Here is a 70,652-nt window from a genome sequence, read left to right on the forward strand (position 1 = left end):
GAGAGAAAAAGAGAAGAAGACAAAAAGTCGACTTGACTTTACATTGTAACTTTCTATGTTCCTTTTCATTTTTGTCGATTGAGCTGCAAGTTAAAGGAAAAAAAAAAAACAAAGAATTGTCCTTTTCTACTCCAATATTGGCACTGTGAATAGAAGATTGGTTAACTAGCTGGGTTATGGTCCTATCAGGTATTCCAGTCCAGAGGAAGAAGATGAGAAGAGGGAATGGAATCTGAAATGCACTACTCAGTTTTTCGTTTCTTTTTTAATTAATAGCAGTTGACATGTCATCAATCCACTTCATTTGACTGTGCGGCAACTGTAACTGGCGATTATACATAGCGGAACTGTTAAGAAGTTAGCTGAACCGACTCCAGACCAGATCCACAAAAGGCTAACCCAAATAAGACCGTTCGTTCTCCCCTGATCCCTGAACTATGGGCCAGTCTCATTTGTTTTCCATTAACAAATCTAAGATTCTAAGTTGGGTCGCAAGCATCATCAGCATGTTTGCATAAATGCAAACCATTTAATTAGTTGAACTTTGGGCCATATGGGGAGCCCAAATCTATTTTAAATTTATTTTCCAAACAAGTTGTTGGCCCCAATAAGAATTAGTTAGCTATATAAAATCTTTTTTTTTTTTAAAGGAAACACAATTGATCATTCCTTTATAACAAAGATGAACTGCATGGAGGATGCTCCTTCATGTTAACCATTACATCAGAGATAGTTAAAGAATCTTTTGCCAAAACATGGGGCAACAAGATTCATACCCCTTCTAACATGGTTAACATCTCACTAAGGTTAGGTTTGGATAATGAGTTGAGTTGAGATGAGATGAGATGAGTTAAAATGAAAGTTAAAAGTTAAATAAAATATTATTAGAATATTATTTTTTAATATTATTATTATTTTAAGATTTGAAAAGTTGAGTTGTTTATTGTATTTTATATGAGAATTTGTGAAAATTGTAATAAAGAGATAGGAAGAGATGAGATGGAATGGGTTGAGCTTAGCAAAATTCCTTGGTTTCTTCTTGGCTTCACTCACATACATACCTGCACTGGTCCAAGAATTCTCTCCATTCTCAATGGCCTTAATGATCTGAAGAGAATCGCTCTCTAGGCCAAAAATTGTTGCTTGAAGTGCCCCATATGATTTAGCCAGTAAAGGATCTGATAATAGACTTTCATTCATTCAGAGTAGCTATAACCTTCCATTCACATTCTCGAGCAATAACTCCCATGCCAATCTTGCACCGAGTCTTGTCTACAGAAGCATCCTAGTTTAGTTTATAGGTGTTCAAAGGCGGTGGTTCCTAACTAACTGCTGTACGACTCCATGGGCCTGTGGTATTGGCTTTCTGGTCTTGCACTTATTGCACGTCCAGGTTTGTTGTGAAGACCTCACCACGTTGTTGGTATGTTTAAATTCTGCATTGAAAATGAAATCAATTCATTCTCAGCCAAATTCTCCTAGCAACCACTGCCACTTCCTGCATCACTTCAAGATCCAATGTAATCTACAATATTGCCTCTTATCAGCTCAAAAAAATTATTGTGAGAGAAATGACTCTTTTGGATCCTCTTAGAACACTGTCCCCACACATCTTTTGCTGATTCACAGTCCCAAATTGCATGTACTAATGTTTCTTTTGCCTTGGAGCATATAGGACACTTGGGATGCTCCACTATAAAATCTTTAATTTGAGTTACTGGAGTGCGAGTAATCAATATATACCATGTCTTGGGATTTATGCAAAAGCTTGATCAACAAAGGGAAGATTAACTACTCAGAATAGGGTGACTAAAACCAACAACCTAAAATTCATTAGCTGATTAGAAACATTAGCTGATTAGAAATCACCTAAAATTCAATCACTTAAATAAAAATCACCTAAAATATGACACATTAGCTGATTAGAAACGACAACATTCAAAATGAAGAACAACATTTATCTAAAAAAAAGTACAAATAATCCAACATACATATTTTCTCACAGAATTGTATGTTTTTTCTTTTTTGTGAGAAACACAGAATTGTATGTTGCCAAGCAACATTGGTGTATTCGTAAATGCCAAGCCAGGATTTCTGCACCCAGCAAAGCAGCACAGCAGAGAGCCAAATTTTTAAATAGCATTTGTGGCGTGACCTAGGGCTGCCTCCGCACAAAGCGGCGCCAATACCAGTGCCGCTCCCACACTTCATACATCGAATCTAAATGTATTCCTTTTGTCTCCGGCAAGAAAAGTGCAACAAAAATAGTCATAGCCGCGATCCAGCCGGCATAAAACAGGAAAGTGCCATATTTGAAGTGGCATAGCATGGATAAAAATGTTTGAGATAGCACAAACGTAGTTCCGAAGTTCACAGCAACGCTAATGCTTTGGCCTGTGAGCCGGATTTTCATTGGAAATATTTCGCTCGGAATGAGCCAGCTCAGAGGGCCCCATGACCAACCAAAACCGGCAGCGTAGATGCACATTAGAACCAGTACCAATATAGCGTAGCCCTTTGAGATATGCTTCGTGCCCGAAACACCTGTTGTAGCTGCTAGCACAGCAGCCACGGCGACCTTTCACAAAATATGGACCACTTCAATGATACTATCTAGAAAGAAAAGGATAATCAGGTGAACAAGTAAGGCGAATTTGACTCATACCTGGCACAAAAACATTTGAATCCCACCCACCATGAACAGAAATCTTCGGCCATACCTATCAACGACGAACGTGGACACAAGGATTGAGCACAAGTTGACCACCCCGAGTATAATGGCTGCTATTAAGGCTGAGTCGTTGCCAAAACCCACCGATTGGAAAAGAACTGGTGCATAGAACGCAATGATATTTATCCCAGTCACCTGCTGAAAAAATGGTATCGCAATCGACATTACAAGGTGTGGTCGGTATTGCCTGTCGAATATAGTCACAAATGGCTCCCTTTTAGCCGCTTTAGAAACTTCACTCGACTTGATGAGATCAGCCAGTTCAGCTTCCACGTCTGCATCATCAGAACCTCGAACTTTGACAAGGGATTGCTTAGCTTGCGTGAGCTTGCCTCGTTCCACGAGGCTGCTGGGCGTGTCTGTGATAATAAGTGCCCCTACTGTCATAATAGCAGCAGGTACCATGGCAAGACCGAGGGAGAGACGCCACCCCCAGCTGTGCTTGGCAGTGCCGTAGTTTATACAATTGGCTGCAACTACCCCAACACCGATAAAGAATTGGAAACCTGTGTTGAATGCACCTCGCCATTTGGGTGGTGCCACCTCCGAGAGGTACACCGGAGTTGCCTTTGTGGTGGCATCAGAAGAAATGACAAATTTGTGAAGACCATAGAAAAATGTTACAGAGAAGAAATGGCACCCCTCGCTAGCCCTCACCTCGCTTACAATTGGGTTACAATTCTACAAGGTGCAAAACAACACAGAAAATTAGAAATAACTACATGCATTACTTACCTGGTTTGTGAAACCAACCCCGAAACCGAGCAAGATACGGCCCAAGATAAGCATGGCAATATTGGCCGCCCCGCCATTGATGGCAGCACCTGTAAGAAAGGTGCAGCCACCAAGCACCATGGTATTTTTGCGGCCAATTGCTGCTGTGAGTCGGCTGGCTACAAGGGAGGATGCCAGCCCTGCTATGTAGAGTGAAGATGTGAATGATGTTAAAACCTGGCTATCAAACACGCAATATATGTTTGTCTTGGCTTCTGCTGCCTTTCTCAGTACTGACGGGAAGAATTTTCTCAAAAATGGTACCATTGTAGTTACGCCTCCTGAAAGTCAATTAATGCAAGTGGCAGGAAAATCGTTAGTTGTAGTTAAAACAAGAATCTAAGAGTGGGATCTATTATAAGCCTAATTTCATGCAAGCACATTTTCACAATTTAGGCCAATCAAGTAACTAACAAAAGGATCCTTTTTTTTATTTTTTTGAAGTCTAACAAAAGTATCCTTATATGCTTGCGGGTGTTCATAGATTTATATTGTCTGAGTTTTGAGATATCCATGGGATATGTTGTGTTTTAGGTATGTGTTCAAATTCATCCTGGATGTTTACGCGGCTGGCAAGATGGGTTATCGTTTTGTAGCGAAATTTCTCAAAAATAGAAAAAGAGAGAAAAGAAAGAGGACAAAAATAAAGAATAATTAAAGATTTATGTCTCGTTTAATTATACAGTACATATGAGATGAGATATTTTGTATAATGTTATAATAAAATATTGTTAAAATATTATTTTTATTTTAAAATTTAAAAAAATTGAATTGTTTATTATATTATATATGAGTTTAAAAAAATTATAATGATGAGATGAGATGATTTTGTACGTCCAAATCCGTTCGTCATCAACCGGACAAAAAATTGTATCAAGGTAATAAAATGTCTTGTTTCTAGAAACGTATTTAGAGCCATTTTATAATGTATAATATCGTATACAATTAGCTGGATGTATGATATTATGTTATCCCTGTTTCAAAAAAGGGAAAGGAATGGAAGAGATGAATCGATACGAGAAAACAAACTAGTTTTGTCCGTACCAAGGTTGATCATTCCCTTAAATACTCTTGCTATGTCGGATTTTATTGGGAATTTCGTCTGGATAAGACAAGTAAATTCCCCTGTTTTGGAAGCTGTCTAATATGCTTTCATAAATTCAGCTTAGAATAGTAGCACCTCCCACTTCTTCTTCCTCTCTGTGTTGTGGTGATTTTAGGAGAAAACAGAGAGCTAAAAACTCACATCTAAGCATATCCATTTCGGAACAGCCCTCGCATGCAACAGAAACAAAGCACCCACCACCATACATAAGAGATTTAAACTATACAGAAATCGTGAGTCAAACGTACCTGAAATTCCGATGTCATATCCGAATATGAGGCCACTGGAAGCAGCAACGATGCATGTGATTACCACTGAAGCTGTTATCTTGCCTTGGAAGCCGGTACCCGTGCCGGGTCCGTCCACGGCGAAACCTCCCACGGCCATTTTGTCTCTTCTTTTCCTTCCTCCTCCTCTTGAAACCCAAATATATAGAAATTGAATCAAAAGAGAGAAGTGGAGCGTTGAGTCCAAGACTCAAGTTCCCTTGTTGAAAGCACCAATTTATAGCCAAGAAACTATTGGGGTTGCGTCCCCTTGCAATAGGTAATCCGTAATCATACAAAAAGCCTGTTTTCTTTCAGTTCCACTTCCACCCAAACGGGTATTTCGCCAAAACTTGGTTAAAAAATGCTAATATTTGTGGGGCTACTTGGGCCAGCCGCCTTATTCGAATTCAAAATCTATTTCATTTCTATTTCATTTCATCTGGTCTTATTACTATAATTTTTTTTAATTTATATATAAAATATAATAAATAATTTAATTTTAATAAATTTTAAAATAATTTTTTTAAATTTTTATATAAAATATAATAAATATTCAAGAACTATTTGAATCCATCTCAATTCCTATTCAAACCACTTTCGAAGGAAACAGAGGCACAATCATATTTATTTTATTTTGAGTGTTAAAAGTCTTTTGTATTATTTGTAAAAAAAAGTCGTACTATCTCTTCCCTGTCTGCAATTATTGATGAATAAATTATTCTCAAAAGATAAAAGTATTCTACCTCCATGACTAAACTAAGTAGAATCTCCAAGACATTGACCCAAGAACGCCGGATATGATGCACATTTGATGGAAGATAGGCAGCTAGCAGACTGATAGTTGGTCATGAGGACAAAAGGTGTACACCTTCCTCACCCTACCAGTTTTCAGGTGGTGAGATAAGGCTATTATCTACCAAATGCATGTTAGGAAGGAAGTTAAATGTCTCGGCATGATAGATGATAGTTGACAATCCTCTTTGATCGAATAGAAATATTATTATTATTATTATTTATTTAAATAAATTAAAAATTTGAAAATCGGTCCAAAGGATTGTCTAATAGACTATGGAATTGGTTGTCCTGTATTGGGCAGGTGTAATACTGGAGGTTAAGGATGTAAATCATTCCGGTCTAGTCCGGGAGTGATGGATAAAAATTTTTAGTCTCCGGATCGGACCAAACATTCCTAGAGACCGGATCGGTTCAGGAGCTATCAGTTCAGTCCTGTTCATTCGATCTAATTTTTTATTTTTTTATTTTTTTTAAATAAATTGATAAAAAAACAATTTATTTAAAATATTAAATTAAAATTAAGTAAATTATTAATGTGAATTATGTAATTAACTCAATAAAAAATTATCTTATATGATCAATGATAATAAATTAGATAAAAATTACATTCTTAACTTATATAATTACTATATAATTAGTTCTTGATATTATACATTAGTTAATTGATATAATATTAATTTGTTAATAACATATTTAAAATTTTATATTTTTAATGATGATAGGTTATATAAAAATTACATAATTAATTATACAATTATTATATAAATAATATATATAAAATATATATTTTTAAAACTCGATCAGTTCGGTCCGGTCCAGCCTGGGGTGGGAAACCCCTAGATCGGGACAGGACCGAAAATTCTTGATCCTCTATTTCAAGAATTGAGACCGACTGGTCTTGGTCCTAAATCGGTCCGGTCCAGTCGATTTGTTTGGTTTAGACCAACCAACTTTCACCCATGCTGGAGGCCTTGATTTGAAATCTAAGTTAGCAGTTTGGATACTGAGTTGAAATCATATGAGTTGAGATGAAAATTGAAAGTTAAATAAATAATTATTAGAATATTATTTTTAATATTATTATTATTTTGAGATTTGAAAACGTTTAATTATTTATTATATTTTGTGTGTAAATTTAAGAAGTTGTAATTATAAAATGAGATTAAATGAAACAGCTCTTGTATCCAAATAGGGCCTAAATTTATGCTAATTTTCTTCTCTCTATCTTAGGAAAGGTTTGGATAATGAGTTGAGATGAAATGAAAGTTAAAAGTTAAATCAAATATTATTAAAATATTATTTTTTAATATTAATTTTGTTTTAAGATATGAAAATGTTAAATTGTTTATTGTATTTTGTATATAAATTTTAACAAATTATAATAATTAGATAAAATAAAATAAGTTGAGAAGCTCTCTCAATCTAAACAACTCCTAAGGTGCAATCATGTCATCGTTATGTTTTGAGCATGCGAATCTCTGAATCTCATTCAACTAGAAGAATAAGGTAAGAACAATCATATTCACATCGCTCAAGCCACGAGCTAAGCAAAATATGAACAGTGTCTGTAAACAGTAAAATATATGGAAACCGCTCCTCAGGGGCGGAACTAGGATTTGTTGCATGGGGGGGCGATTAGCAAGTGTGTCGTATGTAAGGGTGAATAGTAACCGACATTTAAGACAGCAAAGTGTGTCACCGACATTTAACATTAACCATATAAGGTTGTTATTTAGGGACAAACTAAATTATTAAAGCCACCCATCTAAATCTCTCACTTGAGTTCTATTGGACTCAAATGAAAAATAAAAATTAAGATAGAAATAGACATGTAAGATTTTTTGAAGCAAATGATAAAAATTAAGTAAACAAAAATAAATTTTTTGTTGAATCTAAGAATGAATATTGTAAAGTCTCTACAATATAGATAGAAATAACTATGCGAGATTTGTTGAATTCACTTATAATTGTTAACTTGATGGTAGTATATATGTACTTACTAACAAAACCAATCCAAACAAGTTTGCTAGTAGAAGACTTAAAAGGAAAAGTGCAAATAAATAGGAAAAATGAAGTTGTAAATTTACCAAATAGCTTATAGAAAAAAGATCAAGATATTTTATTGCCTCTTATGAGATGTAAAAAAAAAATATAAGATTTTATTAATGACAAAAAGTATGTATAATTATGAAACAATTATTAAAAAAACTAAGAGAAATCTAGACAACTAAGTACTAGAAGAGATTTTTGAAAATATTTTGGAGGGCAAATTATCTTTATATTCAAATATTTTTGAAAAAACTATATATCAAAACATATTTTTGAAAAATTTTGAGGGGGGGGGCGATAGCCCCCCAACCTCCAACGTAGGTCCGCCCCTGCGGCTCCTGATTGGCTGATTATATTGGGATGAACAAGTGTCACTATTCATGCCCCCGTTTTTCTGACCAACACCAGTGACCTGATGAATAATTGTATAGCGTTGGGGATAAAAATTGCCGAAGAAGAAGGCTAGCCAACTTTTTGGAAAGGGTGATGCTACACCACGGGTCCACGAGGATTCTCACCATCCTGACCGATCATTCTCATCATGTCTACATATATTTTTTTAATGTTTTTTTCAAATATTTTTTAAGCGAAAGCTAATTTCCACATTATATATTATTTATCAGTTGATAATTTTGACAGTGAAGTATTTTGCCAGTGGAGTATTTTCCCTGTCAGTGTAGTATTTTCCCCGTGGAGTATTTTGCCTGTGGAGATTTGTTCCCGTTGATAATTATCCAAAATCAGAAGAAGGAAGCACGCCAAAACTGTACTATTTACTTATGAGGATAATTCTTATTATTTTATTATGAGGAGAATTCTCCGAAAAATAAGAAGGGAGTACGCAATTACTGAAGAATAATAAACTTATATGGTTAATAATAATCTTCCTTACAATTTATGGTCAGTAAAATCCATAGTTTAACTTCAAAACTAAATTTTTTTTTAAAAAAATTTCCAAAATTATTAAAAAATAATTCTTTAACTATTAAATAAAAAATAATAATCGGTACCCACTCTTGAAGGGTATTCTCGGCCAGACTTAGGAGTATAGATTTAAATTGGAAAATCGATTCGGTTCCAGTTCTACGATTTCCAGGATCAGACCAGACCGATTGGGGGAAAAAAATATAAAATATAAAATTTTATATATAATATATAATTATATGTTAAATTTTTATATATAATTATATATCATATATGAAATAATTTCATATTATAATTTATAAATTATAATATAAAATGTTAGTCTTAAATATAAACATTTGTAATTTATTTGATCATATGTTATTAATATAATTATATATAAGATAATGTTATTATAATTTATAAAATAAAAGTTTAATCTTGAAGATGAAAATTTAATTGATCATATACTTTGAACATAAAATATATATATTAAATTATATATTATATATATATATTCTAATATATTATATAGCTATACTAATATATAAGTTTATAACTAATACTAATATATAACTATACTAATAGTATAATATTAATATTATTAGTATAATATTAATACTATTATATAGTCTAATATATTATATAGCTTTATTAATATATAAGTTTATAACTCATACTAATTTTTTTACTAAAACGGATTCTTTTACTAAAACATATTTTTTTAGTAGTGCATATTTTGTAATAGGAACAGATTTTTTGAAGTAGTTTTTTTTTATTAACAGATTTTTATTTTTTAATGATAAACTTACATTTTAAAAGACCGAAAAACCAGACCGGACCGGAAACAAGTAAAACCAGAGATATTGGTTTATGAGAGTAACCGGTGCATAATCAGTTTTGGAAAATACAAAACCGGTACATACCGATTCAGTTCTAAATTTTGTCCAAAACAGGACTGGACTGTTTACACCCCTAGCTGAACTATGATTTTCCTAAGGCCCCATTTGAATTGAGAAGTGATTTCAACTCATCTAATCTCATCTCATTTCATCATTATAACTTTTCCAAATTCCCACACAAAATATAATAAACAATTTAATTTTTTCAAATTTCAAAACAATAATAATATTAAAAAATAATATTTTATTCAAATCATTTAAAACCATTTCAACTCATCTCATTTCAGCTCTCAATCCAAACAAGGCCAAATTGATGTCTCCAAAGTCCAAACCATCACTGTGTAAGTATATCTATGAGTCATATTCTTGAGTAGGGCTGAGCACCGACCCTTTTGGAGTCGGAGGGCCCAACCTCCGACTCCGACTCCGAGACGTATAGAATCCAATCTGACTCCGACTCCGACTTGTCGGAGCGGAGTCGGATTTTTTTATTTTTGTCTTTTTTAACTTCATATTTGACCCACTTTTAAAAAAAAAATATTTGGAAGGCTTTCAAATTTCAATTTTCTTAACATTATAATCTAAACTAATTAAACTTTTGATTATAACAAAAAATACAACTAAATAAAACAAGTAACATACTAACATGCATTCAAAAATAAAACAAGTAACACACTAATGTCTAATACTAGTATATCACTATAATTAATAGTACCCTATAGTAATATAACTATATTAGTATTAGTTATAGTGATTTAAATTTTAGTATAACTATATTAGTATAAGTTATAGTGATTTAGTATAGTTATAATAGTATAAGTTATAACTATAGTCTATATTAATATTACTATTAGTTATAGTGATTAACATAATTATATATTAGTATTTGCTATAGTGATTTTAATTTAGTATAACTATATAATAGTATTAGTATAAATATTATACTAACTATATCACTAATTGTATTAGACTATTAGTACACTAATTTCTAATACTAGTATATCATTATAGTTAATAGTACCCTATAGTAATATAACTATATTAGTATTAGTTATAGTGATTTAAATTTTAGTATAACTATATTAGTATAAGTTATAGTGATTTAGTATAGTTATAGTACTATAAGTTATAACTATAGTTTATATTAGTATTAATATTAGTATTAGTTATAGTGATTAGTATAATTATATATTAGTATTTGCTATAGTAATTTTAATTTAGTATAACTATATAATAGTATTAGTATAAATATTATACTAACTATATCATTGATTGTATTAGTACACTAATGTCTAACACTATTACATCACTATAGTTAATAATATCATATAGTAATATAGTATTAGTAATTAATACTATAGTGATTTATATAATAATTTATATATAGGCTTAAAGTGGTTTACTAATTTATATATAGTAATTTATATGAATAATACTTTAGTTATTATACATTAGTATTATATGTTATTATAAATTTATAGATTAATGTTTATTCATTAGTATTACAATATTACATGTTGATGTTATTATGCATTTTAGTGTTTATAGTAGTATATTATAGTCATATAATAAACTATTATTAGTCAATTTAGTTTATATATTATAGTATAAATATATTATTTAACTAGTATATTATTGAGTTTAACTAACTATATAAGATATAGTTGTATAAAATTTAAATAATTAATATATAGAAAAACACATCTTTTTATAAAATATGTATAAAATCGAAGGCGGATGTGGAGTCGGAGTCGGAGGCGGAGGGTCGGAGTTGGATCGGAGCGGAGTCGAAGTCGGTTCATCGATGACTCCAAATCCGACTTCCAAGGGAAAAAAACTTCCGGCTCCGACTCCGATAAGTCGGAGCCGGAGCGGAGCCGGTGCTGAGTCGGATTCGGAGTCGGATTGTCAGATTTTTGCTCAGCCCTATTCTTAAGAGTTTCATTAATGGAAATAGGGCTCTCCAAAAGTAAGGTAATTGAGATCTTTCTCTAGGGGTTCTTCTCCGAACATGCCTAAATAAGGGGAGGTTTGACAATGAGATGAGTTGAAAGTTGAACAACATATTGTTAGAATATTATTTTTTAAAGTTATTATCATTTTGAGATTTGAAAAAATTGAATTATTTATTATATTTTATTTAAAAAATTAATAAAATTGTAATAATTAGATATGAGTTGGAATGACTTTTGTATCCAAACCAGACATAAATATCATTTCAATTTGTAAAACCTATTTTGCATAATTGTATTTTATGGGAAAATTGGGACTATTTTGCATTTAAAAACTTTAGCACCAATTTATATCATTATATAAAAGGGTGGGCACCGATGATGTGTCTGAAGTGTATTTCAATTTTTTTTTTCATATTTTTTTAATATTCTTAAATATATATTTTAAATATTTATAATATTATTTAAAAGAAAAATGCTACATATTCCGCTGGGGCTCCTGCTGGATTGTAATATTTTTTTATGTGTTTTTTTTTTATTTTTTTTATATAGATATTTTTTTATTTTTTTAATATTTTAAAAAATAAAATAAAAATTACAATATTATTAAAAAATACTTTTTTAATTACGAAGTAGAATAAAAAATAATATTTATAATATTTAATGATTTTTTTTTACTTTATGATTAAAGAAATGTTTTTTAATGATATTTTAAATTTATTTTATTTTTTAAAAATATTTAAAAGTTTAAAACAAATCTATATAAAAAATAAATTAAAAAAATACACATAGAAAAATACATGCTAAGCTCAACGGGAGTCCCAATGGAGGTTGTAGTATAACCATTTTAAATATTTAAAAAAAAATCATAATATTATTAGAAAATATTTTTTTAATCATGAAGTAAAATAAAAAATTATAAAAAATATTTAAAAAATTATAAAAGAATATTTTTTATAATTTTTTATTTTACTTTATGATTAAGAAAGTATTTTTTAAGATATATTTTTTTACTTTTTTATTAAGAAAGTATTTTTTTAATGATGTTTTAAATTTATTTTAAAATTTTAAAATATTTTAAAATATTAAAAAATTTATATAAAAAATTATTTAAATAAAACACATATAAAATAATACTGTAGCATCACCCTATTTAAAATATTTACTTAATTTAAAAAAAAAATTAAAAAGAAAAAAGAAAAAACAGTTTGACACATTGTGTGGGGAACGATAGCATTTTCCTATATAAAATTTTCTGGGTATCAAAATCGAAGCCCTAACGTAATCTTCGACTCTCGCATTTGGATTTGCAGTTGGCAGTTGCAGAGCTGCGAGATGTCGCACTTTGGGAGAGCAGGCCCTCCTGACATCAGAGACACCTTCTCCCTACTCGTCCTCAACATCACTTTCCGTATTTTACCCGTCGTCCTCCCCGATTTTGCCATCTTTCCCCTTCTCCTACCTCTCTCTCAATCCCTAATTCTCCTATTTTTCTCTTTTGCTAGGAACCACCGCTGATGATCTTTTTCCTCTCTTCGATAAGTACGGCAAGGTCGTCGACGTATTTATCCCCCGAGACCGAAGGTTCCTCTCTCTCTCTCTCTCTCTCTCTCTCTCTCTCTCTCTCTCTCTCAGAGTTTCTGCTTTCAATTTGGTAGTTCCTGCTTCCAATTTGGTGTTTCTGATTGGTTATAGGACCGGAGAATCGCGAGGCTTCGCATTTGTTCGGTACAAGTATGCGGACGAGGCACAGAAAGCGGTGGAGAAGCTCGATGGTTAGTTATTACTTCCGCAAACTCGACATCTAAAACTAAAAGCTTACCGTCAGCTAGTCTTATTCATTTTTTCTTTTTTTTTTTTTTGCAGGAAAAATTGTCGATGGCAGAGAGATTATGGTCCAGTTTGCCAAGTACGGCCCAAATGCCGAGCGAATGTAAGTCGCTAACTGTGGGATTCTGGCTTTTGCTTTTTAAAATCATTGTTCTGATGTTAATTGCTGCACTTTCAAGCTCAAACTATGGCGTACGCGTTCCTCTGGCACCTCCAAAACTTGTTTGATAGAAAAGGGTGTTTTGACTTGTGAGGTGGCAACGTTGATGGTTTTGGTCTTTTTGTATGATGAATCTTGAATTTTTGGTTATGGAACCAAACGTTTACTGATTGGATGGTCTTTACAGTTACAGCTACCAGACAAGTAACATTCTGATTCAAAACAATATGTTTATTGTTTGTTTTAGTAATCGTATCATGTTTGTTTGTTTTTTTTTTGCCGTCTAATCAATTTATTTACGTTGGATTTTTTTTTTCAGCCACAAGGGAAGGATAATAGAGACAACTTCAAAGACAAAAGGGAGGTCAAGAAGTCGTAGCCCTCGTCCTAGGTGCGGATCTTTCTCTGCAGAAGTGCTACTAAATTGGGTGCAAAACTGGATGTATTGTCCAGCATTTTAATTTCTGTGGAATTCATAGGATAATTTGTTTGCAAACGAATACTCAGAGAGACGATGTTATCCTGATTGATGTAGCTAGTCCGAGTTAGTGCACGTTACTAGTTTTGAAAATATGATGTGACTACTAACGCAAGACATGTTATATAAACTACTGATGCAAGGATCGTCTCTGTGTGTATGTGCTGTTGTTCTGCTATTTTCTATACTGTTTGTTCTGCCATTTTCATTAATGAACGTACACTTCTTTCAATCTTCATCAAATGTAATATCAGGAGTTTGTGCTGGTTTGACATTTGTGCAGCTAATGATGCTCTTGGTAACTCGTGCATGTGAAAATTGCAGAAGATTTTGTTGGGGGAGCGTGCCACCTCCATTCCACCTCTAGTTTTCATCGTTTCTCTTGTTTCAATGAGATGAACAAAGTGATATGCTCAGATTTACAAACTGAGCAACGCACTAAAAATGAAAAAACTCCTTCTAACAATCACTCTGATACCACTATATTCGTCTCATCGAGGCAAGAAAATTGGTAAAAACCAGAAGTGGCACGCTCCCCCAACAAGTGGTATCAGAGCTTCATGTTCCCTCTGCAGTTTTGGGAATGGATTCTCCAGGCTCCATTCTTGCAATTCAGTGCTTCGTGTTCCCTCTGCAGTGACTGATTGAAAACCTTTTCAGGTATCGGGATGAAAACAGGGACAGGGATTGTAGAAGGAGAAGTCGCAGCAGAAGTAGGGAGCGATATGATCGTGACAGGAACCGTGGGAGGGAAAGGGATCATCGTCGCCATAGCAGGAGCCGTAGTGCAAGTCCTGATCATCACAAAGGTCGTGGGAGAGGCAGATATGAAGATGACCGGCGTAGTCGAAGCCGTTCCGATCATAGGTATTCAATCACTCATGTATTAGAGCTTTTTATTTTTTTATTTTTTTTAAAAAGTGGATTCTTGGCTTATTATCCGATGGTAAATGAGAATTTTGTTGAAGTGCTTCCCCGGCTCGGTGCAGTCCTCATCCTTGGAGGAGTCTATCTCCACGTAGGACACCTGGTGTTGACAGTCCTGATGCCCAGACCAGTAATGGAGCTCCTGTGCCAAAAACTGTTTCGCCACATACCCGTGTTGATTCTCGAAGCCCAACTCCACAAAGATCTGATGCTGATGTGAGTCTCTGCAATGCATTTCTGGGCTTATTTTTTGCACTGATCAAAAAATAAATCTGGGTTTTTTTCCCCTTTTAAGCTATAGGATTTTTTATTGGACTAACTTATTTGTGGCTTAACTATTTGTGGTAATTATATTTTGTAGGAATGAAGGAGCAACATAAGATTTGGAGATATCTTTGGCTTGAAGCATTATCTCTGCTTTGATCTTGGAAAGGACATGTTATGTTAAGCATGCTCGGATCAACACCCTCATTGCTAGGTTTTATTGCCATGGACCTTTTGGGAGGTTGGACATTAGCTTGTTGGATCCAATTCCTTCCTTGACTCATGTTTGATGGTAGTTAATGTATTCTGATACCTATAGGTTTGTACTGTTTCAAGTGTTCCAGAATACTTTTTGTTACTTTGTTTAAGAGTTTCTGCCAATGGGTTATTCCATATTTTTGGTTTCCTTAGATGTTGTTTTACTTCTTCTTCATTTTTCATCTGTTGCTTTCTTTCCTTCTCTGTGATCATTTTTTAATTTTTACATGAATCTACAATTCTGATCCTTTCTCATTGTGAATCACATATTGTCCTTATATAGTTGTGTACGGGAAGGGTGAATTTTGCTGTTTGCTGAGATGTGCTAGCTGTGGTGCTGATTTTGGTTCACAGATGGTGGATATCATGTTCATGCTGTTTGCAATCCACTGTCTCCTACCATTTTCTTTTTGATAATGTCATGAGTGGTAAGAGTTAAAACTGATTCTCTCTTTATAGTCCTACAACCATGGGGATTGTGATTTGTAACCTGACCATACTTCTCAACTTTGCTGATATCCAAAGTTTTGGCCTACCAAGGAGTTTGAGTAGCTGTGGTTGCCTAAAGATGGATCCAATTCGTATGCATTTACATGTAGCTGGCTCAGGTTCATATGAATGCTCCTTGATTACACTTCTCGGTCTAAGTTTCAGGTAGCTCTTTGTGGCAATGCCTGCATTGATAGGAATGGGTCCGTGTTGGTGAATGGCAGCCTGTGGTGCAGTATTATTATAGTTAGATATTGTCATTAGGACATGTTCATACATGTGAATGATTCTCTTTTCCCAATGCTTTGTATTTTTTTTCTAAATGGTTCTACTTCCTACAATAGCACATAGGTGTTCTGTTGATTGTAGTGTTATTATTAGCCAACCTCAAGTTGGTTTTGTTATTAAATTTGTTGTGTTTGTCTTCCAATATCTTTATATTCTTGGTATACATTCATCGAAAGATGTGATATTATTGGATCACCCATTTCATCGTCATCTATTAGCGAATGATCTATTTACATCAAATATGCACTAAAATTGGTGAAAGTATTGTTGAGTGAACGGATCAAGGTACTGCAAATTTCTTTTCCAGTTTTTTAGGTGTGCGCTTCACCCTCCCATGTACTTGCAATTTTTTGTGACCTGTTATTTCAATGTAACGTTGACTTGAAACGCTGCTTTCATTGTGTTTTATTTCCATCTGCGGTGATGGATGCCAAGACCACTAAAAATTTTCTGTGCTAGTTTTCCATATCCAACTCCTTGGCTGAACACATGAAATGGCAATTTTTCCCTTATTTTGTTGGGGTTGTTCAAATTCCCGTCCTAAATTGAGCCGAAAAGTGGGGAATTTTGATTGGTCTGCTCTGTTTGTTGAAGATGAAAAAGTTCTATCCTGATTCCTGACCGAGAGATATGGTTGAGGCCGAAGGATGATTCCTAACCCATGTTAAGGTCGTTGCATTTCGGCTTTTCCTCTTCCGGCTCGACGGTCAGGATTCGGTTCGGTGTTGTTGATCCTACGGGTCGGTTTCGATGTAGCTTTCCCTTCTAACTGCTATTGGATCAGAAGGTGCAATGCGTGATTTCCTATCGAATCGTCCCTAAATTTTGCTCAAATCTCGCGATTCTCGGACTAAAACCCTTGTTTTATGAAGCCACATAATCTACTATCTCATTTTATTATTCTTAAATGTAAATTATTTTATGAAGTCGCATCATCCGTCCAATTATGTTATTGTTAAATGAAAATTAAATAATATATGTAATTAAGTTGAATTTATTATATGAGCAATAATACATCTAATATATCAATAGTTTTTATTTAAAATAAAATTACTGAAGAAAAAATAATATATCTAGTCAAGTTGCTTGCTGTTTTAAAGGAAAGATAAATCTAAGAAAAAATATAGAGCATAACTAATTTTATTATGTGATGAAATTACAGAATAAAAATGGGTATGTAAATATGTATCCCCAACTTTTTTCTTGATTTTCTACGGTAAATAGTATATAAAATAAATCTAAAAGATTTTATACATCTTTAAAACATTTAAATACTTTAAAGGTTTAAAAAAATAGTTATAAGAATAATAAAATGTTTTGTGATAGGATCCTTTTTCACTGTGGAATGTTGGCTATGGCAACGAAAGTTTGGTCACTATTGTGTTTTGGACTCTATGCAACGCGTTTTGTGGTCTCTCCAATATGTTTTAGTAATTGGGTATGCTATTGTTGTTGCATTTTTTATAAAGTAAAGGAAAAAACAAATTTTAAAGGGATATTATTATAAATTTAATTTTTTTTTATATATAAATTATATACACTTGCATTAACAGTCTCTATTTAATAACTATATATAGACTAACCGCAGATTTGGAAATGAGATGAAAATTTTATGTTTTATTTTAGTGTTTAAAATATTATGTTTTAGTATTATTATTGTGTTGGAATTTGAAAAGGTTGAATTGAGATTTGAAAAAATTAAATTATTTATTATATTTTGTATGAAGATTTAAAAAATATGTAATGATAAGATGAGATGAAAATTTTATATTTCATCCCACCTCCAAACCTGTCAAGTTTCCCAATTGGAGCCGGAAAAGAGAAGATTAGGACACAAGAAATGTTATTTTCAAATAATAAATCCCCTTAAGACTTTATGAGATGAGCTCTCAAAATATATGTGCTTGCTAGTAGAACCTTAAAGTCAGAAAACAGGTAGCAAGACTAGAAAAAAGTGTATACCCAATGTGGTCGTAATAAATTCTAATTTAGCATCATGCCTTAATGATGTTTTTCCATTAACCAAGAAAAAATCTACACAATTTCATAAACCATATATTTTTTTTAATTTGTATTAATTTTTTATTTTATCAAATATTTAATTTATAAATAATAAATAGAAGAATTGAATTAATTTAAAAAGAATAAATTTTAAAAAATATTTAAAAATTTAAAATATATAATATATTTAGTACCAACCTCTGAATTCAGGCAGGCCGGCCGAAGATTGTGTAGTATTGCTACCTACCCAAGCTGGATGCAGGCTCGTTTCAAGATGGAAAACGATCACGCGCTTTGAACCTCCCAAAGACTTACAGACTACTATTAACAATTTAACAGTCCAATAATAGTACCAACCTCTGAATTCAAGCAGGCCGGCCGAAGAAGCGAGTTGACTATTGGGTCATTGTTTTTATAGCTTCGTAATGATTCATAGTCTAAATACTCTTTCAAATTATTGTCACTCTGTCTCTGCTTATAATTAAAACTTACGGTATCAGAGTGAAGAAGAAGATCGCAATGGCAAAAGAGTAAAAAGATACTTGTCTACCTCGTCAACCTTGACCAGGAAAATTCAGAAGATGACACTTTTCAAGCTTCATTGCTGCGAAGTTGTCATGGAAAAGGTGCATCTGTACGTAGGTGGTTATAAATAAAGACCTTAACTCTCTGATTACTGATACCCTACAAACAACCACCATGGGAGCGTCAACCTTTGAGAAAGTATGCACCCTAGTCTCCTTTGTCTTGTTTGTTCAGTTGGTTTCGTCACCAAATGCTGCTTTTGCTTCTGCTTCTACCGAAGAAGCTGCTGCACTTCTAAAGTGGAAAAACAGTCTTCAAAATGACACCCACAATAACCTAACCACTTGGACTTCCATTCCCATTAGTCCACCCAATTCTTCTGCCAATCCAAACCACAGTGCGAGCCCATGCACTTGGGTTGGTATTGCTTGCAACTCTGTTGGAAGTGTCATCAGAATAAACCTCACCAATTCTGGTTTGCAAGGTACGCTTCATGGGTTTTCTTTTTCTTCTTTGCCAAATGTTGCATATGTTGATCTCAGTATGAATAATCTCCTTGGCACGATTCCATCTCAAATTAGCTCCCTGTCCAAGCTCATTTATCTTGATTTGTCCATTAATCAGTTGTCAGGAAAAATCCCACCAGAAATTGGCCGCCTAACCAATCTACAAGTCCTTCACCTTTCTGAAAATCAGTTAAATGGCTCAATTCCTAAGGAAATAGGTCGCCTAGAGTCTCTAACTGAGCTCTATCTTGCCATAAACAGTTTAGACGGTTTCATTCCTAATTCTTTAAGTAACTTGAGCAACCTTGCTTACATGCAACTCTATGACAATGAACTTTCCGGTCTCATTCCTCAAGAAATTGGAAATCTCTCTAATCTGGTTGAACTATTCGTTGATACAAACCACCTGACGGGTCCAATTCCTTCAACTCTTGGAAACTTGAAAAAGCTAACCCAATTGTTTATGTACGACAATTCCTTTTCTGGTCCTATCCCTTCAGAAGTTGGAGATTTAGAGTCCCTTGAGGAACTTAGCCTTTTTGGAAACCATCTTCACGGTTCAATTCCGGCATCATTAGGTTATCTGGGCAATCTTTCCCAACTTCATCTTTACGGTAATGACCTTTCTGGCATCATTCCTAAAGAGATGGGAAATTTGAAGAATATCCATGATATGCAATTGAACGAAAACCAACTCCACGGTTCTATTCCAACTTCATTTGCTAATTTGAGCAACTTGGAAATTTTTTATCTTCGTGACAACCAACTTTCTGGTCAAATTCCTAAAGGATTTGGAGATACCATGAACTTACAGAATTTGCAGCTGGACACAAACCAATTTACTGGTTCTTTGCCCGAAAACATTTGTCGTGGTGGATCACTTCAAAACATTAGTGCAAGCAAGAACTATTTCACTGGTCGAGTCCCCAATAGCTTGAAAAATTGCACTAGCTTAATCAGAGTCCGTTTGGAAAGTAACCAACTCATTGGAGATATATCCGACGATTTTGGTGTCTATCCAAACTTGCATTTCATAGATCTAAGCTACAATAGATTTTCTGGCAGAATCTCAAGTAATTGGGGACAATGTCAAAAATTACAAGCCCTGCGAATCAGTGGAAACAACATTAGTAATACTTTACCACCCACGATTGGAAACGCGACACAGCTACATGAACTTGATCTTTCTTTGAATCATTTAGTTGGGGTCATTCCAAAAGAGCTTGGAAGGTTGAGTTCTCTAGTGAAATTGATGTTGAATGGGAATAAACTCTTTGGTACCATACCTTCAGAATTTGGATCATTGACTCGTCTTGAATATATTGACATGTCCGCTAACAAGCTGAGCAAGTCAATTCCAAATAATTCTGGGAACTTCTTGCACTTGCACTACTTCAATTTAAGCCACAACAATTTTAGCGGGGCGCTTCCAATCCAGCTTTTGAGCTTAGTTCAGATCTCCACATTAGATTTGAGCTTCAACTCGCTAGATGGAGAGATACCATCAGAGATTAGCAAAATGCAAAGCTTGGTAACTTTGAATCTCTCCCACAATGATCTTTCTGGTTTCATTCCAACCGCCTTCGAAAATATGCATGGCTTGTTAAAAGTTGACATATCCCACAATGAGTTGCAGGGTCCCATTCCTGATTGCAAAGCGTTCCAAATTGCTCCTATAGAAGCATTGCAAGGGAACAAGGAGTTGTGCGGTAACATTACAGGATTGCAACCTTGCAATACTTCCATGACACACAAACATAGTTCCAAGAAAAACCAAAAACTCATTTTTTTGGTCACTTTCCCTATTCTTGGAGCACTTTTGGTTCTCCTTGTTTGCTTTCGAATTTTTTTCATTGTGCGAAGAAGAAACAAAGGTCCACAATCAGAAGAGGTCAACATGCATAAAGGACTTGTTTCAGTATCAACTTTCGATGGAGGAGCAATGTACCAAGATATCATAAAAGCAACCAACGATTTTGATGGGATATATTGCATTGGGAAGGGAGGATATGGAAGCGTCTATAAAGTAAAGTTGCCTTCTGGTGAGATCGTAGCTGTGAAAAAACTCCACACACTAAGGGATAGTGAGAACGGATTCCAAAAGGAGTTCTTGAATGAGATAAGAGCATTAACAGAAATACGACATCGAAATATCATTAAACTTCATGGTTTCTGTTCAAGTGCACGATATTCGTTTTTGGTTTATCAATACCTCGAAAGAGGTAGCTTGGCTGCAATCTTGGAGAAGGAAGATTCTGCCAAAGTACTGGACTGGAGCAAGAGATTAATCATTATTAAAGGAGTGGCTTATGCTTTGTCTTACTTGCACCATGATTGCTCACCACCAATTATTCATCGAGACATCTCGAGTGGCAACATTTTGTTGGATTCTCAATATGAAGCTCGTGTTTCGGACTTTGGCTCTGCTAAGCTTTTGAAGCTAGACTCATCTAATTGGACTTCCCTTGCTGGCACATACGGATATGTAGCACCGGGTAATGTTATATTGTTGTTATCTTAAATTAAGATTATTAGAGAATAAGCAACCACCTGTGCTGATTTTATTTATTTTTATATATTTTCATGGCAGAGCTTGCTTATACAATGAAGGCAACAGAGAAATGTGATGTATATAGCTTCGGGGTGTTGGCATTAGAAGTCATAAAGGGAAAGCATCTAGGTGATTTCATATCCGTACTACAATCTCCTTCAGATAAAGAAAACATACAGCTGATGGATGTGTTGGACCAGCGCCTTCCATCTCCAACACTTCAGGTGGAGGATGAACTAATTGTAGTTGTAAAGCTTGCAACCAACTGCTTAAATGTCCGTCCACAATCTAGGCCAACCATGCATATGATTTCTAAAGTCTTATCAGACCATACAGGGCATGCATTTCTAGGGCGGCCATCTATGTAGGCAGTAACACAAGGAAAGTCATGGGTCGGAAGCGTTTCGAGTATCAAGACTAATAAGGCTAAAATTGTGTTGGTTTAATTAGGATAATTAATGACTACGTTTTCTTTCTTTTCATCCTAAATATCTATCTGTAATCTCATGATGTGTCTTTGAAGTAAGGTTTCTAAACCCATTAAGGTTCCTCAATATGATCTGAATTAAAGAAACTTAGATATATGATATTTGAAATAAAGGGGTTTGGAGTTGCTATCACAAAAGGCTCCACATGATAAGATTTCTAATATATTTGTCTAATGTTCGCATTAAGCTTATTTATGTATATATATAAATTAGCAGTCATGCCATAAGACTTGCAGTCCCAAAGCCAGGAGATTTGATCAAATAAGCTTCTCAAAATCACAAAGAAATATAGCAATAAGAAATCCAGGCATGAGACCTAATTAGACAGCTGACCGTTCCTCCGATCATATGAAATATCATACATCATAAATTACTAAATTTAGGTCAACAACAAGACAACAGAACAACATAGACACATCCTCGTGACGAGCCGGTACAAGCAAAACTTGATTTTTACACTTCTTAGACTCGTGGAGATTCCACACAAAGCCTACATTCTGGAGATCAGCAAAAGACAAATGAAGGATAGTTAATATACTAGTGCCCTAGATAGATAAGAGAAGTCATTGTTATTTGAAATCTTGGTGTTCTTTAGAGAATGACAATAATCTTACCAAAGGCTTAATACACATCACTTCTTCAAGAGTTTCCGTGAGAAAATCCTCTTGCAGTATGGGCTGGTACTTAAAATTTTGTGAGCCTCCACTTCTTCGACCAGTGAAGCATGAAGAGGGCCCTTGAGTGAACCAAATTAAAGCGTATGAGAGAGAGAGAGAGAGAGAGTTCCCCAGCACTAAACAATCAATAATATGATGGATGTATAAAAGCAATTTTGAGTGGGAATCATGTCTCTTACCTTGGTAACTGATAAAGCACATTGAATGACATAGTTGGCAAAGCGGTCCTGCAATAACTGGTCGAAGTGAGACTCTGAGAGCAGCTCACGGATGATTCTTGGCCTATGTTCTTCAAAATGCGTAAGGCATTTTTCAACCACATGGCTACTGAACTTCTGCTTGGAGAGCTGTACGAAGTTCCCTTTGAACTGAGAAAACAATTTGGCACTTGCAGATGGGATCTTTAGCTCTATAATATACTGAACAACATAATTTCTGCATCTCGGAAAGAACAAATAATTTAGCCTTATTAGTTGAGAGAGAGAGAGAGAGAGAGGCTAAAGATAACAACAGGTAAACTGGAAAGGTAGAGAAAACAGATAGACAGCCAAAGCATATTACAAGTGTAAGGTTCTTATCAAAAGGATCTTGTGATACGAGCAAGGGCAGAATGAGCTATTATCTAGTTCATAAAATACTTTTTAGAAAAGGGTGTTTTAAGCAATATAATTGTGATATCTCAACTAAATGTAGCCTCAAGTAAACCAACCCAGTTGCGCATACTCTTACCAAATGTCACATACCTTATGACGATGCTCAAGAGAAAATGTGGAAAGATAAGATCCCATTATATTGGGTGCAAAAGGAGAAGAACAAAGGGCAATAGAGAGCATGAGCAACAAAAGGTTCGTGTTCCTAAAATATAACATTAGAACTTAATGCTCATATCCTAAAAGCTTACAAAAAAGGAACCCAGTTAGTTGGCATTATGGGTTAATTGAATTGAATAGTAGTAGATAAAAAATATGCAAATAATATGTATTTAGCTTGAATATAGTAAGAAGCATGCTATGCGATTTATCATTTTTGCTTGAGTGTTGAATGCATCTCCATATTAGCATACGGAGACACCATTTCAAGCTCCAAGGGTGTAGCATATAGGTCATAGTTTAGCCATTTCAGGGATATGCACCCTGTCAGTGCAGCACCCAACTTACGTAGCATTGAAGGATCATATGCTGATCAAACGTTCTGTGATTGTGAACAGGTATTAGAAATTTTAACTCATGTCACATCGGTGAAACGCTCCATCAATATGGTCTATAATGCAATAATTTTGTCACCTAAAAATTACAAGAGAAACATGTGAACAGCTCCATAATTACAGATCCAAGTTTACACTTGCATCTCAAGGTGGAATGAAGAAAATTTTGGTGAGTAAATTTTTTTAATTCATCAAAACTGGCAATAAGAATCCACATGCCAAATATGTTCGTATGGATAATCATGTCAAGCTGGGGTTTACGGTCGGCAAACAAAGGAAAAAAAAAAAATTGATATGCTTCTGAATGTTTCCAAAGGATTACCCGTAGGGGTCTTGAGCAAGGAGAATCCCATTTCTAGAAACTTCACCAACCAACCTATCTCGATGTTCTGCAACTGAACGTGCAATGCAGCGTTGCAATACACAACATCCATGCCTATGAGTTGCCATGTCTACACAAAACTTCGTAGCAGCAACAAAGATAAACTGCAAAGGAAACAAGAACATGACAAGTTTACAATCTGTTTTGAGAAACAAAACTGGCAGTCGGATATCAAAAATCACTTACCAAGATTTTAGGAAAGCATATAATCTAACTAGGTAAATTTCTTTAATGATCATGAAATAGCATAGAACCACATTATAAGTTGAACTCCATTGTTCAAGTCATCATTTCTAGAGGAGGAATCGCAACAGAGGGAAAAGTGATTAAGATGAATCATGCCATGTTCTTTGTTGTGATAATTATCCTTTTCTACTTGCTCAATTGTAGCTGCACTAAAGGGGAAACCAAACAGGCCCTACTTTCTGTATGTTGCCTGCATGAAACAGATCAGGGATAGGGATAATATATCATGTATGAGTTGATTACATAAGTAATTTCACCCCTTATAATACCACCCTTTTTTGTGATTTCAATAAAAACTACAGTCTCAAAGACCTTGAAATTTTGATAATTTGCTTAACTTTCTTGTTCTTGAAGGAAGTATCACCTTAGCCCCTACAATTGACACTCCTGTAGTAGACCAAGTATATAACAGCGCTTACTGGCATCTCTTCCCCTCCCAACCCGCCCACCCCAGCACAGAATAAAAAAAAGAAATTACAAGAAGAGAAGAATGGACATTATTATTACTAAAGCCTTCCAATTCATCATGTTATCAATGCAACAAAATCTGATTCTTTAGTAAATCAAAACACTGAATTGGCATGCCCACTACACCCAAGAGCATCATACCTAAGAGTCTGAGAGCACAAACTAAATACTTTTGTAAACCACTAACTGAAAACGATTTAATAGGACTCAAAGGTGAAAATCTAATCTTCCATGAAAGAACAAAAAGAAAACGTTACGGAGTATGTGGCCTTCCTCTTATATGCACAACGTAGCATATAGCAGAATGGTGAGGAAGGACACATGTAGCTTGAGCCAAGAAACGGTATAAAGTTCTGTAGAGTTGAGTTGGCATCATTGCATTGAAATCCACAAGATTAAAAGAAGAAGAGAAAAGAAAAAGATTATATATCAGAACATGTCATTTTTAAGAATACGTTGCACGAAACTGCAGTCTACAGGAGAACGACCGATATGAAGTGCTATTGATTTAAAAAAAGAAAACAATTTTTCAGGACAGTTAGATTTGTACATAGCAATAAAAAAAATCTCATGAAGAACATCGAAGGTATAACATGAATCAAAAGAGCGTTAGGGAAAACATACATTCAATCTAAAGAGCCAAATCCCGACAGTCAAAATTAAAAGAAAAGTGACAAAAAAATCTATACCTTATTATCATCATTGCTAAAGCATTGCAAGCAACGTTGTATCACATGGTTGCCATTCGGATCCTTAACAAGAGTAAGAAAACCTGGTTCAAGTGCAGAGTTAACCAGCGAAATCTGCTTCTTAGCTCCGACCGTCTCTATCAACTTCTGTACCACACGCGTGCTGATACCACAGTACCAATTTCATTAAAAAACAACAGAAATTGTATAGAAAAATCGAAATTATACTGGGAAAACAGCAATAATAAATCATCGATGAAGTATTTACCCATGTGGATCTAGAGATATTCTGATGAGTTGTCCTGGTTGGTTGGTCACCATGAGCACGGTCTGCATTCTCTGTTCTTCGTTGCACACGTCCAGCAACTTCTGTACAAGATAATTTCCAAATGGATCCGTCATAAGCTCAACAAGGTGACCGATGATTTCCTTAAATATGATTTGCACGTCTTGACACGTTCCCTTATCAAACAGCCTTTGTAAGAAGCGACAACCATGTTGATCCTTTGCTAAGAAATATATATAACCCTGGATCTCAGCCAAAGAACTCAAGGGTCGTTGCAAGAATAGTGGACAATCACTACTCGGACGCGGAGCATTTTCACAAATTTTCCCAAAATTATAGTAACTATCCCATTCAGAGTTTTTCCCTCGTTGGTTTGTTCCTGCCACCTCGTTGTAGCAATTATTCTCAAGACTCCTTGAAGCGTTGGGTTTACTGTTGATGGCATAATTCATACTGTTCCCTTTTATGATGAAACCATCCTCACAAGTAAAAGCATCGACGTCCCTTGCACCTCTCAGAGATATAGATTGAGGAACCACGTTATTTGGGATTGCTCGAGTCCTTTCATTGATCATGGGACGACTGCTTAAGGAATCATCCACATTCAAAGCCAGCTTGGGGTGGTGTATCGACCGAGGGGAAATCAGTGGTTCCATAAGACCCCCCACTCCATTAGAATCCGTCTCACACCATGGAGTGCTAATAGAAGCATCATTAAGGTAAGGCCAAACTGTAGTTGGGTTCTGTCTTTGAACGCCTCCATAGTAAGAGCCACTTCCAGTTCCACGTTCATTTCTTTTCTCCGGTAAAAAATTCATATGGTTTGTGTTAGAATTGGGGCCAGAACACAAAGCATTAAACGGATGATGAGCGAGATAAGAACCGATTGAATCACTCTCTCTATATCCACCCCGCAAACCAAGCAAATTCAACCTCCTATTATCGTTAAAACTCGCCGGAACTCCAAGACTAGAGGATTGAAAACCCTCCAAATCAAAAGCAACATTGCTAAAACCTTCACCATATTTTTCCGCATTCCATGGGATAGTTGCACCTAAATAAGGATGACCGAACCCAAACCCATTGGAATCCACCTCAAATCCCCTCATATTAGTACCATCCCTCTGTTCCTCACTGATATGCATTCTATGAAAAGTCTCAGACAACCCCATGTCATCCCCCGGCTTCCCATTAATGCTCAAGTAACGGGTACTGGGTGTTTGATGCTTAGCCTCCTCAAATGAAATAGGACATGGCGAACCGTCTTCAGAGGAGCAAAACCCATTTGAGAAAGAACTCGAAGAAGACGACCCTGACCGCAGAGAAACTCTGCTAATAGGTGAACCATTCCCAAGCTGATGATGGTGGTGACGATTAGAATGATTGAGGTACCGAGCATTTGGATTGGGGATCTCACTCATCAACATTTCGAGCTCTCCATTCCTCTTCATGTTCTCCGTGACGTTCCTATCTTTCTCGGCCATTGTTTTGGACGTACTAATAAAGGACGGACGAACAAAAGAAACGAGGAAAGTTTATGTAAATCCCAGGAAATAAAGAGAACCAAAGGACTCAAAATCCCAAAAGCCACATCAGGGACGGGTTCGTGAGAGACACTAGAAGATGATCATATAAAAGGCAGTAAAATGCAATCGACTGCGAATGCGACGACTCGTTCGCGATATGATCGTTTTATTTATTTGAATCTTATATTCGATTCGATTCGGTAATGCGAAAGAATGAGACACGGAGGGGTTTTTGATTTTCTGTTTCTGATAGTTTGTTTGGGTGCGGAGTGTACGGTTATGTCACTCTTAACGCTCACGCCATTAAAATGAACACTGAAGTGTGGAGAGGGCGCCGCACTCACTACAATGAAAAAGCAGAGAGAGAGAGTCAGACTCGGTAAATTTCTATTTGTTTTTAATTAGTTTATTATATTTACGCTTCATTTTGATTGGCTGGTTCTGTTATATGATTATCTTTCAGATCCTCGTAACTTCCATGGCTTTACTTCAGGGATTCTCAAATCTTCATATTTTAAATATTCTGTTACAAATCAAATAACTAAAAAATATATATAAATATATTATTCCATTTACTAATTGGAGGATAATTCAATACTGATCTTAATTCAGATTTTGTTATATATTTTCTTGCTAATAATCTATATTAATATTTAAATATTCGGTTTGTTGAGGATTAACATAGTGTCATGATAACTATGCACTGAAACACAATCTAATTAGTTATCTCATGATAACACTTGAAACAACTTAAAATAACTTGTTACCTTTGAGAGACAACTTCTTTTTCTACAAACTCCATTCAAATTGAGACTTCAAACATATTCATAAACAATTTTCTGATTTTGTTTAAGCACATAGTTTCGCTACCAAGGCCAAGGGATGTGCTAAACAACGTGTTATTTACCTCGTATGTTTTCATTTCATGAAATGGGACAAGATCTAGAGGATTAATGCCACGTGTCTCATGATCGGAGATATACAACACACGGCAGAAATCCAATGGGTCCAACCAAGCCGAGTTTCATCAACACAATTCTAAATAATAAACGAGTTTACTTCTTGATAATGGTTTAGCAATAATAGGGGCTTTCGTAGGATAATGGGAATACCCAATTTTGGGTCCAAAAAGGATACCGAATGCTAATACCAAATGCTGATATTAATTCATTGTATTAATTCAACTACATTGATAAATAAATGGGATTTTTGGGAGAGCAATAATCATGTGCAAATCACCTTATGATATCACTCATTCTAGCATTCTATTTATGTACTTGAAATTCATTTGGTCAATAATAACCATTAGATGAAAAGTAACGTTTCTTTTATGAGTAAAGATTAATTGAGAGAGTATTAAAGAAAGAAACCTCTGTTCTTTCGCTCTGCCACCTCAAAAGGGTTTTTTGTCATTATCATTAATTTCTCTTTCTTTTCTTTTTTTCCTGTTATGTTTTCGATAGGGACAAATAGAGAGTACAACTCACCAGTCACCACACTCCCACTCCCACTCCCAGCCGACGGCTTCGACAGTTTCAACAACTCAGCCTTTATGAGCGCACCTACTACAAACGCCAGTCCGACACCTGTACTTTCACCGTTGCGCAATGACCAAAGGTTTTCTCCTTCTCCCCCTGTAAATGCTGCACAAATCTCTCTCTCTTCCCCCCCCCTTTCTCTGGGAAACAAACTGGACTGGGTGTACGGACCAAAACGCAAAGTTTAAACAAACGAGGAATAAAATAAAAAATTCCGGAGAGCCAGCGTTCAAGCATCACATTCAAGAAAAAGTACAGATAAATAACTGAAATTTTTAACCCGGTAACAAACAGCAGCCCAAGCCCAAGCACTTTCACTTAAGACAAGCAGCAAAATGCACGAGAGATTATGAACATACAAACCCCCAATTAATTAGAGTACATAGTCCATGGTTCTGGTCGACTTGCTAAAAAAACCTATGACAACTCCCGAGACCCCAGAATGAAATGTCAAATAATATATAATAACACATCCCCCCCACTAGGACTAGGACAAAACCAAACACCCAAGTAATAAAACAAGCAATGTTAGACCTAACAAGTTAAACCAACGCAATGCTGCTCTCGCCACCGGGGGGCTTGCGTACACCACCTAGATAGTCTCTAGATTCTACCTTCCCGTCAGCGAAGATGTCGTTGCCACTTATCTCCCGCAATTTTGCTGTACTCAGTGGTTTCTCGGCGGATGATGGAGGTACATCGCCTTTGAATATGTCATTTCCCGAAAGCTCGGCAAATTTCTGGTTATATATTTTCTTCGCTGTCTTGACCAGAGGCTCCTCATTGGACATAATACTGCTCTGACCTCCAGGAGGCTATGATTAAACCCGAATTAGGAACAGTTAGATACTTGGATTATGTAGACAATAAAGAACAGAACAAAAGACAAGCGTATACAAAGAGCAGCAGCTTGAGGGTGAAAAAGAACCAGGGAAAAGAAAATTGTATATGGCAAGCTTCCTGTGTGATGTACAATATCTATTTGGGCAACGCATATATTAAAAAGTTATGATCCTATGAACTCATGATATACTGTCTTAACCATCAGAAAAATACTACACTAACATAGACAATTTTGAAAAACCTATTTATTAACTTCCTAATGCATCAAACTTAAAACCTGCTAGACTGCCAACCCAAAGAAAAGGCTTTATTTAAAACTTATTCCAATCTTAATTGTTTCTACAAGCCAATATATGTGTATATCCATGAAATATACCTACATATTAGGCAATATACATACATGACGCACAGAGAGAGAGAGAGAGAGAGAGAGAGAGAGAGATCAGACAACTTGTGCATCCAACAAAGTTCACTCACATTAGAAACTTTGACCGATGTGCTGACATTATGAGAAGCAGGTTCCCCTATTTCTATGCTTCCTTTCAAGTCCAATATGCGAGCAGTTACTGGTCGAGGTAAAATTTCAGGAGGGGGTGCAAAGATGTCATGTCCAGAAAGCTCCTTGCACTTCGCATCAGAAAGCTGCTTCTTCAACTTTGCGTCCTCACTATCTAGGGTCCCACTTAGCTCGCGCTGCTTTGCAACCTCAGGCAAAGTTGTAGGCTTTTTTGGAGAAACACTATCTTCATCACCAAATGAGATATGGCTAATTCCAGCGACCGCTTGCTGGCAAGTCCAACCAATAGTTAATATGGATACAGAGATCCTTATTTCCACAGACTTTTTCAAAAAGAAATTAAAATATACCTGGTACATGCGTATTCCTGTTCTGTTAGTTGGAGTAGGGTTGGCGCTCTCAGATTCTTCCTTATCCTTTTCTCCAATAAATATGCCACTACCGGTCATCTCCTTCATTTTATACCCTGAACAAGGCTTCCTGAAAATTGCAAGGTAAACTGTATCAGAAAACCTTGGACAATGGCGTAGACACCAAGAAGGTGCAGAATAATCATATTGGAAACTAGAGGTTTCCTTTTAGTGCATCATTTGATAGAAGACTTCATTACAGATCATCTTCCATTTGCATCAAACATTGCGGCTTCAGTAAAGAAACATTGGTACAGCACAACACGGCATAAAGCAGTGGCAAAAACTGAACTGGCACCAAAAATATGTTACGAGTATTCTGCCTCATTCTTTTGACATTCCTTAAAATCTTACTTCTCTTTTACAAACATTGCAGTAATACCATGTTTAAGGTGATGGTTATTCACCAAAAAAAACTATTTTAAAGGGAATGATGCCATTTAATTTTGCTCATCAGTTGTTCCATTAGCATGTTTCCGTGGCAAGAGATGATGACTATAATTTATTCTGATGGCGCAAACACTATAAGATGCCTTCAAATGTTAATACTATTCAAATTAATGGAACGTAGAAACATGTCATAAAAGTCATTTGTGTTTTGACGATAGTATTGCCATAATTAAGCAAAATCGCATGGTAGGAAACAGTGGCATGCATCAAGTGCTAAAGCTGTCTGGGGCATGGGGCATCAAAATTTCGCTAAGTTTGATACTTCTTCAAATGTTAATACTATTCAAATTAATGGAACGTTGAAACATGTCATAAAAGTCATTTGTGTTTTGACGATAGTATTGCCATAATTAAGCAAAATTGCATGGTAGGAAACAGTGGCATGCATCAAGTGCTAAAGCTGTCTGGGGCATGGGGCATCAAAATTCCCCAAAAAAAAAAAGAAAATAAAAGAAAGAAAAAATCTTTGGACTACACATGTTTTCATTGAGAATTCATTTCTTTTTTCATAAATCCAGATATGGACTTTGCTTGGTAACATATTATATATATATATATAACATCATTTAGCCATGTATAAGGATTTTGACAAAAAATTTAAAATTGCCGCCTGTACAGAACCTAAGCATCCGTCTCAAACTAACAAGAGTAAGCAGCAACACCGAAGATTAGACTAAGATCACTCTTGATGGGAACAAAATGCGACCCAATTAATAGATGGACTGTAAAGAGTAATCGGGCCCAACCATATTCATATAAGGAATTCAGAATAATGTGGTCACAATTAAGATGTAAAATCCAACCTTAGATCCGAACATTTGGGGTCCGAAAGATTATGCGTTTTAACTCGATACATTTAGAAAAATGTTGGGATACTTCAGAGATTTGAAATCATACGCAGCAATCTTCGGAGAGAGAAAAAAAGATTTGAATTAGTTCGTTCAAATTCACCCAGTGAATACGTAGATCAATCACAGATCATCGAATTGATCGGCCTCCACGAATTAACTGAAGCTACGAAAAGAAGAAAATGTTTGTCTAAGAAAACCAAAACAAAAGCACCTTTAGCGGAAAACACAGAGTCAACCGTGAGTAAAAACTCTGAAACTAAGAACTCTGTGTGAAAGAGATGGAGAAAGGAGCGCAAACATAGTGAAAACCGTAAAAAATGCCGACGAAAAGCAGAGCAGAAACTAAAATCTATACGTTTTTTTTTTAATCTGCTCTCTTATAATTTCACTCCATTGTGGCCCAAAGAAAAGTATTCCAAAAAAGGGGAAACGCAACCTGAACCTAAAGCAGAAATGCAAGCACGACTTGCAAATTAGGAGAAGAATAAACAGAAGCAGATCTCACCGTTTGTTTAAGCTCTCGACCTCCTCATCCGTCACCTGACCTCCAAACACCACCTTACTGATCCCATCCGAAGGCTAAGACCATTTTCCACAAAAACAAATAAACTCAGCTTCTAAAATCAGTAACATAAGATATTACATATAAAAAAAAATCAGTAACATAAGATTCCCGGAACAGGAGAAAAGAAAGGAAACATGAGAATGGTTACCTGGTGAGAGCGCACGGCGGAGCCAACAGCCGGTGAATCAGTGGGAGGGTTCTCGGACCAAGTGAGCAGATCTGCGGTGGATGTGTGTGGCTTCCTCACCGGAGTGCTCCTCTCCATTCTTAGCTTCTTATCCCCTTCGTTCTTCTGCTTTCACCAACAGCAACAACCACTTGCCCGAATTAGAAAGTAATGCAAACCCAACAGTCACGGAGAGACAGAGAGAGAGAGAGAGAGAGAGATGGAAATAGGAGGAGGGAAGGTGGGGGGATTTGTCTTTCACTCTTACTCCTCGTCCCCAAGACCCCTAAAAAAAGCACTGTGCGTTCTCTCGCTCTTAGTTCAGGCAGAGAGATGGGGTCGCTGTGAAATGACGAAGTACCCCCCGATCTGGAACTTTCTCTAATTGATTTTCTTTTTCCTTTTTTTTTTTTTTCTCCTTTTGCTTTGCTTTTACACTCTCTTTGCTTCCGTTGCTTCACAGTCTTTTCTAATGTAGTGGATTAGAAGGCAGTTTTTTTAATTTATAGGACTATGAGTAGTATCTACTCTTTCTTCTTCTTCTTCTTCTTCCCCATAAATTAAATAAAATTGTAAATAATAAAAATAAAAAAAAAAAGTGCGGAGGGGTAGTATGTTTTTTTTTTATATATATATAACCGTCGTTTCTCTCTCTGAATTTGAATTTCGAACCGCGTCTCTAATGTTTTGTAGCCAGCAGCATGTGCACCGAATGTGCCGCCACGTGCCGGTCATTTAGAGAGGATCTACTGCCTGTTTTCCTTATAACTATGATGTCCCCCATTCACATGAGAATCGTATTGAAATTCAAATTTTAGTTGAAGCGAAATGACCCTCAAGCCCTCGAGAAATAAAGAGGAAAGTCGTCCTCGTGTACGCCACTCATCTATGTTAATAAGATGTGATGATGGTTTATCTTCTTGTTCTGGTAAGAATAATGATGGAATCTTTTTTTTTTTTCCATTTTTTAAAAAATAAAATAAAATTTGAATCTCAATTAATCCAACATGGAAGTGTCAAAAACCAAGTTGCATAATTGCATTTGCATTGCATCCCGTCGTGACTATTACACATTATCCCTCTTATATTTTCAAGCTGAAAGTCAAAAGGAATTGCTGCTCTCTTTGCCACGGCTTCTGCATCAAAGCAAATCGTCTTCAGCAGCACAGCACTCCATTCTCCAACCCACACCACGTGAGCTCTGAAAAGATTTATTATGCCTTATTTATTTTTACAAATGAGATGAAATTATAATTAAATAAAATATTATTAAAATATTATTTTTAATATTATTTTCATTTTAAAATTTAAAAAATATTAAATTATTTATTTTATTCTATATAAAAATTTAAAATAATTATAATAATTATATAAGATGAGATTAATTGAATTGAAAAAAGTTATGAAAACAAATAAGACTATTGAATAAAATATTATTATAATATTATTTTTATTTTGAGATTTAAAAAATATTAAATTGTTTATTTTATTTTATATAAAAATTTAACAAAGTTGTAATAATTATATAAAATGAGATTAATTGAATTGAAAAAAATTGTGAAAGCAAACGAGACCATTAAATAAAATATTATTAGAATATAATTTTTAATATAATTTTTATTTTGAGATTTAAAAAATATTAAATTATTTATTTTATTTTATATATAAATTTAAAAAAATTATAATGATTATATAAAATGAAATTAATTAAATTCAAAAAAATTGTAAAAACAGACGAGACCGAGATATACTTCATTCGTGGGGCATGTCAACCAAACAAATAAAAATAAAAATAAAAGCTTCACGTGTTGCGTATGGGTATCGATCATTGATCATATTCTGCTCCTTTTTTGCTTTGTTCACGTTTTATTTACGCTTATGCTTCAACTCATCTTTCTCAGCTTCCAGAAATATTCTTGCCCGGAAAAAGTTGGACATGCTACAAAATCAGCACATTACAAATTATATACCATGATGCATCAAATATGACAACTTCTCTATCAATTTTCAATCTTGGCTATTCATTTTTTAATATAATATAACTGTTAATATTTAAAAATAGCACAAGAGGCCAAAAGGAGAGAGAGTCATTTCCAAGCCGTCATAACATTTCAGGCCTCGATCGATGTAGTGTGGAGCCCCCAACAATCATCCAATGCGGTTGTGTTGGGTTCGTACATACATCCATGACAGTTAACAATAAATAAATATAGAGAACATAAACAAACAATGACACAGATCTACGTAATTTGACGTAAAACCTACGTCTATTGGAGTTTAGGAAGATGATGATCTACTATAATATGCTTATTTAAAATCTATCATGGTCTATCTTCTTCACTGTTTAATGGAGATATCGTCGCTGAAATCATAGCCGAGAGGTTGAAGAAACCCAAGAAGTTTCAATCGAAGAAGAAGAAATCCCCTGGAAGTGGCCTGGTCTTTTTGCTTTATCATCTGCCCCTACCTACTTTACGTCTCATCTTCTATTCTTTCTGTTACATCTTCACTTTTTCTCCTGATACGTTTTTCTTTTCTCAGCCTTTGTCCCCATCCTCTCTCTTCTTTTTTCCTTCTTTTGTCTTCTAATGGAAGCTCTTATATGGGCTGAGCTTAGTTATTTGGGCCTGAAATATTTTATCCCCTCCAATAACGAAATTTTTTTAAGCCAAACATAGTTATATATACATATTGTTAACGTATTTTCTCGCACGTCTTTAGATCGAGTTCCAGCAACTCAGGTATTCGGACTTTGACTTGCACACTTAAACAAACACGAAAAGTGGGGGCTTTGGTGGTGGCCATGGAGTCTCAAATACCAAAGTCAGTATATCTCCTTAGTGGTTTGTGCGTAAGTTTAGAGAGATCAGAGATAGTTCTTTGTACCTGAGGATCGAATACTAGGTTTCGGGTGAGAACTGTACATCCTAGACTTTGAGGAACTTATGTATTTTCCACTGTTCGTTTGTCAAAATATTTTAATGCAGCGTGGCTTCTGGGACGGCGTCATTAATGCGGTGTAAAGTTTGGGTAATGGTGCCATTAATGACGCATGACTTCCTGATTCACTTTATCCTGCAAGTATTCCCTATTAAGCCTATTCATGCCTGCTATCAGGAGATTGAGAATTCTCCATATTTCCTGCCTACCTGTCTGTGCAAGTTCTAGAGGGCATGGTTAGGGGTATAAACTCAAACCGGAAAATCGGACTGGACCGGTTTTACCAATTTTGAACCGGTCCGGTCCGGAACCGGTTTTTAAAATGTAAAAACCGGTTAGTTTCGGTCCGGTTCCGGGATTTTTTGGCCAGGACCGGACCGATTGATTAAAAAAAATAAAAAATAATATTTTTATATATAAGTTTTATACAAAATATTTCTTATATATTAAATATTAATATATATAAATTTTATATATAATGTATAATTATAAATTTTTATGTGAAATTTATATATAAAATAATTTCTTATTATAATTTATAAATTATTACATAAAATGTTAATACTAAATCACTAAAAGTTTATAACTAATACTAATATATAACTTATAACTATATCAATAGTCTAATATTAATACTATTATATAATCTAATATATTAATAAAAGTATAAAACAGTTTTTTTAAAATCAAATTTTTTTTTTTATAAACAAATTTTTAATGACAAATTGTGAAACTTACATTTTAAAAAAACTAGAAAATCGGACCGAAAATCGATAAAATCGGAAGTACCGGTTTATGAGGGTAACCGGTGCGTAATCGGTTTTGAAAAATACAAAATCGGTACATACCGGTTCGGTCCTAGATTTTATCCAAAACCGGACCGGACCGGACCGGTTACACCCCTAGGCATGGTGTCATTGGGATGGTGTCAAGATGGTGAGTCTCATCTACCCTTACCATCCGCTTTATTTGTGCAAGGGTTACTTCGAGGTGGTGTCAAGGCGGTGAATCTCATCTGTCCCTACCATTTGCTTTCTCTCTACTTGTGGCCCCTTATGGGCTTGCTTTAATGGACTGATAGGGGGGAAAACCACTTTATAGTTAAACAAATACGAATGGAGGGGCCTTGGTGGTGGTTGGAATGTCTCCGTTGCCAAAGTCAGTATATATTCGTATTAGTTTGTATGTAGGCTTAGAGGAATAAAAAAGAATTCTTAGTACATCGGGATCAACTTTTATATTAGGTTTCGGGTGAGAATAGTTCATCCATGACTTCGAGGAACTTTTGTTTATATTTGGCATAATCCTTTAATACGGAATGACTTATGGGGTGACATCATTAATGCGGCGTGAAGTCCGGACAGTGGTGTCATTAATGCTGCGTGGTTTCCTGACTCACTTTACCTTGTGAGCGTTTCCTACTAATCCTTTTCATGCTTGTTGTTAAGAGATCGAGGATTCTCTGTATTTATTTCCCACCTACCTGCTGGTGTAGGTTCCAGTGGGTAGCCGGTGCAGGTTTCAGTGGGTAGGGTGTTATCGGGATAGTGTCAGGGCGGTGAGTCTCATTTGCCACTACTGTCCGCTTTCTTTGTGCGAGGGTTACTTCGAGAGTAGATTTTGATCATGAGCCGAGTACTCTGTAGAGATCCACTAACTAATTTGGAGGAGGGTCGTAGGTCTTGATTGGACTTGATCGGGCTCTCCAACTTACTTAAAAATCCTCTTACACATATCATACTACCTTCTGATGGAATAATTAATGAGAAATGCTGAATGCAGTCACTTCGTGCAAACGGTGGGTAAACGTTGCTGATGTGGAAAAAAATTTAAACGCACCGTTTCAAAAAAACTAAACGCACATGACCACAGATTCCCTCACCCCAGTTTCTCTCCTCAGTTTCTTCAATTTAACGTGTTTGAGAAGCTCGAACCTTCCATGAAGCGCAGCCTCCTCCCTTCCTCGACGGGCGTCCAGGGTAAATCTAATTGAATATAAAAACTATAGCTTTGTGAATCTCTCTCTCTCTCTCTCTCTCTCTCTCTCTCTCTCTCTCGTTGTGCGCCATCTTTCATTTTCTCGTTTGCCTCCCAGAATTCTTCAGCCTGTATTTTTGTTCATTTGATTTTTGTTAATTTTCTTAGTTTTTGACTAAAATTCTGATTATAGGTGGGCGGGTACTATTGTATGAGAGTGTACTATAGTGAATTGAGGTTGGGGAAAAGAAGATTCACCTAACCATTATGTTTGGGACGGTGATTAGGTATATGGCAAAGAAGCCCAAACCCAAGATGAAACCGATAGAGCTTAAAACGCCGCCATAGCAAACGCAGAGTTTAGATCTGAGAGGAACAACACCACGAAGCTGAAGAAGATTGACCAGAGCACGAAAGAAAGCTGGAATCCGAAAGAAAAAATAGAATTTTCTTCTGTTTTTCATTTTCATTTTTTCATATTTTTTTTTTCTTTTTTTTAACATCCACGTTAGTCGACTCCGCGCCGACTGTAGCCGGCGACTGTACATAGCAGCTCTTATAATTAATTTATAGTAGTGAAGTAGTTAATAATTTTATTTTATTTATGATCTTAAATTTTAATTTGGGTACTCGACTGAAAAATGAAAGAAGGAGGAGGGAAAAAAAAAAATTGCGTGGGTGAATGATTGTCATTTTGTTAACCGTATTTCCGTTCTGTAACGTAATGCATGTAATGCGAGTAAGTATTACTTTTATACCATTTGTAATTGGAGGAGAAAGTATCCGTTAGACAGATTGATAATCTGAAGTTGTATAATTTTTTTGAAAAATTTTTGAAAAAAAAAAATAAATATGACACTCATGTAAAAAAAAATTTAACTTTTTAACAATAAATTATATTCTTTTTTAAAAAAATTGGACACACACTCTATGATTATATCTATTATTATTCTTTCACATATAAATTGAGGATAATTTTGACATTCACTTTTTTTAAAAGTAATAATAACTTATATTTTTTTCATCATCAGCATGTTAAGGACCCCATATCCGGTCCAGATATATTAGTGGGTTTTAAGTATATAATAAATAAATGGACCGACCTTTAAATGTAAAAAGTTACCGATACGTGACACTCTGTAATGAAACCTAACTTGAAACATACCCAACGAGGTTGCTAGAAGCTGTGACGTCAGTCTTTACTAGGTTTATATGATTTCTATATGTCATCTTCCCAATTAAATAATGCGCGTTAGTGACAAGTGTTACTATATGACTATGGCTACCATCATGATCATTAGTTGCTAAGTCACGTACACTGACACTAAAGTATCACAGCTCTCTTTATTTATTTTACTTTTCTAATAAAGTGTTCTTTTATAAATTCTGAATATTCTCTTAAAAAAAATTATAATTTACGTAAAAAAATTATTTTTTAATAATGAATTGCTTTTTAAAAAAAAAATACACGAAATTTACACATTATATAATTATATCTAGCATTACTCATTTATAAAATGATCACTATCTTTTATTTTTCTGTTTCTCCTTAATAAGTTAGAATTATACCAAATTAATAAATTAAAATCAAAGATTTTGCTCGGTAACATCTTATGCACAACACGAGCCTAAGATGTCACTGACATGGTAAATAGTCGACGTGATATTACAACGATGTTAAGCGGGTGTTACACTTTATGTTATATTTGAAATCTAACAGATCACCCGATTCAACAAAGATTTTTAATAATAAAACACTTTAAACTTTCTAACTAATGAGTGATACCATAATACAAATAACTTGTAATTCTTTTAGGTCCAATACTTGTTAAAAATAATCGTTGCTAAACTACAAGCATGTTAGATATTCTTACTATTGATGGTCCAAAGAATGATTAGGGTCCTTTTATAAATCTAGTTAAATAACTTTATATCATTCGGACATGTATATAATACGTAAATCCTAAAGCACTCGATATTATGATCACATGATTTTGGACATAGCAATTAGCATTATATAGTACATATTTCCATTTTTAATATTTATCTCTTTTGAATCATAAAAATTATCAAAATCAATAATAAATAATGTTAAATACAGTCTTAGAGTGTACAATCTTTGTGTATTTATTTTTTAAAAGAGTGAAGTCTATTGTTAAAAAAAATAATTTTTAAAAGAAAGTGTACGGAACTTGTATAACCTAAGACTGTATATATCATTTTTCACCAATAATTATAGAACATCTATATGATCTTGTGAGAACAATCAAATGTCAAGCAAAGAAGTAGAGCAATTTTCGACATTAAATAGTGGCTCAACAAGACACTCTTATCCGAACTTAAAAGAAAAAGAAAAAAAAAAAGAGAGAGTTATGGAATCAATTAATTGATCCCATTTTTTTCAGATTACATCGACAATTATTACTCCCACCTATATAATTCAATGCCAATGAATAAGAATGCATAAGTTGATGTCACGTGCTATTTAATTTCCCATAAATTCATGTTACTTAACATCTCCATCGCAGAAGGATATAACAGGAAATTTTCAGTGCTAATGTTGTGATTAACAGATGGTCATTGTCAAGGAGTTGTTCCTCATCCATTTTCAAGCGAAACTATGAACATCAACGTGGTTACTAGTCGAAGCCAAGAAAATGTTTTGGGGTCGATTAGAATAGTTTAATAACTAAACATCAATTAATGTAATTAACCAACTAATGATTAATTTAATTGACGGAGGGTGATTTGAATTAACGCTGATACTGGGGCCAAGGGAATTATGTCGGCAGGAGGTTGAGCCGTTGAAGACGACACGGTACCAACAACCAAGACCAAATCCTAGTACCTTTTTTTTTTTTTTTTGAGATGACGTGTGAACGTTCTCCACGACCCTCAATGCCTCGTCAAATGCAGAAGAAAAACATAAAGCAATCGAAAGCGCCCACCGTGGGGCTCGAACCCACGACCACAAGGTTAAGAGCCTTGCGCTCTACCGGCTGAGCTAGACGGGCATCTGACAAAGAACGAAATTTGTTTATTAAATATCTATCTTTATTTTTTTTTTTCTGTTTTTTTGCCCCCTAGCATTTTGTTAATAACATTAGTATTGAATTATATAAATGCAAATATAAAATCTGCATAATATTACATGATTTTGTATTTGATTATTCTATTAAAAACTTATTCTCACATTGTATTATTTATTTATTAGTCAAAATAATAATAAAATATTATAAATTTAATAATATATATTTTTTAATTTTTTTTTGTTCTATTTTTTTTTTTTTAAATTAAGAGTTACATGGAAATATTAATTTTGGGTCTCCTGGACTACGGTCAGTTGATAACCCTAGGTCAATTTCTGAGGTTGAGGCATGCTCTGTGCTACCATTAAAGAAGTGTAGTTGACCTTCCATCCTAGTTGCTTGGACCTGCTTGGTCTTCTATGTCGATCCATATTATTCTTTAGGAACTATGAAAGGAGAAAATCTCTTATATTGGGCCAAAGAATGAGCCCAGGTCACAACCCAGGTATATGGGTTGGGTTAGAGGCAAAGTCCAACCCAACCATATCACATGGTTTGGGCCAAACAAGTGATACCTGGATCAAGGCTCGAGTAGGAGATCCGAGTCGGGTCATGCTAACGAAACATAAGACATAGGCAAGACTTAAGAAGGAATGAACATAGCATACAACCACCAAGTAGGAGTGTCAATAAGATGGAAGGGACCGGGGACAGAAAGCATGTCGCATTCAATGCGGCCCAGTACAAAAAGCACGCCACATTCAATGTGTCCCAAGGCCCGAGCAATGAACAGCAAGCATGAGCTCTTCATAGTTTGGCAAGGTGACGGCTTAAGAGTAGCTCAGTGAACAAACAACATAAGCATATTATCCCTTACTATGCAACACTCCATTATGGTGGGGACTTGGTCGGTAACTATAAATATAACACTACTAGCAACGACCAAGCTAATCAATCAATCAATCACTACCATCTTATATTCTCATCTTCATTATTGTTTATTATCTCTATCACCATTACTGACTTAAGTATCGAAAGATCAGCGGACCTTAAAGTCCCCCCTTAGTTATTGTGCAATTGATCGCTCAAATACTGACGGCGTAAAGTTGTCCAGGCCCATAAAACATGACATCAATCTGAAGTATATCAAAACATCACTCGAAATAAAAGATAAATTCAAATCGAGAAGCAAACCAAGCCATCCAACATATGCCCAAGCACAATATACGGAATACACAGTGGTGATTAATAGTGCAACACGTTCGTGGCTCGACACGAATCCAACCTTGAATTTTAAGCAATATCAACCCCAAAAAACTAATGAAGTAATATAAAAAATCGAGGTGGAGAAACAAATGGGAGAGAGTGAGAGTTAACCAAACAAAGAGGGAGAAACAAACAGGAGAGAGGGAGAATCGGGAGAGAGAAATTATTTTTTATTCTATTTGGTCTAGTTATATTGAAATCTAAATATGACCTACAATACTAATTTACTGTAACTGGAAGTCATTTTCTCCAATGCAATACATTTTTAGGCTCTATTATCCAAACTCTTTCATTTTTTCTGGATTTGCATAATGCAATGCCAATTCTTTGCTACTCTTGAGACGGACCATACCCGTCAATCTCTTGGGTGCTATATATTCACAGTACTATGGACATATTCGTATTTTTGAAATATATAATAATCACTCATAACTAGTTCTTGAAAGTTAACACAACTATAGGAGCTAACATGCTCAGCATTAATGCCTGTTGTAAGTGAATGTGGCCTCTGCTCTGAGAAACAGAAAATGTAGTGCATATGATACAATAAGCTTATATTATCCAATAAGAACCAAATGCTAATGTCAACGCATAGTAACACGCTAGCTATCTCCTCTATATTTATTCAAACGTTGGCAATAATTATGAACACATAATAATGCGCCGTCTCATTCGTATACTTGATAGATTAATAATTAATTTAATAAGAAATATTTTGGACATTTTAGCCCATTAGTGCATCTTTGCCACGTTGGGAAATTTGTCAATTTGGAGCATCCAATTTAACATTATCTCTTTAGAATTTTGAGAATTTGAATTAATTCTCTCATCATAAGTAATGTTAGATATAATTATAGTTTGTGTAAGTGTCAAGTAATAGAGTCTATTATTAAAAAATTAATTTTTTTTATATGTATATTTGTTCATTTTGTTCAAAATAAATATATGATGCTTGCATACTCTATGAATTCATAAATCCTATGCTAGAAATTTTAATAAAGTTTTAGATGATTAATATTAATAGTTTACGATAACTCATATTTAAATTCAAAGACAAAAACTAATATATAGTTGAAAATAACACAAAAATTATTAATGGATAGAATCTTAATGGTCCCCGACAAAACAAAAAATCTGCTTTCTATTTTTTCAAAATATTAATATATTACGTAAATAAAAAAATAAAAAATATGTTTTTTCTTTTCTTTTTAAATGTTGTTCGCTGCCCTTTCACCTTTTTAAATATCACAGAGCAAACATATACAGAGAGAGAAAAGAGGGGGATTATGGCGACACTTATCATGAGCAACCCATCGTTGGTGTTCCTCCCGAGTCGACTCCGTAACTCGAGGCATTGTTTCTTCGAATCCCGTGGTGCACGAATCTTTGATAAGCTCGTTTTCGCGGTAAAAGCTCGAGCTGCTTCTTCTTCAACCGCCTTTGTCGAAACCAAGCCTCCAACTGTAAGTAATGCCTCTCCTTTTGCTTTTGCTTCTCCGCTGTCTGTCGAAGTCTTAGAACTCGTTTGTTTTCGAGAAGACGATGTGAGATGAAATTAAAGTTAAAAGGATGAATAAAATATTGTTAGAATATATTTTTTAATATTATTTTTATTTTGAGATTTAAAAAAATTGAATTGTTTATTTTATTTTGTATTGAAAGTTGAGAAAGTTGTAGTAATTAGATGAGATGAGATGTTTTCTCAAAACAAACGAGGCAATTAAATCCCACCCCCGCCCCCCAATTCAATACTATTTTTTCTCGCTTCCAGAAACGATGCCTCCAAACCCAGGCACACTATTTGTGTTTGGTCGCCGAGAAAGTGAAAGACATGATTATTACAATTACTAGAAGTCGTACAAATCTATAACAAAAATTATCTATATGACCGTTAAGTTTTTAAAAACAACTGTTCCTATATTGGTTCATTTATTTATTTTCGTGTTCAGGATCCTATTTTGGTTGAAAAGGAGGCTAGTACCAGAGAGAATATTTTAGCTTGTCCCATATGCTATGAGTTGTTAACGTCTATTGGTAATCCAGGCATATCTTTGTAAGTAATTCTATTTGCGGAATGGTTCTTGGTTACCTGTTTGAAAATTAATTGCAATGTTTCAACTCGTTTTGCTTCTCTAGTTTATTTATATTTGCATTGGTTGAATTTTTCACAGAGAGTTTGCCACGGGGTCTACTTTGCAATGTAGAACGTGTAAGAAGTCTTACTCTGGCAACGGAACACATCTTGACCTGACGGTGGCTAGTGGGGCCAAGGACTACGGTGAATCAATGCCGGCTTCCACGGAGCTTTTCAGGTGGAAACATTGATTTATGGCTTCTATGGCATATATAGAGCATGAACATAGAACAAATGTTGTTGTCACTGCTGCTTTAGATGCTTTCGTGCATAATCCGCATAACTGACTTGTAACACATTAAGTCCGATTGTTATAGAGGAATCATATGCTAGTGTTGACTTCATTGATATCTCTTATTATGTGTATCGGTTATTGGATGGATCAGGTTTCCTTTGATATCGTTTCTATACGAGAGAGGGTGGCGTCAAAGCTTTTCCATCTGGGGTGGTTTTCCAGGCCCAGAGAAAGAGGTGAATTGTTACCGTATCTATTTCTTAATTGCATCTCTTGCAGAAACATTTACTAAGTACTTCTTTAGTGCATCTCAGTTATCTTTATGTAGTTGGTGGCATGTAAATCTTATACAATCACAAGAAGCGGCTTCAGCTCTGAGCAATGCCATTAAAAGGCACGTTCACAGATATTTAAGACATGAAGGGGTTATTGGACGTACTGTTGAAATTAAATCAATCCATTCTGCTTGGTTTGTATTTGAAGTGGAAATTCATAGAGAAAAAGTGGAAGCCCTGAAGTTACAAGAGTAACTTGTGTTTTTAAATGGAGCAAGTATTGTCAAGATGCCCTTTACTGGATGTGTGAAGAAAACTAATAATTCAAATTAACGCTTCCAAATACACAAGGACTCATTTGAAATGCTAGTAATTTAGAAGTGGTATTTATTTCATCATATTTGTCAAGTACCATTGAAGTGATGTAATATAGAGGCAGAAAGTAGTGGATGTTTTTTTGGCTAATGCATATGCTTAAGGTTGATAAGCTACTAATAGCATAGTGACCTGAGTGCAGTTCGAATTGATGAAGGATTTCTTGAAGCCAGTTTTAGGTGGAAATATTGTTGATGCTAGTTGTGGGAGTGGGTTATTTTCAAGACTATTTGCCAAGAGTGGATTGTTTTCTCTTGTTGTTGCTTTAGACTACTCAGAGAACATGTTGCAGCAATGCTATGAATTTGTTAAGCAGGAGGAAAACTTTCCAAAAGGGTAAAGAGTTTGAACTCAAATTTAGATGCAAATCATAAGACGGGTTAATTTTCATAAGTCTATCTGAGTTTCCAATCTGATTGACTCTGTTGTCTATTAGGAGCTTAAGCTTGGTCAGAGCCGATATCTCTAGGCTTCCTTTTGTTTCAAGTTCTGTTGATGCTGTGCATGCTGGTGCTGCTCTACACTGTTGGCCTTCACCATCAGCAGCTGTGAGTATTTCTTCTATAAACGGTGTTTGAAGGTGATTGTTCCTCTTGCATAGCATTCCCATAACTCATAAGAGGACAACTGGCCTTTGAAGCCAAGTGGTACCTCCCCACCTTTAGGAAGGGAATGGTCTGAGGCTCAACTCATGGGCGGTGATGGTTTAGGTGGTGGGAGAGGAATAAAGGTATGTAAGCTCACATACCAACGTGGGTTTGAAAGGAAAATTCAAAGATGAGAAAAAAATTGAAAGATAGGCAGCAAAAACATAGAGTGCCTTAATGGTGCCTCACAGGACCAGAAAACTATTAACCCCTGCCTTATTTTTTCAGCTCAAAATCTGCTAATAGTTTTATATTTATGTAATTGAATCTCACTAGCGACTCATGGTCCACAGCTGCATTGCTTTGTTTCTGAGAAAACTTGGAGGATTTTGGCTTTACAAATTATGAAGGCAAAAATTTACTTATCAGAAAGGAAAATTGAACACAAAAATTTATTCAACATATTATACCTTGAAAACTGGAAATGATTGCAATGTAGATACTTTTTCATTCACTGTTCTTCACTGGGAAAAAACTGTGTCAACCAAATGGATCCTAATTGAACAAATGGAAGGAAATTCACTTTTATTTCTGCATTTTTCATCTCTTTTTGTGTGTAGTATTTTATTTTTATTTTTTGTTTCTGGAATTTCCTTGGCTACATCTCCTCACACATCTTTCTTGTGCATTTACCGTGTCAAAAACATTGACTGAAACATGAGAGCAGTTGAACTTGTTAATAGGCAAACCTTAAGCAATTGCCACACGCATTATGCAAGCCTAAGGAAATTGCGTCTTAGTTTTTATTCAGTATATTTTGTTAAGGTAAAAAATCTTGTGTCAGATTTTGGTTTAGTCTATATCTGAAGATTCATCCACATTCCACATGACCTTCTCTTTTACCTCAAGGAATCCTATCTGATTTCCTGGGAACATAGGTTACAGATCTTGGAGAGCATGTCTTTTGGCGCCTTTTGTTTTGTAGCCCCTTGCTTCATCTAATACTACTATAACACCTCAGATCCCTACATTCCTTACTCCCACATAAGTTTGGTCGCTGGGGTTTTGTAGGTAGCTGAAATAAGTCGAGTTCTGCGACCTGGAGGAGTGTTTGTTGCTACCACCTACATACTTGACGGGCCTTATGCTTTTATTCCACTTCTGAGGACCCTACGCCAGGTATACTTCTTCAACTTTGAAGATGTTATGCCTGTTGTCCTGAGACTTGATTCGAAATGCTCCTTTGGAGTGATAGTATGTGAAAATTATTATGGTTAAATCAAAGGGACTTGATTCATTTTTATTTTCTGCAATATGGTTTCTTCCATTGTTGCCAGATATGGCCTTACCTGCGTGCTCAGTAGCAGCAAGAAAAGACTTTCCCATCCTCCCATTAGGAAAGTTATTATTTAAAAATTAAGGCTGGCTTTGAAATTTTTTCTAAAGAGCTTTATGAAAGGGACTAAACTTTCAGTCAATTATATCTGTGTCTTTGATTTGGTGCTGATGGTGGGCAATCTATTTCGAATTATAGAATATAAGGGAAATATCAGGCAGCTACATCTTCCTATCTGAACGGGAACTAGCAGATCTGTGCAGAGCATGTGGTCTGGTTGGGTTTACATGTATAAGGAATGGACCTTTTGTGATGATCTCTGCTTCAAAACCCAGCTAAGAATTGGGCATGTGCTGATCTTCATCACGTCCTCTCAAATTATTTCTTTGTAAAGCCACATTTACATAAAATGCTGTTGCCAAAGTTCAGATATAATAATAGGTCTATCTAAGGTATCTTGTCTTGTTACTCCTGTAAATGAAATATTTTAAAAAGGTGCAACATATGGATAGAGCTTATAACTCGTGTTTAATTTTTATATGATGATCCAAGATGATCAAAAGTGTTCATTAGACTGTTCAACAATTCTATTTTGCTATTGTAACTGTATAAAGGTATTTCTTTTAACTACTTGGTCGGCTTCAATGTGACGTGCAAATTTGCAATCTAATTCTATCATTTCAAAACGAGATATGATATTTGCAATTATGTAGTGTGTAAATATTGCATAATTTTTTTTAAAAAAATAAGTAAATACAAAATACAAAAAATAAAAAAATAAAAAAATTTTAATAATAAATTTCACTCTTTTTCAAAAAGCATTCCACGACTATATTATTACTACATCTAGCATTCTTAGAGCATTAGCATTAGACATTTCAAATGAGTGCCAACTTTAAAATTTGATAAATTTATATTTAAAATCATTGCATTAAATTCAGCATAGACTAAAATATTTAATTTTGAACTACAATACATTTAAGTTTATCTCTAAATTTAAAGATTAATTATTCACTCTATAACTATTATTTTATTTACTTAAATGATTATTTTTTAATTTTGAGTACAATATATTTAAATTGAAAAATAATAATTTAAATATCAAATTAAATTATTAATTAATATATAATTAGTATAATTATAAAATATAAAAAATAATTTAAAAATATTAATATTAAAAAAATAATATTATATTATTATTTTAATTAATTCAATTGTTAATCACGGTTATGGGAAGAATATACTTTTCATAAAATTTTAATGATAAATTTGATAAAACCAAGGTAAATGCATAAAAAGACGAGAGAGAGAGACAGATCATACGCTGAAATCTGAATGACAGAACAGCAAAGAAGCTGTCCACTGACATCTTCTGCTGCAAACTATACTCTGTTGTTGTTTGGAGTGTACGAAAGGGAGAATTATACAGAACCCAAAAATGAAATAAATTGACCTGTGAATATCATTCGTATTACCCTAGAATGAGGGTCTTTCACTTGGTTCTGGTCAACTCCCTTTCTTTCAGGGTGCACTTTGATCGAAGAATATCAGAACAATACTGTTACGTGGCTTTTTTTGGTATTTATAGTATTCAAGTGCGTGAATGGAACATGCATGCATCTCTCATCAAAACGCTGAAAGAAGGAGAAGGTCACAAAAAAACGTTGAAATTCAGCCATGCGGCGAGCTTCTCCAATGGAGAGAAGCCTTTGGAAATTTCACCTGCTTCTGCTAGCTGGGATTTCTATTCACCTATATTGGAGAATGTCAACTGGTGGTGAAGCAATGTTTTGTCGTCGTCATCAAGATCAAAGCCATTCTCCTCTTCGTAATCCACATCAATAACAATTCTTTCCTGAACGTATGGTTCTCTTGACTCAAAGAACCGAACTTGAGAAAATCTTCCACCCGTAGGCGAATTATCCAATTCTATTTGCTGCATCTCTGATTCTATCAGAACTTCCATCTTGGCACGTTCCCGGTCTCTTGGGTAGGTGCGATAGAGAAATGAATAGATAAGACAACACAACGCCATTGGAATTCCTATTGCTGTGTAGAGTGCCTTGGCCAATGATGCAGCATTCCTTCTATCTGTGGCAATCTCGTCGGATTTGCTGGATCCTGTGGGAACTGGCTTATAGCCATAAACATACTGAGCCAACATACCAACTACAGGAGGAGCAAATGACGATAATATGGACTCAAAAGATCGGTCCAGAGCATAGACACTTGTTCGGGATTTCTCAGGAACTATCTCTGCAAAAATTGGACTGAATACCATCCAATCAAAATCAGCAGCTTATGAGTAAAGAAAACATCTTTATAATGAAATTCACAACTCACTGTGGATGATAACATTTTTTTAGTTTCATCCCTCCATGAAAATCTGATAAATATTGGCTTCTTTGTTTCATCTCTCACTCTCTACCTCTCACACACATTTTAATTTTATCTTTTAGACTTCGTTTGTTTTCACATATGAGATAAGATAAATTGAGATAAAAGTTAAAAGTTGAATAAAATATTATTAGAATATATTTTTTTAATATTATTTTTGTTTAGCAATTTAAAAAAATTGAATTGTTTATTATATTGTCTGAAAATTTAAAAAAATTGTAATGATGAGATGAGATGAAAAGTTTTGTAAAAGTGAACGAGGCCTTAATCTTAGCATTAGAGGAAAAATAATATAGTGGGCTTCCAAATAATTTTTTTTTTCTTTGATGAGGAAATCCAGGGCTTTGCCTCAATAAATCCTCAGACACGTGCATCTCATTTACATTATTGGCTTATTTACTCGTATAAACGCTGAACTTATGTGAGTTGATTTTAGCAGGTGAAAGGAAAAGGTCACGAGTTCAAAAGACTTTACTTGTTGGTAGCTGGAGCATTCCAGGATATGAAGAAGCCTACAATGAACAAGAGGAAACCATGGACTACTCCTGTTGACGGATCATTGGGTAAACCCAGTAGAAGAATTGCTGTTAGAGGAATAGCTGATGCCGAGCTTATTTGTGCTAGAATTATCCTTCCAGAATTTGGAAGGCGAGTAGAAAGGGCATCTCCCATACTACCACCAAATAAGCCCCCAAGGGAACTTGCAATCACAAACAGGGCCATGAGGAATGCAGTTTTCTCATGGGAGAAGCCAGTAAGCTCTAACCACATGGCTGCAAATGATAAAGCTGACCAAGGGAATGAACCAGTGACACCTTGTGCCACAATAATCTGGAAAGATGGAATATTGATAACTGACTTTGCTTCCAGAATCAGGTCCTTCACTTCTGAAAAAAAAGATTTACTTGGAACTGGATCTCTAACTTCTGTAACACTCTCTGAAAAGTGTGGATCATGAGCAAAAAGACTGACCAAAACACCTACTATAACACTGATTATCCCAACTAGGTGAAAGGAAATTCTCCAACCAGGGATTCCCATGAAGGTTATCGGAGCTATCAATACTGCAAAGAGTCCACCAATAATTGAACCAAGGTTGCCTGTTAGTTGAAGCCATCCAAAGGCCATACCACGGTTGCTATCATTAGTTGAGTCAGCCACAAGGGACTGGATTGCGGGTGCAACTAGTGCCAGGCCAATCCCGTTCAAACCTCTGGATATGGCCACCTGTTTAACAGATGAGAGATGCCTTTTAAAGTGGATACAATCAGTTGGCATGCAAAGCATGATAATACTTTACTTGTTTAGCTCAAAAACTACTTGCCAAGTACACTAAAAATTTTATTCTATTAATATAACCTTCAAACAATAATTGGAAAGTAGAGGTAGAATATGTTTAAACTTTGACGTGTGGTCTCATGAACCACACTTCCATGACCGAAAGTTTTCCATTCTTTCGAGCCCCAGAACGCAAAAGCTACATTCAGAAAACAAGTTGGCGTATTAGATACAAGTATACCGTTCTTAAGAAACCAAATCCAGAACTTTCTTTTCTTTTGCTGTCCATATCTATCTCGTCAGTCAGAGAAAGAGAAAGCATTCTTAAGCTTTCAAACAATAGCCAGCCCTTCGATGGAGGAAAATGCCCCGGCCCCGGCCCCATCACCAACTCATCCACTATAGTGTTGCAACTACTTTAATTGCTAGTGAAATATCAAATTTTCAATCCGACAGGGTGTTACGATCCCACGTGAAGAAAACCGGCTTACAAGGGAATAGTATCTAAACCACCAACCAATCTCATACTTAGTCGATGGTATCGCAACACAGGGCCAAGACACTAGCATAGAAAATGTTATTCGGGAAAGGAATATTTCAAATTCCTTTTCTTTACAAAATTTAGCTAACGTTTTCTTCTCAAAAATTTATTTCCAGTATTTGATGAAACCCTAAAAAACTTTACATTATTTGATTGACCACCTCTCCCTCGAGTTTTATTGCAAAAGAAAGTCCCCATATCACATTGTATCCCTCGCAAATAATTTTCTGACCATTACTTACAAGCTAATCGAATAATGGAAAATTAACAAAATAAGAAAGAGAAATGAGAAAAGAGGTAATTTTGTGGTGTGTTTTAAATTACCTGAGTGAAAGTGGAGGAGAAGGCGACGAGGAAAGTAGCGGCGGCCCAGAGGAAGGCACCGAGGGCGATGACGTGGGCACGGTTGTGGCGGGTAGCCAGGTAGGCGGCGACTGGGTAGCAAGCGGACTGTACTATGGACCTGAAAAGAGTGAGGGAGCCGAGACCCGTGGGATCGGTGTGCAAAGCCGCACCCACCTCTCTGTAAACACCCGGCAGCAAAGACTCGTCGGCCCTCTCCATGATCCCCGCCAGATTCACAAGAATCAGAGTCCACGTCTCCGCCTTCATCTCTTCTGGGTTAGCCTTCACAACAACATTTTTGATTCCTTCCACTCGGTCTTGTACTAGGATGTTTTCTACTGGTTTTTACGAGACGACTATGAGGAAGGAGTCAAGGTGGGGGGCGCTTTGACAAGTGGCTTGGATTCAAAGGGTATGGGCCTTTCCCAGCAAGCAAGGCCGCGCTTGGTACGTGCCGTGTGGATGGCGTAATGTGGTGGGCTTGACTTTGAATCGAAACTTCCAACATTTTGTTTATTCGTCGGCTCCGTCAAGGATGGATGGGTCCCTAATTGACTCTTGTAAATTTGCTTTTGTGCATTTATCGTATTTGGAAATTTGTGGCAATCCATTGAATTCTTGTGTCTCATTTTTCGCTCCATCGTTTGCAGTTGAGGACCAAACTTCGATATATATATATATAAATATATATATTTTATCATATCCTCTTGAGATTGTGAGGGGTAAAGGATCTTTGTCTTCTCGAATGGACGATAGATCAAAATACTTTGTGATGGAGTAAGCTGCTTATATCTCCTCGATTAGGGCATTATTATTTTATGCATTAAAACTTTCAATCCATTGTAGCTTGTACTTGAATTGGATTTTTTTAATATAATATATTTAAATTTTTGGGGTTGATGTTAACTAAAAAAAATGACCATGGAATTCTGAGGAAGGGTCTTAATGGGGCTTGGAGCCTTACTAGAGACCGCAACTTTGTGGCCTCAATCCTCTCAAACGGTTGACGAGTGCAATAAATCAGGAGATGGGTCACTCTTCGATATTCAAAGATTAGGCTGAACTGAGAAGTATGGACCTGGGGCTTGCAGAAGAGAGCCGAAGCCTAAACTAAACGGGTTTGTGCTGTAATCACCACTAAAGCTGTTGAAGAACATGGGCCAAGCCCAATACTTGTTGGGTCGCAATGTCCATGGCCATATACTGGGCTAGATCATCCATCATGTGTACTGTGGTTTAAGGGGTGGCCTACAAGTCACGACTAGTCTTTGTCTCATATTCCGTGATGTTAATTAGAGATGTTTTGTTTTTTTTAATACGGCCAGCCATTGGAGGAATTAGTTCTCAAATATTCGTAAAAGATTAGGTAAATGAGATTATAAATTCGAATCTTTTATAAGTAGTTTCAAAACAGTGTTAGTGATATTTTAATAGCAGAGAACAAAAAGAAAAGAAAAAGAGTCGTGCACGTGGAATAGTAGTTTACTTAATACAACGTTGTTTATGTCAAAAGTCAAGTTAGGCGGCTCAAGCGGGGCATAGTTTTGATCAGACTCTCAGATAATAGTGAAAATCTTATGGCAAGGCCCAAAAACAATGGATGCAGTACAAACAAACAAGAGCTTCATTTGGATATATATTGGTAATTATAAACTTCTACCATTAATGCTCATCCCCAACAAATTGTAATAAATAAAAATTAATATAAATATATATATAGAAATGTTTACTCTTCATCGATTGATATAATAAATTTTATATATTTTTGTAGGCCAAATATTAAAATAAAAAATCATTTAAAATATACACGTCAACATGTCGAGAGAGAGAGAGAGAGATTAATTTATGGAGCTAATTAAGATAATCTCCTTCCTAACCTCCCACCAAATCAGGTCTTGGCAGCTGGAGTGGTATGCATGGTCCGTGGGGCGGGGGCATGCGGCCGTATGAATGTGTGAGGTTTTTTGCTTTTTGCTTTTTGATCTTGGAGCCTACGTGCTTTTTTATTTGTGAATGCGACCCCATCTTATCGAAAAATTCTACGTCATCTCTGCCCTAATGAAACGACTCTACTTAATTTGGGCACTATTGCTTGAAAAATCCTCTCCCAACCATTGGTCACCGTTTATCAATTATCACCTCCTACTTTCTTTATATAATTTATTCTTAGGGAAATTATTATTATTATTATTATTATTATTTTACTATCTTCGGGCCTACCTAATAGTCTCACTCATGATTCCGACAGCATCATCACTCCTTTCGTCCAATAATAAATCACGTAAATGCAATTATTATTGTAGTTATAAAACTAATAATATTGCAATCAAAATACAGTCAAGTTTTTATAATGAGGTTAGATAATTTTAAATTAAAGTTAAAAATTAAATAAAATATTATTTTTTAATAATATTATTATTATTTTAATATTTTGAAAGGTTGAATTATTTATTATATTTTATATAAAATTTTTTAAAAATTATAATAATAAGATAAAATCGTTTTCATATATAAACGGGATTAAAAAGAATAAAAATTATTATATTTTATCACTTTTGTTAAACCAATTAGAGATATTTTTTTCCATTTTCATTTTTTAAAATTAAGATATTATTATTATTATTCGTCAGACCACAGCTACCAATTGGTAGCCATTATACAGTACTCATGATCTCTTTGCATGATGAGTATTGACGGAGAATCACCTCCTGATCTTCTACTTGACGTGGACCCGACCACCATCTAACACCTAGCTAGCCAGCTAGCTGATCTCGTAACACGTGGTAGTCCTCTTATGTCGTCCACGTGGACTTTAGCTCCTTATTTCTCGCTCTCTCGTTGGTCAAGACATTAAGGGTACGTTTGGATGTTGAGAAGTGTTGAGAAGTGTTGAGAATGTTTGTGAATAGTAGTGAGTAGAGATTGGAGTGAGTTTGTCGGTCTCATTGAAAGTATTTTGAGTTGTTTGGATGAATGAAGTATGTTGAGTTGTTGACTTTTGAGTATGGTAGTTGAAAAGTGTGTGGGTCCCATAAATATTATAATGATTTTATTTTTAGTAATAAATATTATAATGATTTTATTATAGTGATTTTTTAATATTAATAAATATTGTAGTGATTTTATTTTACTTTTATATATAATAATGATAAATATTACTAAAAATAATACTTTTTTATTTATATATAATATAGATAAATATTATAATAATTTTATTTTCATATATATAATAGTCATAAATATTATAGTTTTGCTAAATTTTTATTTAAAAATTATAGTGATACTATTTTTTATTTATATACAATAGTGATAAATAAAAAAGTGATTTCATTTTTTATTTATATATTATTGTCAAAATTCAGCTTATTTATATATAATAGTGATTTTATTTTTTATTCTATATTATAGTAATTTTTTTTATATATTATAGTGATTTTATTTTTTCATTATATATTATAGTAATTTTATTTTTTCTTTATATATTATAGTGATATTATTTTTTATTTATATACAATAGTGATAAATAAAAAAGTGATTTCATTTTTTATTTATATATTATTGTCAAAATTCAGCTTATTTATATATAATAGTGATTTTATTTTTTATTATATATTATAGTAATTTTTTTTATATATTATAGTGATTTTATTTTTTCATTATATATTATAGTAATTTTATTTTTTCTTTATATATTATAGTGATTTTATTTTTTTATTTATATATTATAGTGTGGGGAAGAAGACCGTGCAAAGGGTGAGGGGATGTTGTCCTCGGGGGCAGACTTGATTTCTTTTCACTCTGTCCTTCGAAACATAGTAGAGTCACATGGGGGAAGACTTGAAAGTGTTTTCGAGTGTTTGGATGGTGAAGTATCTCTATCCGTACAAGAACCATTGAGAATAGCTGAGAGTAGTTGGACACCCAAACACACCCTAAAGCTCGCTCAAGTTTACCGTATTTTTTTTTTTGAAAATTGATAGAGCCACCGCTGGACCGCTGGTGGCTTTCGTTGAGTCACTATCATGTATTTTTTGATATTTTTTTTTATATACATTTTTTTAATAATTTTAAATATTAAAAAAAATAAAAATAAAAATAATATTATTAAAAAAATATTTCTTTAATTATGAAGTAAAAAAAAATTATTATTTTTATTTTACTTCATAATTAAGGAAGTATTTTTTAATAATTCTTTTTTAATTTATGATTAAATAAGTATTTTTTAATAATATTATAAATTTATTTTATTTTTAAAAATATTAAAAAATTTCTATAAAAAATAATTGTAAAAAAGTCACATCAAAAAACATATATTAGAGTCAGCAGAGACTCTAGCAATACTCATTTTTTTTTGTTCACATTTTTTTTTATATATTTAAATATTTTTAAAAAATAAAAAAATAATTTAATATATTTAAAATAATTTATTTAATCACTAAATAAAAAAAAAATTACTAAATGGTCAAATGGAACGGTACAATAAAGAGGACAAAGTAGTTTTTTTCCTTCTTTTTATCAAGTGAAGCGTAACTCAATTTTAGTGAGGTTTGTTTTAAATAATGATTTGAGATGAGATGAGATAAAATAAAATAAAATTGAGATAAAAATTAAAAGTTAAATAAAATATTATTTTTTAATATTATTATTATTTTAAAATTAAAAAAAATTAAATTATTTATTATATTTTGAGTGAAATTTGTAAAAGTTATAACAATGAGATAAGATAGATTGATGTCCCATTTCCAATCCAAACCAGCCTGATGTTGTATCGCTTTACGAGAGGTTTGGATAGTGAGTTAAGTTTGGTTCAGTTGAGATAAGATGAAATTTGAAGAAAATATTGTTAAAATATAAATATTTAACATAATTTTTATTTTAGGATTTAAAAAAATTGAATTTTTTTAATTATATTTTGTTTAAAAATTTGTGAAAGTTATAATGATTAGATGAGATGAGAGTATTTTGAAATTCGTTTTTAAGATTATTTACAAACATAAATATCAAAATATTTGGATGAAAAAGGTGATCTTAGGGTCAAGGTTTCATCAGTATGACACATTATTTTTTCCTTATTAATTTTTAATTTTAAGAGTATCTGTTATGACTTATTTTTCTCCGTTTTCATGTTTAGCTAATTGTAAAAAAAATTTTAAGAGTATCTATTATGACTTATTTTTCTGAAAGTTCAGGTAACAGATGAATTGAGTTTAAATCGTACTAAAATAAGCAATCTCTTTCTAATGTTTGGATTTAGAAATGGTTTCATTTTATCTTATCTCATTATTATAACTTTATCAAATTTTCATACAAAATATAATAAACAATTTTAATTTTTTCAACTTTGTTACAGCTTGTTTATTGGATTCTTTAGTTTTTCATAACAAGCTTTTACTTTCTGACCAAGAAAATTGTGAATGAATGGATGAATTGATCATATCAAATGATCATCATGAGGGTCGTATTTGAATTAAGTTAGATTAATATTTTATCTCTTTGTTGTACGTACGTACGTACGTGTACATATGATCAAAACACAGATTTGAAAGATAAATAAACCTAACATGTGGTATTGGAACCACATGATATCCCATGCAATTAAATGATTTAATTGGAAGAACTGATCAACAATATAAAATATGAATATCTATATATCCCGTATCGTATCAATCTCTTTCCAAAACGTATAAGAGACCAACTTCTCCTATAAAGGAAGGAGAATCAATCCGATCGAGTCCTCTGATCTCCATAGCGCCACATGGGAGCAATCTAGGCGATGGAAACGAGGATATATACATATATATAAAAGAGAGCGATTAAACTGTGCATTGATAGGTAAGCAATGGGCCCGAAAAAACTTTAAAAAGATATATAGGTAAGCTAGCAATTAATTTCTAACTGTTTTGATAAATAAATCTTTTTTTGTCCACTGAGAAAATCTTAATTAGGAATATAACCAACAAATTCGGTCATAATTAATGAACATTTTCCAAGGAAGAGCTTTAATTTCATCCAAAGGGTAAGGAATAGAACCTACTTTGCTGGCCAACCCCCTCAAATAAAAAAAAAGTAGTCTATTTTATTAGGTATGGTCGCTGATCTAAGTGTTAACTAATTAAGGGGCAAATTCTATATACAGTTATAACTTATTAAGTTATCATCTATATATTAGTCAGTGCCTGAACATAATAATTTGTGAGATCCATTACAATAATAACATATAAAAGAATATTAATATTCTTTATCCTTAGGGTAGGTTTGGATTCAGAGATGAGATAAAATGATTTTAAATAAAAGATAAAAATTTAAAATTTAAAAAAATATTGTTAGAATATTATTTTTTAATATTATTATTATTTTAAGATTTGAAAATTTTGAATTAGAATTTGAAAAAATTAAAATTTTTAATATATTTTGTATAAAAATTTAAGAAAATTTTAATGATATGATGAGATGAGATGAAACATTTTTCAAGATTTGGGCCTTAGTTGATGTGGTAGGTAGATTTCTATATCAGCAACAGAATTATTTGATTTCAGGCAAATATTTATAAATTACGTGCTTTGATATATTAAAATAAATTATAAAGCTCTTTCTTAATATAAAATATATATAATATATGACTTTAAGCAATATTAACTTATAAGTTTATTTTTGTGAGATATTATCGTCTTTTATTTATATAAAAAAATTATACTCATTATTTTTACACGACACATCACATATTTTTTTTTTTATCAAATTATGTATGATATATAGATAATGAGTAGAATAATTTTATTAATTTAAGTGGAATAAAAAGAATGTAATATGTGGTGTTTGAAATAATGAGCAGCGAGGTCCATATAAACCGCGGTGTTTATATTCTCCTTGGAAGCGCCGACCGCTAGTGGTCTAACATGAATGCAGGAGCAGTCCAAAACCCGCGGTGTTTTTGGTTTCAAAGACACAACTCTGCATGCGTCAGCTTGCACCATACTTTCATCATCGCTTACGAAAGCCATATGGTTTTTTTTTTTGAAAGGAAAAGCCATATGATTTAAAACGACGAAAATGTAAAAGGAAAATAATAGTACAAGTGGAGGGGTAAAAGGCAATCAACGGCTCATAAGTTGAAAGGATATATAATCGAATATGCAGAATTATAAAGTAATATAAAACTGTTACCTACTTAATGACAGCCGAGCAAATCAAATATCATAGTTACAAATGATCATGATCATATATAAATCTCCCATTTTTTTCTTCCCTCTTACAACCTCAGCTCAGCTATATACATATATATCATCTACGCATCCTTAATTATAACACCTTGGGGGATATATATATATATATATATATATATATATGTATGTATATATGTAGAGAGAGAGAGAGAGAGAGAGTGAAGGAAAGATTTCTATATATATGCATACGAATATTAGTGCTTCCTTTGAGGGATCGGGGAGCGACCGATATTCGAGGACAAGGGATTTCTTCTATATTTAGGCCGGGGTTGGCTCAAGATCATATATATATATATATATATATATATATATATATATATAGTTTGGAGACACATGCAAAGGAATAGAGAGTACTTAGCTAGGGCTACATTTTCAGTGCAAGAATATTAAGTTTGTGGGCAGTGTTTATGTTGTCCTGATATGAGCCTCAGCCCCGGGGAGTCGGGACAAGCAAACGAGCAAGATAGATAGAGAGATGCAGAGCAATAAAATCCATCATTGCTAAAAACCAGATTATTCCCTGGCATGGGGCCAGCAGTACGATTCCAAAGATAATTCACATGTCACCACATCCTCTCAATGCGTCCTCATCTACCAAAATTCCATGGCCCAATAGTCCCTCCTCATCATCATCATCATAATGTTTCTTGGATATACTTAACAATCTCTTTCCTCTAATTATTAAGTTAATATAATTTTCCCTAATTCTCATGCTTAAATCTTCAATCTTTTGGGGGAAAAAATCCTGAAAGATTATCACCATAACGTCTCCGATCGACCTATCTCCTTGCGCGCAGCCTCCGGCCTCTCTTTCTCGATCCCCCAATCAATATTTCTAAAAGAAAGAAGAAAGAAAAAGATCAATCGATCATTGACTTCTGGGTTAATCTAGTAGCTTGATATTTTGTCAATTGTTGTATTAGAAAATGACTCCGTACACTTAATGACATATATAAAGCATCTCTTGAACTATGTTTGGTCTACCAATGCGTACGTAGCACCTATATTATAATTATATCGATCATACATTCACAGGATCGAAGAGATTCTATTTCTAATTGATCAATTGAGTACTAGTTTGCGTGTGAATGACAAGCTTATAAACATAATTTAGAGACTCCGTACACAGATAATATATGATTTTATGCCCATTTCTATATAAGTCTTTTTATTGTAGTTTTTTATACTCTCTCCATATATATATATATATATATATATATATATAGAGTAGGTATTAAGTTTCCTATTTATTAATTATTTTTATCCAAATAGTAAACAACGACCGTGTGCTGTGGTGCAAAATGCAGAAACACCTAGAAAACTGAGGTTTTTGTCTCAAGTTCAATACTAGTGAGATATATATGTGTGTAATGTGTAGACACGTCATGTGACATATCGATATTTATTTATTGTGTGATATCATGGGCAGTTTGTGATGGTCAAATATTTTAGATCTCTAATGGAAAATGATCTTCAATTGCGAGAACGAGTACTTCAAAATAATAAGAATCCAGCCTCGACGCGTACGTCCTTTATAAACTAGCTCGGATCTAATTAATTAAGTACTTAAAGCCAATAATAAATGGCGGCAGGCATGATCTCCGGTCCTTCTTATGGGCATTCTCTAAATAATTAGAGAAATATTAGAAAAGCATGAGCAATAACGGCATGCAATAACGTCGTAACGAGAAGTAGTACTAGACATACAAGTACTGATCAGTACTCCAACCATGCAACTTATATATGTATATCGACCCACTATATAATTGACATTATATATGCAATGAAATAACGACATGTACATGAATGGGAAAAAGAAGCTCAAATTTGTGAAGAAAGAAAAATCTGCACCGGATAGCTAGGGTTGTGGCCGGCAAGATTCTTGTTCTATCTCAAATCAAAGAACATTAAAAACAAAAAACAAAAAAAACCACGAAGGGACACATGCATGGGCACAACACTCATATATATATATATATATATATATATATAACCCCGAGCCATAAACTAGAGAGCCGTGCAAGAAAAACTCACGTTGGAGCACTCTTGATGATTAATTAGCAACTCTTTTCAGGCCAACATGATCAGATAGAGACATTTTGAGTGTATATAAGACATAAAAATTTACAACATGAGGTCTTTTAATGCACGGCACCTCCCAAATCCCACTTATATATTGATCACATGATCATCTCAATCCCTTCCAACAGTGATCATTGCGGTTCTTAATTAGCGAGCGAGCGAGCATCTATAGCATGCAGTAAAGCCAAGAAGAGTTGAAAAAACAAAACAGAGCGCCGATAAAGGAAATTAACCTCCAAGTTTTATATTCATCCTATTCGGAAGTCGAATCTAAATTAATAATACATAAAAAGAAAAAGAAATAATAGATATCTTGATATCTACAGAAAATTGAAATCAAATGATGCATGCCTCACATCTTTGACCAAATTACTTATTCATGATTGTTTAAATAGAAAAAGAAAAGAGAAAAACATTAAAAAGAAAAGATAACATGATGCCGCTATTAAACTACTGGCTATGGCGTGGTGGCTAATTCATCAGCTTTATATCACAAGATCATAAATTATTCAACACCATCAGTACTAGTTTCATTTATCGCAGCACCAAAACCCTATTCATATCGTACTTGAACACTAGTAATGTGATTCGTGTATTATTTTTAGATCCTAAATTAATCTGACGGACAAATCCACGAATCAAATGTACCTTCAGTCCCCCTCGTAGACACATTCACCAAAGCTTTCTCATGGTTGAAATCCGATGTTGAAGGTGTTGAGTAGTTCAACTTACAGCCACCAACACGCGCCGAATTACTTCCATAATTCCCATCCAAAGACCGAAAATGATGATCTTCGTTCCCATCGTTTGATCCAGCTTCATGATTTGGGAGCCCACTAAGGTTTACATTGACATGTCCATGGCTCATACCCAACTCCTCAATGGATGGCATTCCTACATGACTGCCTGGAGGCGGTGCACCAAATCCTGACACATTGAGTGAAGGGTGAACAGATGGCTGGTGGAGAGACTGGAATGTGAGAATTGGGTTTTGCACGTTCAGCATATTTCGAGTCTGTCTTGGAAAGCCTAGATTGGATGGGACTTGGGGGTATAAATTATTTAAGGTATTGATATTGGTAGCAATATCGCCCATAGTATTGTTAAACAATGAAGAAGAAGGAGAAGAAGACACAAATGGTGATGAGTGGACCTTTTGGGCAGAAGGACGTAAAGGGTGAAGAACTCCAGCCGGTTCCAAATTACCAGACCGCAAGGCCGAGCTATTGCTGAAGAGATCAAACCGGCGAAAGTAGGGTACTGATGAACCTGAAAAGGGTGGTGAGGGAATCCCAGTGAATTCTTGCACCATTGCCCTGAAATTCGAGGTGTCGGTGGAGAGAACAGTGGTGGGTGCTCTCCTTGTAGCTCTAGTTCGCTTCTTGGAGTTGCGGACTACGTTGGGTTGTGCTGTAGCTCGTGCGCCATTGTCATGAACAGATCGTATTTGCATCGATGATGGGCTTGAACCCTGGTCAAGTCCACGAGTAGCTAAGATGGATTGGCTTGATGATGACGATGAGGGAGTCAGGTTTCCAAGGCCAGTGCAATTGGCTTCAGATCTGGGGCCTCTAGGTTGAACCGCTTCAAGATTATGTAGCATATAATTGGGATGGGAGTTTGCTTGAGATTGAGAGAAAGCATGGATATAATTGGATGAAAGATCCAACAAATTGGATTGGTGGTTTTGGTCTGGAGAAAAAATCAAAGGCTGTGGGTTTGACATGGAACCATAGTGACTAGGAGGATTCATGAAAACCGAGGCTGACCCTGCCCGCGAATCATACTCTTGATCATCACCACCACTAGAAGATTGCATACTTCCACTACTACCAGAATCCATAACTAACTTGAAAATTAAAGTAAGACAAGTAGGGTAGTAAATGGCAAAGAAAATCAATGTGATAGCTTACAAATAAAGAAACCTGGAAGGAGAAGGTGATTGATGTTGGGAAAGCTGCAGAGAGAGAGAGAGGGAGAGAGAGAGTGAGATCAGAGAGAGAGAGAGCAAATTATGAGTGTACTGCAAAAGAATCAATGAAGTGAATGAAGAGAAACATCTTCTGAACCAGCTTTACATGAAAGCCCATATCTTTGAATCCCGGATCTGCAATGGAAGCAAATCTTTTCCTTGTCTTTCACATGCAGCAAAAGTTTCCATAAAAAGACGAGAGAATATGCGGGTAGATGTTAATTATGACGAACGAAGGTGAAGGTAGGGTGAAGGTATGGAGACATGAGATGATCCCTCAGTCTGTTCTGTGATTCTTCTCGCTTTCTTTGCCTGATGTTCTGAACTAGGGTTCCAGAGTAGGAAAGAGAGAGAAATGAAAGGAGATGAAAGGTTATTTAACCTTTCTGCTCAGAAAAAGAGGGCTCAACATAGGAAAGATCCTCTAGAGAGTGCAGGGTGGGGTCGCCATTTGAGTAGAGAGAAGATAGGTGCCGGTGGCTGGCAACGGGTCAAACTCAAAGTGTCTCTGTGTTTGAGTGAGAGAGAGAGAGGGTCGGCTGATACATGTTAGGAGTGGGAAAGGAAGAAAAGGATGTGAGATTTAAAGGCAGTACCTAACAACAACGAAAGATGGAGAGAAGGAAAGAACCGTAAAAGGAGAATAGTATAAAGTTACAAGGTGGGCTAGCTTACAGCAAAATCGGGCCTAAAAATGATGTAAACAAATCGTCCAGCACCACCTCCTCAACTCTTCTTACCACAAATTATCTTTGCACACCAAATTTAAATCGATAATGGGTTGTAAAATAATTACATGGGTATTGTTATTCTAACTATAAATGGACACGAATAATGATATATACAATTTCAAAATCTACAACATAATTTTTATAAAAAAAAAAAAAAAAATAGACTATTATAAACAAACTAGAACTGCCTGGGCCCAAAAGACTGATTTGTACGGCCGGCCTTATGATTGTTTTCTTTTTTTTTTTAAATAAACAGCTGGTCACTTAGATTGCCTTTAAATGTTGAACTAAGTTTAATTCTTTATAAATAATAATAAATTGAGTAATGAAAAAAGTTATGTGGAGTCCATTTAAACTGAATTTAAAGTATGTTTATATATTAAGATAAATTTAATATTTTTTATGAGAAATTGAAAAAGATTGTAGATCTTATGTATAAAGATGTGTTAAGTTGAAAATAGTTGTGAGTCTCACGTATAAGTAGGTTTTGAGTTAAGATGAGTTTAATAATTTAAGAGTTGAGTGTTTCGATATTAGATTCAGTTTAAAATTAGACTGAATTCAGCTGAGTCTTGCAATCAAATGCAGTCTTAATATTAATTTGTGGCACAAGAAGAGTGACTCCTTGTCCTCGAATTCTCGATTGGTAAAATGTAGTTAAGGCTTTTATTTTACAGTCTTTCTATAGACAACTGCCTAGAGGAACCCTCGCGGCATCGTGTCCGATGTGGCATATCAACGTCGTCGTTTGCATTTCGCTTGAAGACAAAAGGAGTCAGTTGGCCTCCTTTCCCATTTTGCCATCCCCACGAAAACTGCTCTTTTTACTTTGTCTATAAATCTTTCCCCTGCATCCCGCAAGTCCAACGAAAACAGGTTTCAACGTAGCACCACCACTCCTCTGTAGACCAGCAATCTCGCCACTGCCCAACTCATGCAGCACCTTGCACCAGACCATGTAAACAACCATGCAAGCACCACGGCAATTCCACACTGCACATCCTCCACATGTACAACCTGCACCACCTTGCCGAAGCCAAGCCTCACGTAAAACATGCAAACTGTAGGCCCATGTCCGAGGCATTCATGCTGCACCTCCACGTCGTCACCATTGGCAAGCTTCAAGCCGAAGCTCATGGAACCCCATGCACGGTAGCTCAGCCAGTCCCACCTCCAGGCTGCGTTCTCACCGCTGCACATGAACCCAGCAAATTGTGAACCAAGCACCTCCACGCCGTCACTCCTGCACCATCAACACACACATACGGCCTCCACCTCACGGCACAACAACCAAGCAACGTGAAGAAACTTCCCTCACACGGCAGAAGCCACCAACGCCACCATCGTTTGCCACCCTCTGAAACTTCCCTCACAAACTCATCACGGTGAGCCCCTGTTTCAGCCCCCAAAAAACAGAGGATTTTCGTGAGCCACAGCAGCCAGCCATGGCGCCAGCTCTCTCTCTCCGCGTAGTCATTACCTGCCCAGAAAACGCCGGCCGTTGCACCCACTCCCTCAAGTTAGCTGCTGTCGTCGCACCCTACCTCCTCTCCCTCTATGTTACTCTCGGTTTTTCTTGATTTTTATTCCTCTTTATTTCTTCTATTTGCTAATTTCTTCTCTAATTTTTGGGTATGAGCTATTGTCTGCTTTGTGGGTTTTGGAAAACGGAAGAACTCGTAAATGATTGGAAGAAATGAGGGGAATCGCAAAACTGTGACTTCGCAAAACCATGGCTCAGTGGCTTCGCGGAGAAGACGAAGACAATGACTTAGCAGAACCGCGGGTTCGTGGTTGGAGACCACGAAGATTGATTATGGGGAAGACGAAGACTAGGCTGCAGCGGGCTCGACTTCGTGGGGCGGCGACTTCGTGGAGGGCGATGGGGCTTCGTGGATGTAGAAGAAAAAGATATGAAGATAGTGTGAAAAATAGTTTTTCGTGGGATGGGCAAAATGTGAAACGACGACGTTGATATGCCACATCGGACACGATGCCGTGGGGATTTCCCAAGGGCGGTTGCGAGTAGCATTTTTCTTTATTTTATGAGTAATGCTAGATACATTTATGAATTATGTAAGCATCGCACATTCATTTCGAAAAAGAGTGGGGTCTACTATTAAAAAAATTAATTTTTTCCTGTGAGTTTTATATTTATTCATTTTTTTGACGCTTGCACATTTTATGACTGTAAATATATTTTTTTTTTTATATACTATCATTTTTCTTTTTAATTATCCTCTGTTTTTCTTTTTTCATTTTTCGAGAAAAATCATATGCACAAAAGACTAGTAAAAAAATAAAGCTAGCATCTGCAGAAGCAGGCTGCTGGGGTAGTTGGAGATATGGATTGTGGATACGGAATCTGAAACAGCACAGAAACTTATCCCGAATTAGACGCCAGCCCAAACACAAAGTCCATGTCCATGGGTGCTCATTAGAGCCCATCAGCATTAGATACAAAAATCATTTTTTCTAGTGCTTCATTTGTTTTTTCTTTTAAATTTTTAGCCCCAGTGAACATTTGGGGCTTTTAGAAGGCCCAATGGGCTGGGCGGTATTTATGGGTATACTCTGCTCTCTAAGGTCTTGTTAATCATATATGCCGTCTGGAGGTCTCTTCACTTGCAAGGATCCGATCCCTCGATAATCTTTCTGAATAATTAACTGGTATTCAAAGCAGCATATGTATCTTCTTAGCCATATGGATAATATCTGTAGTTGGTATTTATTAAAGGTATCATCGCTTTCATTCCCACGTGAATGGCGATCCATTAAAGAACATTAAGGTACGTATTCGCTCAATCCCGTACGTGGGAAGGAAGAAATTAAGAGGTAGTATATATATATATATATACTCTTTATAATAAGTGACTATCTGATTGTGAATAGTAATTTTTATTGTTTTTCTGTTAAGTCCTGTTTTACCAAAAAGTTCTTAAGATCCTTGACTATTTGACGTGTAGCTCCCCTGTAGAATTTAATGAAGGATTATGTTTTACCAAAATATCATTAATAGTCCCGTGGTTAGATATTTTGCTGAAATTTAGATTTTTTCTAGTATTGATTTTTTGTCTTTCTTTAACCTTGTATTTTCTTATCCCATACAAATTATAAGTTATTGACTTTTTCACTTTTTTTTTTATTTAAATTATTATGTCAGGTGTAACCTCGGGCTAAAGTACCTGAGGCCGTTTCCTAGTATATATATTATATATATATATATTATATATATATATTAAGAAGATGACAATACCTCAATTTTATTGATAACTTTCACTTTTTACAGAAGAAAACCGTGGTTATAACCAGACACTTGTGATTACAAATAAGCATAAAGACCAAAACTTATATATCAAAAACCAAAAGACCCAACCACAAACTAAGAAAGTCAAAAAATTACAAACCAAATAGAAAGAACAATCCTAACAAACCAACATATAAGAAGAGAAACAAATCACACATATAAAAAAATAACAAAGAATCGGGAAGTAAATACCCATACCTCATTTTGATAATCTCATATAAAGAAAACCAATTATGTTAATGTGAAGAATGCCTCTTAAAAGATATTATATATATATATATAGTCCCAGCTAACAGGTGGGTGGTCAAAGAAAAACTTTTGCGAATCACAAATTAACTAGCGAATCAAAATCAACCCAAACAACTAGCTGTGGATAAAGCATATATAAATTTACCCATGGTGACCTCAAGGTGTTTGTTCTTAGCAGGGCCGGCCCAATATGTTCCGGAGGCTAAGGTTAAAATTTTGAGCTATATATTTTTTTTAAAGGTAAAATTAAATAAATTTATTTTTATTTTTATATTATATTTTTATTTAAAAATAATTCCTATCATTTTATAAAGTAAAATTATTGATTAAGATTTTATACCACATTTTCAATTAATACGTGACTTAATCTTTATTAGAAAATTTTTTATTTAGAGAGAATTTTATTAAATCTAATTTTACAAGTATTTTAGACTCTTAGACACAATTATAATCTTTATTGTCAATAAAATTCTATAAACAACTTACACATTTGAAAAAAAGTGGGCCCTTGTCTCTTCAAATGATTATACCAAAACCTTTTAAGAACACTGAAAAATTAAAATTTGCTATTTATAATTTTCACATTAATTATATATTAAACTAATAATGAAAAAAGAGAAGTGTATTCTTAGAAGGAGAATATGTAAAATAATTATTATATGTGATACTTTTAAAAAATAATAATGATATAATATCTATTTGATCTTATTTATATTCTCCTTCTTATTGAGTTAATTAAAATTTTTTATTAGATATATATATATATATAAATTATACTTTATATATGTTTTTAGGGGCATTCTTTCATTAGGGCCTTGGGCAATTTGCCCAAGTGGCCTAATGGAAGAGCCGGCACTGGTTCTTAGTATTCTCCGACAAGTTAAATCAACTAGAAATGTGGAAGCACATGGACAGAACAGAGCTCCACCTGGTTCTCCTGCTTCATTATTCTGTTTTGAGTAGGACACAGCTTATATATATATATATATATATATATATATATATATATATATCACCCTGGCCTGGACTCTAGGATAACGAAGAGCCCGAGGAGATAAGACTGAGTTTTGCAACCTATGCTCCATGTGACCATTATAATATGATTGAAGATAATTGCATAAGTCTCTCACATGTAAGATGATGTTTGTTGCCGTAGGTAGGTTTGTTTGTCAAGGTTAATTTTACGATGATCTTTGTTACCGATTTGAGGGAATTATTGGGAGGAGCTAGGATCAGTGATGACAGGCTAAGAATGTCTTGTTGAGGTTGATCCCGATGTGAATACCAATAACCAATACAAAAGACACAAAGCTTAGAACTGAAGCTTGACAGGGCATGCAGCTTTCAAGGGGCCTTGGATCAAGTGAGCACCCATTTTTTTTTTCCTTTACGTAAAATGCACGTGCGATCCTTTCCCGTGATACCTACTAATTGTCACTTTTCTTCCCCTTAAGCCTTGAGTCCCAAGCAGCCTTGCCCACACGGTTTCATGTGCCTCACTTTGCACAACATATACGTATTGCTTGTACTTGCCCCTCTTTATTTGCGCCTTCTATCTCAAGCCTGCCCACATTTCCATGCACGTTCTTTGTGATCCTTTTTTTCCCCGATTCCAGCGTATATATGAAGCTCCTCCAAGAAAAATTTCAACGCGTTCTAGTATAGTAATAACCATATAAGAGATCGATTTTCTCTTCTTTGTTGGCTTACGGAGATATTATTATCTTCCTTTCTTGATTATTCTGCATTGGTGCTTATGATTGTACTGCTGATACAATATTGCTATCTAGAACAACTTGTATAGACCTAACGACAACAGATTATTTTTCCGACCCATCATGATTATGCTATATATCAATATAATTTTGTTCTTTTTTTACCCTGCATGCACTGTCCACTGTGGATTGAATTGGGTTATCATTGATTCATTATAATAGATGCAAGAGAAGGTCTATAAACTTACATATGCAAGTAATTTTCTGGAGATAGAAGAATAAATTTGCTGTAAAATCAATTCATGGATGCAAATGAGTCCAATGGTTAATATATAATATGAATGAAGATCGATTCGAGAGTTGTGTGATATCAAAGCTTGTGAAGATACATAATAATCCTATTGCATAGAAGATCAGGACTGCTTGTGACTGAAACATGTCTCAGGTACTGGCTCTTGCTTCATGTGCTCAATATTCACGTGCATTTCTATATATATAGACGGTGCAATTAATAGTACATGAGAAGGCATCTGTCATTTTGGTCAGCGTACAACCATAATATAGGGGATGAGTTTCCTGCATCAATGCCACCTTAATTTATCTGGGGCCTCTCTCTCCTGGACTTCGATCGTCTTATATGAGAAGTAAAATCTAATAAGAAATAATTTAGTAATCAAGTGATTATACAAAATAATTGAGAAACTGACTGGATGCAAAGAACTCATTGGAATTTTCCTTCTTTTTCTTTTTTCCTTGTCCAAAGTATAGATGTGACAAGTTTGGTTTAGATACTTGACAACCTATTCTCTACATTTTCTGTGTGGACAAAAATTTCCAATTGAAGTAGAAATGGGTCTCCTTAATTTACTGCGATATTATTCTGATCATTAGCCTAAATGGGAGGCCAGGCTCGCTTATGAATAGCAAACAACCAATGATGGGAGGCCAGTCGAGCCTTATTTGGATTTGAAACTCACTTCAATTTATTTATTTCGTTATTATAATTTTTTTAAAATTTTTATATAAAATATAATAAATAATTTAATTTTTTAAAATTTTAAAACAATAATAATAATATTTTATTCAAACTTACTCACTATCCAAACTTTTCAACCTCGTTTGAATTTAGAAATGAGTTGAGATTAATTGAATAAAATATTATTAGAATATTATTATTATTTTAAAATTTTAAAAAATTAAATTATTTATTATATTTTGTGTAAAATTTTCACAAAAATTTTAAAAAAATTATAATAATATGATGAAATAAAATAAAATAAAATGAGAAAGAAATACATTTTAATCCAATCCGACAGAAATTTTTAGAGGAATCAATTTGCAACCGTCTTGTCCAATTTCCTAGAAAAACAAAGGCCACCAACACCCCATAATTTAAAGTTAGGAAAAAAAAAAAAAAAAATCTTATTAGATACTCTCTTTCTGCAAGTTGTAAACTTTGACTAATTTTTAGCTTTTAGCGAGGTCAGCATACATAATATATGATTCTCCTGGAGATTTGCCAGTTGCCACCAAGTTGTTCAGCCCGCCCTTTCTATCTTTGTCCTCTCAGGTTCGCAACCAAATTCTGGACGCAC

At 34.6% G+C, this 70,652-nt stretch overlaps 8 protein-coding genes and 1 non-coding gene across 14 annotated transcripts; 3 read left to right on the forward strand and 6 right to left on the reverse strand.

Moving 5' to 3' along the window:
• Positions 1–1,944: 1,944 nt before the first annotated feature.
• On the reverse strand, positions 1,945–5,195 carry LOC108980395 (sugar transport protein 5). Its single transcript, XM_018951301.2, has 4 exons — positions 4,859–5,195; positions 3,467–3,786; positions 2,666–3,298; positions 1,945–2,578 (listed from the first exon to the last, which is right to left on the reverse strand). The coding sequence occupies exons 1-4, from the start codon at positions 4,995–4,997 to the stop codon at positions 2,156–2,158; spliced, it is 1,515 nt and encodes a 504-aa protein (XP_018806846.2). The 5' UTR covers positions 4,998–5,195; the 3' UTR covers positions 1,945–2,155.
• A 7,525-nt stretch (positions 5,196–12,720) lies between these two features.
• On the forward strand, positions 12,721–16,369 carry LOC109013378 (serine/arginine-rich splicing factor SC35-like). Of its 4 annotated transcripts, none has more exons than XR_004797589.1 (10): positions 12,721–12,891; positions 12,986–13,064; positions 13,176–13,255; positions 13,347–13,413; positions 13,790–13,861; positions 14,609–14,815; positions 14,917–15,091; positions 15,237–15,458; positions 15,681–15,825; positions 15,923–16,369. XR_004797589.1 is itself a non-coding variant. In XM_035682840.1 (8 exons), exons 1-8 carry the CDS (start codon positions 12,816–12,818, stop codon positions 15,240–15,242), a joined length of 762 nt encoding a protein of 253 aa, XP_035538733.1. In that variant the 5' UTR covers positions 12,721–12,815; the 3' UTR covers positions 15,243–15,549. The 4 variants fall into 4 exon arrangements, 2 of the variants coding, with proteins under 2 accessions (XP_035538733.1, XP_035538734.1); XR_004797590.1 differs by having other exon boundaries at positions 14,938–15,091; XM_035682840.1 differs by lacking the exons at positions 15,681–15,825; positions 15,923–16,369 and having other exon boundaries at positions 15,237–15,549.
• A 2,433-nt stretch (positions 16,370–18,802) lies between these two features.
• On the forward strand, positions 18,803–22,355 carry LOC109013376 (MDIS1-interacting receptor like kinase 2-like). Its single transcript, XM_018995440.2, has 2 exons — positions 18,803–21,701; positions 21,797–22,355. Exons 1-2 carry the CDS (start codon positions 18,875–18,877, stop codon positions 22,123–22,125), a joined length of 3,156 nt encoding a protein of 1,051 aa, XP_018850985.2. The 5' UTR covers positions 18,803–18,874; the 3' UTR covers positions 22,126–22,355.
• Positions 22,356–22,482: 127 nt separating this feature from the next.
• Positions 22,483–27,986, reverse strand: LOC109013375 (putative pumilio homolog 13). 2 transcript variants are annotated; one of them, XM_018995439.2, is made up of 6 exons: positions 26,180–27,986; positions 25,912–26,074; positions 24,449–24,612; positions 23,102–23,357; positions 22,860–22,981; positions 22,483–22,742 (listed from the first exon to the last, which is right to left on the reverse strand). In XM_018995439.2, the coding sequence occupies exons 1-5, from the start codon at positions 27,679–27,681 to the stop codon at positions 22,877–22,879; spliced, it is 2,190 nt and encodes a 729-aa protein (XP_018850984.2). In that variant the 5' UTR covers positions 27,682–27,986; the 3' UTR covers positions 22,483–22,742; positions 22,860–22,876. The 2 variants fall into 2 exon arrangements, with proteins under 2 accessions (XP_018850984.2, XP_018850983.2); XM_018995438.2 differs by having other exon boundaries at positions 22,483–22,981.
• Positions 27,987–29,473: 1,487 nt separating this feature from the next.
• On the reverse strand, positions 29,474–33,407 carry LOC109013374. Its single transcript, XM_018995437.2, has 5 exons — positions 33,046–33,407; positions 32,838–32,911; positions 30,972–31,101; positions 30,582–30,890; positions 29,474–30,076 (listed from the first exon to the last, which is right to left on the reverse strand). Exons 1-5 carry the CDS (start codon positions 33,160–33,162, stop codon positions 29,804–29,806), a joined length of 903 nt encoding a protein of 300 aa, XP_018850982.1. The 5' UTR covers positions 33,163–33,407; the 3' UTR covers positions 29,474–29,803.
• A 7,514-nt stretch (positions 33,408–40,921) lies between these two features.
• On the reverse strand, positions 40,922–40,994 carry TRNAK-CUU. The gene has a single exon. It is a non-coding gene; the product is annotated as a tRNA-Lys (tRNA).
• Positions 40,995–43,518: 2,524 nt separating this feature from the next.
• Positions 43,519–47,786, forward strand: LOC108991158 (uncharacterized methyltransferase At1g78140, chloroplastic). Of its 2 annotated transcripts, XM_018965311.2 has the most exons (8): positions 43,519–43,738; positions 44,225–44,328; positions 44,447–44,587; positions 44,796–44,880; positions 45,437–45,630; positions 45,731–45,842; positions 46,953–47,060; positions 47,416–47,786. In XM_018965311.2, the coding sequence occupies exons 1-8, from the start codon at positions 43,562–43,564 to the stop codon at positions 47,554–47,556; spliced, it is 1,062 nt and encodes a 353-aa protein (XP_018820856.1). In that variant the 5' UTR covers positions 43,519–43,561; the 3' UTR covers positions 47,557–47,786. The 2 variants fall into 2 exon arrangements, with proteins under 2 accessions (XP_018820856.1, XP_018820858.1); XM_018965313.2 differs by lacking the exon at positions 46,953–47,060.
• A 767-nt stretch (positions 47,787–48,553) lies between these two features.
• Positions 48,554–52,151, reverse strand: LOC108991157. The gene is made up of 3 exons (XM_018965310.2): positions 51,758–52,151; positions 50,090–50,841; positions 48,554–49,487 (listed from the first exon to the last, which is right to left on the reverse strand). Exons 1-3 carry the CDS (start codon positions 52,043–52,045, stop codon positions 48,962–48,964), a joined length of 1,566 nt encoding a protein of 521 aa, XP_018820855.1. The 5' UTR covers positions 52,046–52,151; the 3' UTR covers positions 48,554–48,961.
• A 9,437-nt stretch (positions 52,152–61,588) lies between these two features.
• On the reverse strand, positions 61,589–63,590 carry LOC108991159. The gene is made up of 2 exons (XM_018965314.2): positions 63,162–63,590; positions 61,589–63,040 (listed from the first exon to the last, which is right to left on the reverse strand). Exon 2 carries the CDS (start codon positions 62,924–62,926, stop codon positions 61,697–61,699), a length of 1,230 nt encoding a protein of 409 aa, XP_018820859.1. The 5' UTR covers positions 62,927–63,040; positions 63,162–63,590; the 3' UTR covers positions 61,589–61,696.
• Positions 63,591–70,652: the final 7,062 nt, after the last annotated feature.

Source organism: Juglans regia, chromosome 11 (assembly GCF_001411555.2).
Source record: "Juglans regia cultivar Chandler chromosome 11, Walnut 2.0, whole genome shotgun sequence".
Classification (NCBI taxonomy): domain Eukaryota; kingdom Viridiplantae; phylum Streptophyta; class Magnoliopsida; order Fagales; family Juglandaceae; genus Juglans; species Juglans regia.

Coding starts and splice junctions, on each gene's coding strand:
- LOC108991159 (XM_018965314.2), bottom strand. CDS start 62,926: ATGGATTCTGGTAGTAGTGGAAGTATGCAATCTTCTAGTGGTGGTGAT.
- LOC109013376 (XM_018995440.2), top strand. CDS start 18,875: ATGGGAGCGTCAACCTTTGAGAAAGTATGCACCCTAGTCTCCTTTGTC. Junction 21,702..21,796: donor ATACGGATATGTAGCACCGG/GTAATGTTATAT, acceptor TTTTCATGGCAG/AGCTTGCTTATACAATGAAG.
- LOC109013375 (XM_018995439.2), bottom strand. CDS start 27,681: ATGGCCGAGAAAGATAGGAACGTCACGGAGAACATGAAGAGGAATGGA. Junction 24,613..25,911: donor TTAGCAATGATGATAATAAG/GTATAGATTTTT, acceptor TTTCCTTTGCAG/TTTATCTTTGTTGCTGCTAC. Junction 22,982..23,101: donor GTGCTTTATCAGTTACCAAG/GTAAGAGACATG, acceptor GGTTCACTCAAG/GGCCCTCTTCATGCTTCACT.
- LOC108991158 (XM_018965311.2), top strand. CDS start 43,562: ATGGCGACACTTATCATGAGCAACCCATCGTTGGTGTTCCTCCCGAGT. Junction 44,588..44,795: donor GCTTCCACGGAGCTTTTCAG/GTGGAAACATTG, acceptor TGGATGGATCAG/GTTTCCTTTGATATCGTTTC. Junction 45,843..46,952: donor GGCCTTCACCATCAGCAGCT/GTGAGTATTTCT, acceptor GGGGTTTTGTAG/GTAGCTGAAATAAGTCGAGT.
- LOC109013374 (XM_018995437.2), bottom strand. CDS start 33,162: ATGGAGAGGAGCACTCCGGTGAGGAAGCCACACACATCCACCGCAGAT. Junction 32,912..33,045: donor CCGCCGTGCGCTCTCACCAG/GTAACCATTCTC, acceptor AAATGGTCTTAG/CCTTCGGATGGGATCAGTAA. Junction 31,102..32,837: donor GTCGAGAGCTTAAACAAACG/GTGAGATCTGCT, acceptor TGCAATTTTCAG/GAAGCCTTGTTCAGGGTATA.
- LOC109013378 (XM_035682840.1), top strand. CDS start 12,816: ATGTCGCACTTTGGGAGAGCAGGCCCTCCTGACATCAGAGACACCTTC. Junction 13,414..13,789: donor GGCCCAAATGCCGAGCGAAT/GTAAGTCGCTAA, acceptor TTTTTTTTTCAG/CCACAAGGGAAGGATAATAG. Junction 14,816..14,916: donor CGAAGCCGTTCCGATCATAG/GTATTCAATCAC, acceptor ATTTTGTTGAAG/TGCTTCCCCGGCTCGGTGCA.
- LOC108991157 (XM_018965310.2), bottom strand. CDS start 52,045: ATGAAGGCGGAGACGTGGACTCTGATTCTTGTGAATCTGGCGGGGATC. Junction 50,842..51,757: donor TCTCCTCCACTTTCACTCAG/GTAATTTAAAAC, acceptor TCTGTTAAACAG/GTGGCCATATCCAGAGGTTT. Junction 49,488..50,089: donor AATGCTCCAGCTACCAACAA/GTAAAGTCTTTT, acceptor GATGGTATTCAG/TCCAATTTTTGCAGAGATAG.
- LOC108980395 (XM_018951301.2), bottom strand. CDS start 4,997: ATGGCCGTGGGAGGTTTCGCCGTGGACGGACCCGGCACGGGTACCGGC. Junction 3,299..3,466: donor GGGTTGGTTTCACAAACCAG/GTAAGTAATGCA, acceptor GCCACCACAAAG/GCAACTCCGGTGTACCTCTC. Junction 2,579..2,665: donor TTCAAATGTTTTTGTGCCAG/GTATGAGTCAAA, acceptor ATTTTGTGAAAG/GTCGCCGTGGCTGCTGTGCT.